The following is a 72089-nucleotide window of genomic DNA, read 5'->3' on the forward strand; positions in this document are numbered from 1 at the left end:
GAACTGTACGCCAGAGCCCTGCTGACGCTGTCGCGGCTCGACCCCTCCGAGATCGGAGGTCCTCCAGCTTGAGGATAAGAACTGGGCCCCAGGTACCATCGTACCGCATTCCTGCCAAAGACTGTCCCGCTACCCCTACCCTTCCAAAGAGACATTGAGACTGTTGGTGGATCCCTCGATCCCTTCGTGTAAATATTGAACTCGTAACCTTTTATTGCTGATAAAGAATTGCTTGTCGTAAAGACAACCTCCTTGAGTCCTGTGTAGTGGTGTTACTGTGCTAGTACGTGATAGGGGAAGGATCTCTCAGGAGACTTCTCGGCAGCACTCGGCTACTTCGTGCAGTGTGAGGGCTCCCCTTGGTGGTCTCGCCGACTCCTCGGGGTCCGCCTTCCAACATTTGGTGGCCAGCGACGGGATCCGAGCCGAACGCAATACGTACCAGCCAGTACCCACTAGCTACCCATCCAAACGAACAGCATCATGAGCAGCCAGGAAAACAACGCGACAATGGAGTTCCAGCCCGAACGGCTGGAGGAATATACGCACAAAGAGTTAAAACAGTTCTGCAAGGACAAAGGCATTGCAACCACCGGCCTAGGTACCAAAGAGGAGATGCAGAAGGCTCTAAGGGCATGGTGGGAGGCCGGGGCAGGCCCCTCCCAGGAAGAAGGTCCCCTGCCCCTGACGGAGACCACATCAACCGCACTGACTCCGGCAACCGGAGGAAGAAAGAGCCTAGAAACCGGCCTCTCCGAAGACGAAATACGAGAGCGGGAGAAGGTCCGGAGCCACGAGCTAGAGCTCGCACGACTGCGGCTGGACGGCGAACTCCAGCTGGCAGAAAAGAAACTGGCCCTAGAGCAGCTACGGCTTCAAGAGGAGATCGAGGAGAAGAGACGACACCGGGAGTTGGAGGAGAAGAAACTGACTCTTGAGCACGAGCGCAGTCTCAAGGAGCTCGAGATCAAGGCCAAGAACGGAGGGACCAACACCCCCAGTACTAGAGACACTCTACCGCCTTCCGAGACCAAGGTACATATCCCGAAAGAGGTCGTCAAGGAGTATTACAAGAATGACGACATCCAACAATGGTTCAAGGCCTACGAGGTGGCCATGACCTCTCATCGGGTGCCCCGAGAAGACTGGGGCGCGGGCCTGTGGGGGCGGTTCCTGAGTGAGGGTCGAGACACGCTGCTCCAGCTGCCGGAGGAGGTGATGACCTCCTATGATCACATGAAGGAGGCCGTGCTCACCCGCTACGGGCTAACCGCGGAAATGTACCGCCAGCGGTTCAGAGACTGCAAGAAAATCCCGGGGACCACATGGGTGGAATATGTGGACTTTTTCAGCCGGGCCCTAGAAGGGTGGATCAAAGGGAGCAAAGAAACCACCTACGGGCAGTTGGTCGACCTCATCGTGTGGGAGCACCTCTCCAACAATTGCTTTGTGGAACTAAGACAGCACCTCCTCGACAGCAAAATGACCGGCCCACGAAGACTCGCCGTCGAGGCCGATCGATGGGTCAACTCCCGGGTCCCCCGGAACTCAATGGGGGAGTACCAGAGGAACCCCACCGGACCCCCCCGCCAGCGCGGTGGAGGGGGAGGGCCGAACAGGAACCGAGACCCTCCCGCCGGGGCACCCAGGAGCCCCCCTCGAGGGCCACCGCAGCAACAACTCTCCCCGAGCCTAGCCCGAAGGGGGGCGCCCCCGGCCAGACCCGGACCACGGCCACCAGTGATCTGCTACGGCTGCCAACAAACCGGACACTATGCCAGCGATCCGGTCTGCCCCCTGAACCGAAGAAACGGGGCCGGCGGGCCCCCGCCCCGACAGCTGGCAGCCGCCGCCCTGGGAGAAGGGGAAGAGGAAGAGGAGACCCTCGACCGAGGAAACACTGAGTGGGAGCCGGCAGCCATGTCTCTGGTCTGCCCGGGTAGCCGAGAAATGGTACCCTGCACCCCCATCCCAAGCAACACCCAGAAGTACCGGCAGCAGGTCACGGTCAATGGACAACGGGCCGAAGCCCTTCGTGACACAGGCGCCAGTATCACCGCTGTCCGCTGCCACCTGGTGACCCCTGAACATATTCTACCGAATGTCCTGTGCCCCGTACGGACGGCCGACAACAGTGAAAGCCTGTGCCAGATGGCCCTGGTCCCCTTCGAGTGGGGAGGGGTGACGGGCCTGCTGAAGGTGACGGTGCGCGACGACGCCCCTGTCGACTGTCTCCTGGGGAACGATTTGGAGAGTTCCCCCTGGGCTCAAGTGGAGCGACGGGAGCACCTCCGCATGTTGGGACTGGCTGACTGGGCCTGCGCCATCACCCGGTCCATGACCGCCCGGGTCCCCCGCTCATCCTCGACCTCCGGGGCCGCCCAAGCCGAGGGGCTCGCACCCTCTCCCACCAGCAGCGAGGAGGAGGCAGACACCGACCCTGGACCCAGCTAATCCTCCCCCGAAGAGATGGCGTGCCCGAGCGCCCTACCAGAACTGACACAATGGCGAGATGAAGGGGGCCCCACCCGAGAGCAGTTCCAGCAAGAACAGCAGTCCTGTCCCTCTCTCGAGGGGGTCCGACAACAGGCAACCGCGCAAGCCAACGGTGACCAGACCGGCACCCACTGGGTCTACTGGGCCGAGGGCCTATTGTACAGTGAACAGAAGGTGGCAGAACTCGGGGCCAGCCGCGTGTTGGTGGTCCCCCTCCGCTTCCGGGAGTTCCTTCTCAACCGGGCCAATGATGTGCCCCTCGCCGGACACTTGGGGCAAGACAAAACGTACAGTCGTCTGGTGACCCACTTCTACTGGCCCCGGATGCGGAGAGACGTGGACAACCACTGCCGGTCCTGCCAGACCTGCCAGGCCAGCGGGAAGACGGGGGGTCGGGTCAAGGCCCCCCTCCAGCCCTTTCCAGCCGTCAGCACCCCGTTCGAACGGGTCGGAATCGACATTGTGGGGCCCCTGGACCCCCAAACCGCCCTGGGCCACCGCTTCATCCTGGTCCTCGTGGACCACGCCACCAGGTACCCGGAGGCGGTCCCGCTAAGAACTATAACGGCCCCTGTGGTAGGCCGGGCCTTGATGGGGATCTTCTCCCGAGTGGGATTCCCCCGCGAAGTGGTGAGCGACCGCGGCACGAACTTTATCTCCAGGTACATGCGGTCCCTGTGGCAGCAGTGCGGGGTCACATACAAGTTCACGACCCCCTATCACCCTCAGGGGAACGGACTGGTTGAGCGGTTCAACCGAACATTAAAAGGGATGATCCAGGGCCTGGAAGAGCCCCTCCGGCGAAGATGGGATGTTCTGCTGCCGTGCCTCCTGTTTGCCTATCGGGAGGTCCCGCAAAAATCCCTGGGGTTCAGCCCGTTCGAGTTATTGTATGGACACCCGGTCCGCGGACCGCTCAGCCTGGTCAAGGAGGGTTGGGAGATGAAGCCCCAAGGCGCCCCTCCTGACGTCTACTGATACCTCCTGACTCTCCGGAATCAGACCCGCAAGTTCCGTGCCATGGCCGAAGCCAACCTCGAGGCCAGCCAGGAGGACATGAAGCGGTGGTACGATCGGAACTCCTCGACCATAGAATTCGAGCCCGGACAGAAAGTATGGGTCATGGCCCCGGTCGAACCCGGCGCCCTCCAGGACAAATGGACCGGGCCCTTCAAGGTAGTGGAGAAGAAAAGTCCCGTCACTTACCTGGTCGACCTGGAGTCCCCCCGGAACCCCCTCCGGGTCTTACATGCGAACAGGCTAAAACCCCACTTTGCCCGGACCGAACTGAGCCTGCTGCTGGCGACCGACGAGGGGGGCGAGGACGACTCCGAACCCCTGCCCGACCTCTTGCAGTCCAACATTCATGACGGATCGATCGAAGGGGTCCAACTCGCCTCTTCCCTGACTCCGGAACAGCACAACGACTGCCAGCGACTGCTGCGGGACTACGCAGCCCTCTTCTCGCTCACCCCGGGGGTGACCCACTGGTGCGTCCACGACGTCGACACCGGGGAGAGCCATCCCGTGCGACACAGAGCCTACCGGGTGCCTGACCGAGTGCGGGCCTGCATCCAGGCAGAAGTAGCGAAGATGCTGGCCCTGGGGGTCATCGAACCTTCCGACAGCCCGTGGGCCAGCCCTGTCGTCCTGGTGCCCAAGGCCGCAGCTCCCGGCCACCCCCCAGAGTTGAGATTCTGCGTGGACTACCGAGCCCTGAATGCAGTAACCAAGACAGACGCACACCCGATACCCCGGGCCGACGAACTCATCGACCGCCTAGGGGCCGCTCGCTACTTGAGCACGCTGGACCTCACCGCCGGGTACTGGCAAATCCAGCTCACCCCCGGCGCCCAAGAAAGATCCGCCTTTTCGACCCCGGATGGGCATTACCACTTTCGGGTAATGCCCTTCGGAATGAAGAACGCCCCGGCCACCTTCCAAAGACTGGTGAACAAGGTTTTGGCCGGGCTTGAGGCCTTCAGCGCGGCCTACCTAGATGACATTGCCGTGTACAGCAACCACTGGGCCGAGCACCTCCTCCACCTGAAAGCCGTCCTGGCCGCCCTCCAGCGGGCCGGGCTCACAATCAAGGCCAGCAAATGTCAAGTCGGCCACGGATCCGTGACCTACCTGGGCCATCAAGTGGGGAGCGGGCAGGTGGCCCCCCTCCAAGCGAAGATAGATGCCATCCAGACCTGGGAACCCCCCACTACCCAGACCGCTGTCCGGGCCTTCCTGGGCCTCACCGGATACTACCGGCGGTTTATCCGGGACTATGGGAGCATTGTTGGCCCCCTCACAGAGTTAACGTCCAAAAAGCAGCCCAAGAAGGTACACTGGACACCCCGCTGCCAAACAGCCTTCGACACCCTAAAGACAGCCATGTGTACTGCTCCGGTGCTGCAAGCCCCGGACTACCAGAAGGAGTTCGTGGTACAGACGGACGCCTCCGAGTATGGGATCGGGGCCGTCCTATCCCAAGCCGACGAAAAGGGGCTCGACCGACCAGTGGCCTTCATCAGCCGACGACTACTGCCCCGAGAGCAACGCTGGAGCACTATTGAGCGTGAGGCCTTCGCTGTGGTGTGGGCCCTCAAGAAGCTCCGGCCCTACCTCTTTGGCACCCACTTCCGGGTCCAGACCGACCACTGGCCCTTGCAGTGGTTAATGCAAATGCGGGGCGAGAACCCCAAGCTGCTGCGGTGGTCCATCTCGCTACAAGGGATGGACTTTGACGTCGAACACCGGCCCGGCAATGACCACGCCAACGCCGACGGCCTGTCCCGCTTCTTCCGCCTTGACGAGGAGAATCCCCAAGGAGATGGGTGACTCTCCATGCCTTCGGCTGGGGGGGACGCCTGTTGGACCCGGCCTCGTGGCGTGGTCCTTAACCCCCTGGATTGTGCCCGTTACCCGCCCCGGCCTTCACGGGCCACCCGTCTGAACTGCACCAAGGCCCTTCACCCGGAGCTGCACGTGGTCGCATACTCCTCGTGGCTCCGCCATCTTGTTGGCATCCACGTCACACCGTGCACCAGCCAGCGCGACCCCGCTCAACCCGGCCTCGACCCCAGCGAAGCCCCGACATCGAGGCACCACGAACTGGCCAGGGGGTGCCGCAGGAACCATTCATCGCCCCCGGCGGAGGACAGTATCGATGGGACCCCCAACTGTCCTCCCCTCTCGAGGTGTGATCGCCCTGCAACTCCCTTGGGCCTGGCGCCTCTCCTGCTGGGCGTCTGGCCACCTCCACCCGGCCACTCCGCCCCCTCGGGCGCATATGTCCGGACATCAAAGGGCTCCAGACCTATATCTGGGGCGACCCCACCACAGATCGGCAGTTGTATCCCGGAGTCGAGAGCCCTGCTGATTGAATCGCGGCTGACCCTACGGAGAAGAACTCTTGTCGGAACCATCACGAGCCCTGCTGACTGCGTCGCGGCTCCCTCTTGTGAACAATCTGAACCACCTGGAACATCGGAGCCCTGCTGACGACGTCGCAGCTCGAGCTGAGCAGAAACCATCTTGAGAGCCCTGCTGATTGAATCGCGGCTCTCCACGAACTGTACGCCAGAGCCCTGCTGACGCCGTCGCGGCTCGACCCCTCCGAGATCGGAGGTCCTCCAGCTTGAGGATAAGAACTGGGCCCCAGGTACCCTCGTACCGCATTCCTGCCAAAGACTGTCCCGCTACCCCTACCCTTCCAAAGAGACATTGAGACTGTTGGTGGATCCCTCGATCCCTTCGTGTAAATATTGAACTCGTAACCTTTTATTGCTGATAAAGAATTGCTTGTCGTAAAGACAACCTCCTTGAGTCCTGTGTAGTGGTGTTACTGTGCTAGTACGTGATAGGGGAAGGATCTCTCAGGAGACTTCTCGGCAGCGCTCGGCTACTTCGTGCAGTGTGAGGGCTCCCCTTGGTGGTCTTGCCGACTCCTCGGGGTCCGCCTTCCAACATACGTGCTATATAAAACTCTGCAAAAAAATTAAAATAAATTGAGATTGCCCATGTTATAGAATAGACAAATGTTGTTCCATTATGTCGATTGCACAGGACGCAATGTTGCCTAGTGAATAAATGTGTGAAGAAAGTGTGGTCATACCATTGTCTCCCACAGCCAGGGCCTTTTCTAAGTTAATCCTATCAATTTCACGTAATCTCTCAGCAGCATCCTGTTGGGAAACTTTCCATAGTTCATTGTAGTTAGCATATAAGAAGTGTTTCTTACGCAGTTTTTTGGGACCTAGCAAGAAATCCCTCAGATCCATGTTGTCAGCTAGAAGGGAAAAGTGTTGTTTCACCTGTTGTAGTGTTGAGGTTTTTAGCCATTCTACCAACTTCCCAACACTATATGAAGTCACTACCCCTGGGTTGTCTGTGTGTACATAGCGTGTGTCGGGCCTATTGATACTTAACCCTCTGGTGGTACCCTTGAATCTTGCTTGACACCTATTTGTGTCGATAGGCCAAACCAACCATCCATTCCAATTGGGATTTGAGGAATTATATGTACCATTCTTTACCATTTCACCCAACATCTCCTCACTTATCACTGTGTCATTTAATATACCTTCAATAGGTATTGGTAAGGGGATGCGTGGAGTTTTTAGGTCTTTTATTTTTGCAAACCCGTAGCAGGTAGTTTTTTGCACAGTTCTGTTCAGTAATATTATCTGTAATGGTATGAGGCAAGCTCCAAATAAAGCCTCAGTTCTCTGAACCTGCCAATCTTTTGTCCACCAGATGGATTTTGAGTCAATCATGTCCCTCCAATAGTCGAAATCTTGTATAGATAGTTGAGAGATCTGAATTGGTGTTTGTCAGTATCATTTTCTTTGCAATTGCATTTGTCTGTACTAATTTATAATAGTATGACATTGGTTCTGATGTATTGAACCCTGAAAAGTATGCAAATTTCTGTGCGAATGTGGCAGAACTACCTTTTGGTGGTGTTGGGCAATGTTCCCACTGATGGTAAGTGTTTAGAATGTGTGGATCAGAAGCTCTGTGCAAAAAGTAATGACCATAATGCTGGTAACAAAACATACGGTCATAGTGAGGTATATCTTCATGCAATTCCCTGTAAGAAAATGCAGCAGATTGTTCTAAATCTGAAATGCATAGTATTTACAGTCTCAATGTCCCAATCATCAGAGAGTGTACTCAGGGTAATGACGTCATTCATTGAAATTTTGAACACGTGTGGAATTTTTAAATGTTCAGTAGGACCAAATATATCATATGAAACTCTAACCCATACTATACCATCCAGTACTAGAATTGCTGAAATGTTCACTAGGGACAAGTCTCTCTGTTCACGGTGTGATGACGTATGTAGTTTCAGGATCAAGTTCACAGGTTGTACTGCAGAGTGTTGTGGGAGGTAAGGTCCATTCAGTAGTAGGAAAAAGACAGTTACAATACCAATCCAAATTAACAAGAACAGGATCTTTAATGCAAACCAAAGAGGCAGCCAAGATGATACTAAGTAAGTCTTTTTCAGCCAGAGATAGAATTGTCAAAGTTGTTCTTTTAAGAGATGGGTGGCGTTTGCTTAGGTTTACTTGGATCTGAAGAAAAGTCATCAAAGTTGATGAAGTAGCCAGACACAGTTCAATCTATCTTTGGGAGCTCAGCAGTGTTTGTAGAACTGACAGGTGCTTCTTGTCAAGGCACGTTGATGTAAAGTTCATTGATGGGCCGAATTGCAATTTGCTTTTCAGTTTGATTTGGATGTTGCTCAATTTCAACAGGTGTAATTCGTACTCCATTATTTGTTACTCTTTCATTTTGCGCATTGTAGTCTTGAAAGTTATTAGTCTTACATCTGAACTTCCTGTATAGTAACGAGAGGAGACCGGCAGCTACTAAGGATTCCACGTGGCCTGTTGCTGAGAATTGGCCACATAGTGTGGTTTGATCTGATTAATGGAGACAAATCTTTTTTCTTTTATGTCGGCAAGAGGCGGAAGAAGTACTGTTCTTGTTCCTTGAACCACCAGGATAAGTACATGTGTTCTGTAGGATGGCCCAAACTCCTTTTTGTCAACGATCTTTTCTCTGACCAAGCCCCCAATCTTCGGGACCCAGACAGGTCTTTCCGGAACAGGTTTCACTTCCCCAGTGGGTTTTACTTGGACGTTGCTTTGTAATGCCTGGAATTCATTGAGTTCCTGTAAAACAGCCAAATGATCATTCAATTCAACTGGTTTTACATCCACTGTGCTGGCACAATCGAGGTCAGATACCCACATTCTTGTCCCAAACAGGATCTCATAGGGAGTACGTCCTCCCAAGGATTTTCTTGGCATATTATTCAGTGCCCTCCGGACCCCATATAGTTGATTGACCCAACTACCACACGCACCTAATACCCTTGCTGTTAAGGATTGCTTTAGATCCGCCACCAAATTTCTCTCTGGATAGTAGGGAGAGGAGTACCGCGAGGCCACGCCTATACTTTCCATGGCGTCCTTGTAAGCCCGAGAGCTAAACGCAGCCACGGTCAGAATGTAACGTGCCAATTGTGTATGTCCCGATAAAGACTCGCAAATCCTTTATAACAGTTTGAGCAACAGCCGAGCACTGAGGCCAAACCCATAGAAATCTAGAGCATGAATCTACTGCCACCAAGATTTACTTGTAAGCCCCGTCTGAATTCAAGGGGCCGCAGTGATCCAAGTAGACACATGCGAGAGGTCTGTCTGAAATGAGTAATAGTGTTTGTGGTGGCCGTGCCACGGGGGAACCTTTCATCTGCTAGCAGATGACGCACTTTAAGACATAAGCCTTAGTTTGTTTATACAAACTTGATCACCAGAATCGCCGCTTCAGTAACGAGACCGTAGCGGTGACTCTTGCGTGTACAGAGCCCAGACCCTCGTGTACAGCTAGTATTAAACCTAATCTGCGATCTCTGTTTGGTATCCCCCACTCCTGGAATTTGAGCATACGGTGTGTTTTCCGCATCTAATTTATCGGAATATTTGAGTGGAAAGCCCTTTGGAATGGCAGAGTCGTTCTTTGAGGCATTGACAGCTATTAGTATTTCTCCGTCTATCCTCGAGCTAGAACAAGTGATTACTGCAACAGTAGCAGTTCACATTGTCACCTTGGCGGCTTCATCAGCCAGTGGATTCCCTTCAACGTGTATGCCAACACGCTGGTGACTCAAGGTGTGAATAACTTGAGCCCGTGGCAGGCATGCTTTCAGCTTTGTCACTTGTTCCCATAACAATTTATGTTTAATTGTGCAAGCCTTGGAATCGCTAAACGCATTCTGGCCCCAGTAATGAAAGTATTCATTGTACGACTACACACAGTAAAACGAATAGTACACTATCAGTGTGGAGAATTCCAGATCCGTATACTGTAGTGCCAATATCACGGCTTTCAGCTCTGCCAACTGCGCTGTATAATCTCCTAGAGATTGTATAGTTGTATTGCTGGGATGGAACTTACCATCCCGCATACGTCCCTTCACTATAGCACATGCAGCGCTATATTGTTGTTTACTTCCTATGGCAGGCTGAGCAAATCCATCAGTGTAAATGATGTATTCATATTTTTCTATAGGCAAGATTTCATTCGGAAGAGGGTATTCTTGTTCGTACTGCAAAAACGCTTGTGTTTTTAATGTAGAACGGTATTTGTAATTTACATCTGTTGCAGTGAGAGAATTAGGCCATTGTATCCATCAAGGATGTAGTGTTTTTGCATTTGGAATGCTTGCCTTAGTAGCCCCTTCTAAAGTTGGTTCCGGGGTTACAATGATAATGCGTTTCCCCTGTGCTAGTGCTCTTTCTTTACCTACAGCAGTCTGTACTATGGTCAATATTTTTTTCTGTGGCCGCAAATCTTATTGCAGCATTTTTGTGTAAATGTCATTTGTATGCAGTTGGAACTGTCTCACCTTCATTGAAAGTGATGTAGGTATATCCTGAGAAACCGGGGATGACCCACATCACCAATTATGTGGTATTCACATGTGTGTAAATGTTTTGATGCTATCATGTCAGCCTGAACTGAACGTAGAGTATCCGTGTGTTGTTGCGGCTACTGATGTGGTGTGAAATCAGGTCTGATTATGTTGTAAAAAGATTTTACTTTTTCTGCATAATCTAAAATGTATGTTCTGCCAAAATTTAGAAATCCTAAAATGGATTGCAAACCCTTTATATTCTTTGGAGGCTGGAGCAGCGCGCACTTTTCTAAAAAGTTGGCTGCCTGGCTGTTGCCTTCACTTAGCAGCTGGTATCCCAAAAATTAAATTTGTAGCCCAAATCGGCAAATCCAACAATTAAGTTGTTCACCTTGCACCAGTGTTCAAGTAATTCATTGTCCGTCAGATAGATACCATCTACATAGGACACTGCCTCCTCATCGCATATTTGTAATATTTCTGACACTCTTGCCGAGAATAGCCCCAGGCTGTTCTTATACCCTTGAGGCAAACTACAAAAAATTTGCTGAGTGCCGAACGCAGAAAATGCTGTCAAATATTTGCTTTCTGGAGCAATATTTTGGCAGAAGAATCCATTCGAGATATCTAATGTTGTTTTGTATTTCCTCCACACAATGTTATTCATTAATGCGGCTCTGTGTGCATTTTGAACTATAAATGTTTGCGTGCATGTGCTTAAATGTCGGTAGTCTAAAACTAGACAATATGAATTGTCAGGTTTCATTACTGGAAACAGAGGATTATTCATCAGGGAGGTTCAAATTTCAATTATACCTTGGTATTCAAGTTGATCTAAGATTTCTTTGACCTGTTTCTTTGCATCATTTTAATTGGGTACTGTCTCTGTGGATTTGGAGTAGATTTTAGTGGGATTTCGAGTTGGTAGACTCCACGTGTCACCCTACATGGTTGCAGTATAATGCCGGGGCTAGTGCTAGCGCCCACTCCTGTGTGTATGAATGTTTTAAAGATGCTGGAATGAGGTTGCAGAAAGCAGTCAAAATTACGCTTTCACCTTTTGGGTACTCCATCACAAATTCAAGCGGCCAATCTCTTTCTGCTAACAGTATGTCATACCCATATGTTAAGTTCTCCCAAAAGAGCCCTTTAACCTTTCTTGAAATGTCCCCCTCTATTTAAAGTGTAATTTCGTACAGTCTATGCGGGACACTAATATGTTCATTCAATACTGCTGTCATCAGAAAATCCTTCCGATTCTGGCGAGCTATTGTTACTTCTGCAGCGCTGTCTAGAATCGTCAGGGCCCATTCCCCATTCAGAAGCTGAGTCCTTAGTAACCTGGGCATGTCTAATTTTTAAGCCAGCTACTTTCTTCTTTTTGAACTGAGGTTTTGTTTTAGGTTGCTCTTCCTGTTTGATAATATAATCTGAAGCGCAATGTGTTTCCCTTTTTGTCTTTGGTCGATCTTCAGTCTTTTGTTCTGATCGCCGGTCCCTCTCTGAGTTTTTTGATGAACCCTGGAAGGAACGAAAGGAACGTTTATCAGTGTCCTGATACCTATCAGGTTTCCTAATGTTATCACGATTCCAAAGGTTGTACCTCTTTTCAGAGGACTCCAGTTGGGGAGACCCACCTCTTGATCATGAATTCTTTTCTGAATTATTATTATTAGAAATTTTGTTTTCCCATTTCTTTTTAGAAGAAGTGGGTGCTTGCTTAGAGTTGTCCTTGTCAGGACTACCCACCATTGGTGGCTTCCCGGCATTGGTTCCCAAATTATCTCTACCTAATGCAGCATAATAGGTTTCTTCAATCATTTTTAGTACTTCTCGATCCCTATTGATGGGGGCTGTTTCACCTTAGGCGGTTATGTATGGCCACTGCTGCTGCCTCCCCCTTTATGTTGCTCAGCATGATTGCAGAGACTTGGGCAAAATTACCCTTCAGTTTCATTCCCAAGTTCGGAGCAGGTCCTGCCTCGTACTCATTCTGTGTCTTTTTCAATACATCAGGAACAACTGCTAAGGAAGGGGTACTGTGTACTCTGATGTAAACGGCAGCAAAGATTGTAACTATCAACAAAGACCTAGGACTTGGAAGGTAGAATCTTTTTTTCTCTTAGCTGTGGATTAAATCCTATTACTTTAGGTATATACTACTCCCCACTTTTTTGGAAAAAGGGGTAGTCATCCACTACGCTGGCCACCTTCAATTGTAAAATAGGATTTTTACCTGTGGCAATCCCCCAGACAAACCTCAAGGTGCATGAATACATATAAACTACACCAAGTGTTATTTCAAATACAAATAGTAAAAGAAATAAGAAAAAAGAAAAAATGTGAGAAAAACAAGATGGCACCTCACGTGCGCAACACCAATTGAGCCTGCTTATTGGTACTCATCAGCTCTGCCCACTTTTATCATCATTGGTTACCATCATGTTTCAAAGAAAAATTCGAAGAGTGTCCAAAAAAATATATTTGTGAAGGTACGTGGTGAGAGAATCACATACCAAAACGACTGAATAGTGAAGATAAAAGGTTGAGAAGGATACACCCTCAATAGGTTCAAGCTTTATTACTCCTTTGGTGTGCACCCAAATCAACAATTAAAAAGGTTGCTTAATGTGCATACCATAGTGCCAACATGTTTCATCGCCCTATCTTATTATGGCGATTTCGTCAGGGCTGCTCCAGTCGCTTGGCACAGACACAGTACACTGCTAGAGTTTTCTCTCTTGGGGACTGCCAAAGGTAAAAGGGAAATAAAAACACACACAACTTTCAACTCATTCCACTGCCCCTGTTACATACACAGATCTCTGATTTTCATTTGAATATATCTGTTACCCTTAGTGAGCCATGGCCTCGCGTACCAGCTCGCATCAATAGGTCCTGCACGGGCTCCTCAAGTGAGTCCTCGCAGTGATTCCACACTCAGCTGTAATGCGGATCTACAATGTACATATTTTTGATATATTCAAATCCCAATCTTGTATAGAATGTAGGAAACACCTACACACTCATGTGTTCAATGTGGAAGCCAATATAACCCTTTATTTGCTGGTTCTTTTTAAGGCGACCCAACTGCCTGTTTGTCCCTGATACAGTGTCGTTCTGGAGACAACATCCATGTTCTATATTTAGACTCACTAAATAACCTCCAAATCCTCGCGAAATTTTCAAAACTAATGGGGCGCTACACTCCGCTCCTACCCTGAAAGTCTCGGGGGGATTCGTCAAGCGGGGGCTGAGAAAAAAGGGGGGTCCCAAAACGCGTTTTTCCCATGCATTTTTCCATAGGACCTTTAGACACAGCTACAGCCCGAACGGCTGAACAGAGTTACTTGAAATTTGGCAGAGAGGTAGTCTACAGGTCAAGGAAGTGCCTTTTGTAGGTCCGGTGTAAATCTGTTCAGTAGTTCCTGAGAAAATAGCATTTAAATCAATATATATATCTGTGGCAGCTTACGGTGCGCTTACCGTGCGCTTACGGTATGCGGAACATTTAATAGTTTACCTTTCACAACGAAGCGCATAATATGTCCTCCGTGTGCGGACGGTGCGCGAAGCGCATCGTGCGTACATGGCCCATCCAGCGTAAAATGGGCACGCGGTGCGCGTAGCGCACCGCGTGCCCACCGTGCGTGCACGGCACTAACTGCGTAAAGTGGGCGCGCGGTGCGCAAAGCGCACCGCGTGCTCACTGTGCGCGCACGGTGCGCGCACGGAACAAACTGCGTTAAGTGGGCGCGCACGCCACGAACGGCGTAAAGTAACTTAGCATTTAAAAAAACGTACAAATTCACTGAAAAAACCATAGGTTTCACACACGTTATAGTTAGGAATTAGCATTTAAAAAACCTTGCAAATTCACTGAAAAAACCATAGGTTTCACACATGTTATAGTTAGCTGGACATTTTACTCATAAAAAACCAATGAAATTCCCCCGTTATAGTTAGTGCAGGCAACTATAACTCACGCGACCGCAATCCTCTGCTGATGACATATGTGTCTTTATGAAAAAAAAATATTTGTAATATGTATAGCTAAAATTTAATGGAAGAAGACATGGGCAAATAAGTGTCTAAATACAGTATTAGCATCAGCAGAGGATTGCGGTCGCGTGAGTTATAGTTGCCTGCACTAACTATAACGGGGGAATTTCATTGGTTTTTTATGAGTAAAATGTCCAGCTAACTATAACATGTGTGAAACCTATGGTTTTTTCAGTGAATTTGCAAGGTTTTTTAAATGCTAATTCCTAACTATAACGTGTGTGAAACCTATGGTTTTTTCAGTGAATATATATATATATATATATATATATATATATATATATATATATATATATCAAAAGAGCAGCTCCATTTTACCGGGGGCCCCCGGTCCTGCAGGGCGAGCTCTGGAGCCAGGAATGGAGATCCTGGTCAACGGTACTCCCACCACACACGAAAAGAGCTCAACACCGACTGAGTGACAGGCTTGACTTTTATTCGTCTTTCAAAGCGGAGGTAAGAACACCCATAAATCCTTACGCTTTTCAGCCGTTATGCCTTGGTCACGAATCGATGAGAGGCGTCTGACTCACCTCAAGACGAGCCCCGATCCGCTAGGAGGTGGCATTCCTTTGGTCAGACTTTTGGTGAAGCGAGGAGCTTATTGTGGAATGCCCTCCGGCTGTTTTCTATGAACAGGAACGAAGATTTGAATGGAAAGGGCCACTCTGTGAGGCCCGCCTCAAAACTTGGGAATGAACATAAGCAGCCAGGATCAGCATCCGTGCCAGAGGTAACGAACTTCTTAAGACGAACAACAGCTATTTTTAAACTCAGTGGTAGCGGGACTTGACCTTGAAACACTGTGACTGAGTAATGGAACTATTCCTTTGAAGCAAGCATTGCACTCAGTCGACGGTGTAACATCGTGCAGTCTTGCCAACATCGACATGGAGAACCAGTGAAACCTGTGGGCAGTTACAATGTATCCTGGGACTAGAAGTCCTTTATTTTTGAACAAACTGCAATGAACAAACTGCAACGAAAATAACGAGAATTAAATACCACTTGGGGGTTAATTGAAAACCTAAGATTAAGTATTTGTACTTTTTTCGCTGCTCTTGTAAATATGGTGACATTTAAAAACGAATGCTATTTGGAAAAAGAACTGCCCCTTTAAGAACTGGAAAGATGGACTGTTGTCCTTTCTCTATGTTTTATAAGTCACGGTTTATTTAAAATCTAACGAACCCGCTGAGACCATGGCTATCGGCATATGATTAAGAGTGGTGAACTCGAAACGCGTCATGCCTGTTGTTTCTTCTGATTAAAAAACCTGAACTTGCACTACTGGAGTGGCTCGTGTCGCGCTTTTTGCAGAAGCGCGCCTGCTTTGAATCGATGAGAGGCGTCTGACTCACCTCAAGACGAGCCCCGATCCGCTAGGAGGTGGCATTCCTTTGGTCAGACTTTTGGTGAAGCGAGGAGCTTATTGTGGAATGCCCTCCGGCTGTTTTCTATGAACAGGAACGAAGATTTGAATGGAAAGGGCCACTCTGTGAGGCCCGCCTCAAAACTTGGGAATGAACATAAGCAGCCAGGATCAGCATCCGTGCCAGAGGTAACGAACTTCTTAAGACGAACAACAGCTATTTTTAAACTCAGTGGTAGCGGGACTTGACCTTGAAACACTGTGACTGAGTAATGGAACTATTCCTTTGAAGCAAGCATTGCACTCAGTCGACGGTGTAACATCGTGCAGTCTTGCCAACATCGACATGGAGAACCAGTGAAACCTGTGGGCAGTTACAATGTATCCTGGGACTAGAAGTCCTTTATTTTTGAACAAACTGCAATGAACAAACTGCAACGAAAATAACGAGAATTAAATACCACTTGGGGGTTAATTGAAAACCTAAGATTAAGTATTTGTACTTTTTTCGCTGCTCTTGTAAATATGGTGACATTTAAAAACGAATGCTATTTGGAAAAAGAACTGCCCCTTTAAGAACTGGAAAGATGGACTGTTGTCCTTTCTCTATGTTTTATAAGTCACGGTTTATTTAAAATCTAACGAACCCGCTGAGACCATGGCTATCGGCATATGATTAAGAGTGGTGAACTCGAAACGCGTCATGCCTGTTGTTTCTTCTGATTAAAAAACCTGAACTTGCACTACTGGAGTGGCTCGTGTCGCGCTTTTTGCAGAAGCGCGCCTGCTTTGAATCGATGAGAGGCGTCTGACTCACCTCAAGACGAGCCCCGATCCGCTAGGAGGTGGCATTCCTTTGGTCAGACTTTTGGTGAAGCGAGGAGCTTATTGTGGAATGCCCTCCGGCTGTTTTCTATGAACAGGAACGAAGATTTGAATGGAAAGGGCCACTCTGTGAGGCCCGCCTCAAAACTTGGGAATGAACATAAGCAGCCAGGATCAGCATCCGTGCCAGAGGTAACGAACTTCTTAAGACGAACAACAGCTATTTTTAAACTCAGTGGTAGCGAGACTTGACCTTGAAACACTGTGACTGAGTAATGGAACTATTCCTTTGAAGCAAGCATTGCACTCAGTCGACGGTGTAACATCGTGCAGTCTTGCCAACATCGACATGGAGAACCAGTGAAACCTGTGGGCAGTTACAATGTATCCTGGGACTAGAAGTCCTTTATTTTTGAACAAACTGCAATGAACAAACTGCAACGAAAATAACGAGAATTAAATACCACTTGGGGGTTAATTGAAAACCTAAGATTAAGTATTTGTACTTTTTTCGCTGCTCTTGTAAATATGGTGACATTTAAAAACGAATGCTATTTGGAAAAAGAACTGCCCCTTTAAGAACTGGAAAGATGGACTGTTGTCCTTTCTCTATGTTTTATAAGTCACGGTTTATTTAAAATCTAACGAACCCGCTGAGACCATGGCTATCGGCATATGATTAAGAGTGGTGAACTCGAAACGCGTCATGCCTGTTGTTTCTTCTGATTAAAAAACCTGAACTTGCACTACTGGAGTGGCTCGTGTCGCGCTTTTTGCAGAAGCGCGCCTGCTTTGAATCGATGAGAGGCGTCTGACTCACCTCAAGACGAGCCCCGATCCGCTAGGAGGTGGCATTCCTTTGGTCAGACTTTTGGTGAAGCGAGGAGCTTATTGTGGAATGCCCTCCGGCTGTTTTCTATGAACAGGAACGAAGATTTGAATGGAAAGGGCCACTCTGTGAGGCCCGCCTCAAAACTTGGGAATGAACATAAGCAGCCAGGATCAGCATCCGTGCCAGAGGTAACGAACTTCTTAAGACGAACAACAGCTATTTTTAAACTCAATGGTAGCAGGACTTGACCTTGAAACACTGTGACTGAGTAATGGAACTATTCCTTTGAAGCAAGCATTGCACTCAGTCGACGGTGTAACATCGTGCAGTCTTGCCAACATCGACATGGAGAACCAGTGAAACCTGTGGGCAGTTACAATGTATCCTGGGACTAGAAGTCCTTTATTTTTGAACAAACTGCAATGAACAAACTGCAACGAAAATAACGAGAATTAAATACCACTTGGGGGTTAATTGAAAACCTAAGATTAAGTATTTGTACTTTTTTCGCTGCTCTTGTAAATATGGTGACATTTAAAAACGAATGCTATTTGGAAAAAGAACTGCCCCTTTAAGAACTGGAAAGATGGACTGTTGTCCTTTCTCTATGTTTTATAAGTCACGGTTTATTTAAAATCTAACGAACCCGCTGAGACCATGGCTATCGGCATATGATTAAGAGTGGTGAACTCGAAACGCGTCATGCCTGTTGTTTCTTCTGATTAAAAAACCTGAACTTGCACTACTGGAGTGGCTCGTGTCGCGCTTTTTGCAGAAGCGCGCCTGCTTTGAATATATATATATATATATATATATATATATCAAAAGAGCACCTCCATTTTACCGGGGGCCCCCGGTCCTGCAGGGCGAGCTCTGGAGCCAGGAATGGAGATCCTGGTCAACGGTACTCCCACCACACACGAAAAGAGCTCAACACCGACTGAGTGACAGGCTTGACTTTTATTCGTCTTTCAAAGCGGAGGTAAGAACACCCATAAATCCTTACGCGTTTCAGCCGTTAGGCCTTGGTCACAGGTGAGTGTCATTAAGATTGTAATCCCAGTGGTCACTTGACTTGTATTCCAACTGCAAACCCCAGAATGCAATGTTCTTTTCTTTCGCATCAAGACATGGCATATTTACAATTTTGCGATGTTCGTGTTTATTTACAATGTCCCAATGAATTGCTTTTCAATTTTTATCTGCATGGTGCGGGTTCTCAATTTGTCTCTGCATAGTGCGGGTTCCTCCGCTTCCTTGGAATTGCTGCTTGTCATGCGGTGCCGTCCGAGAAGGAATTAACCTTCTCTTCTCCCTTTCTCGAACGAAATGCTGCCAAATAGCAACGGAAATCCTTTATTGCTGGCGCTTCCACGAGCGGACCATGCCCCCTCATTTAACATCAAAAGAGCACCTCCATTTTACCGGGGGCCCCCGGTCCTGCAGGGCGAGCTCTGGAGCCAGGAATGGAGATCCTGGTCAACGGTACTCCCACCACACACGAAAAGAGCTCAACACCGACTGAGTGACAGGCTTGACTTTTATTCGTCTTTCAAAGCGGAGGTAAGAACACCCATAAATCCTTACGCGTTTCAGCCGTTAGGCCTTGGTCACAGGTGAGTGTCATTAAGATTGTAATCCCAGTGGTCACTTGGCTTGTATTCCAACTGCAAACCCCAGAATGCAATGTTCTTTTCTTTCGCATCAAGACATGGCATATTTACAATTTTGCGATGTTCGCGTTTATTTACAATGTCCCAATGAATTGCTTTTCAATTTTTATCTGCATGGTGCGGGTTCTCAATTTGTCTCTGCATAGTGCGGGTTCCTCCACTTTCTTGGAATTGCTGCTTGTCATGCGGTGCCGTCCGAGAAGGAATTAACCTTCTCTTCTCCCTTTCTCGAACGGAATGCTGCCAAATAGCAACGGAAATCCTTTATTGCTGGCGCTTCCACGAGCGGACCATGCCCCCTCATTTAACATCAAAAGAGCACCTCCATTTTACCGGGGGCCCCCGGTCCTGCAGGGCGAGCTCTGGAGCCAGGAATGGAGATCCTGGTCAACGGTACTCCCACCACACACGAAAAGAGCTCAACACCGACTGAGTGACAGGCTTGACTTTTATTCGTCTTTCAAAGCGGAGGTAAGAACACCCATAAATCCTTACGCGTTTCAGCCGTTAGGCCTTGGTCACAGGTGAGTGTCATTAAGATTGTAATCCCAGTGGTCACTTGGCTTGTATTCCAACTGCAAACCCCAGAATGCAATGTTCTTTTCTTTCGCATCAAGACATGGCATATTTACAATTTTGCGATGTTCGCGTTTATTTACAATGTCCCAATGAATTGCTTTTCAATTTTTATCTGCATGGTGCGGGTTCTCAATTTGTCTCTGCATAGTGCGGGTTCCTCCGCTTTCTTGGAATTGCTGCTTGTCATGCGGTGCCGTCCGAGAAGGAATTAACCTTCTCTTCTCCCTTTCTCGAACGGAATGCTGCCAAATAGCAACGGAAATCCTTTATTGCTGGCGCTTCCTCGAGCGGACCATGCCCCCTCATTTAACATCAAAAGAGCACCTCCATTTTACCGGGGGCCCCCGGTCCTGCAGGGCGAGCTCTGGAGCCAGGAATGGAGATCCTGGTCAATGGTACTCCCACCACACACGAAAAGAGCTCAACACCGACTGAGTGACAGGCTTGACTTTTATTCGTCTTTCAAAGCGGAGGTAAGAACACCCATAAATCCTTACGCGTTTCAGCCGTTAGGCCTTGGTCACAGGTGGGTGTCATTAAGATTGTAATCCCAGTGGTCACTTGGCTTGTATTCCAACTGCAAACCCCAGAATGCAATGTTCTTTTCTTTCGCATCAAGACATGGCATATTTACAATTTTGCGATGTTCGCGTTTATTTACAATGTCCCAATGAATTGCTTTTCAATTTTTATCTGCATGGTGCGGGTTCTCAATTTGTCTCAGCATAGTGCGGGTTCCTCCGCTTTCTTGGAATTGCTGCTTGTCATGCGGTGCCGTCCGAGAAGGAATTAACCTTCTCTTCTCCCTTTCTCGAACGGAATGCTGCCAAATAGCAACGGAAATCCTTTATTGCTGGCGCTTCCACGAGCGGACCATGCCCCCTCATTTAACATCAAAAGAGCACCTCCATTTTACCGGGGGCCCCCGGTCCTGCAGGGCGAGCTCTGGAGCCAGGAATGGAGATCCTGGTCAACGGTACTCCCACCACACACGAAAAGAGCTCAACACCGACTGAGTGACAGGCTTGACTTTTATTCGTCTTTCAAAGCGGAGGTAAGAACACCCATAAATCCTTACGCGTTTCAGCCGTTAGGCCTTGGTCACAGGTGAGTGTCATTAAGATTGTAATCCCAGTGGTCACTTGACTTGTATTCCAACTGCAAACCCCAGAATGCAATGTTCTTTTCTTTCGCATCAAGACATGGCATATTTACAATTTTGCGATGTTCGTGTTTATTTACAATGTCCCAATGAATTGCTTTTCAATTTTTATCTGCATGGTGCGGGTTCTCAATTTGTCTCTGCATAGTGCGGGTTCCTCCGCTTCCTTGGAATTGCTGCTTGTCATGCGGTGCCGTCCGAGAAGGAATTAACCTTCTCTTCTCCCTTTCTCGAACGAAATGCTGCCAAATAGCAACGGAAATCCTTTATTGCTGGCGCTTCCACGAGCGGACCATGCCCCCTCATTTAACATCAAAAGAGCACCTCCATTTTACCGGGGGCCCCCGGTCCTGCAGGGCGAGCTCTGGAGCCAGGAATGGAGATCCTGGTCAACGGTACTCCCACCACACACGAAAAGAGCTCAACACCGACTGAGTGACAGGCTTGACTTTTATTCGTCTTTCAAAGCGGAGGTAAGAACACCCATAAATCCTTACGCGTTTCAGCCGTTAGGCCTTGGTCACAGGTGAGTGTCATTAAGATTGTAATCCCAGTGGTCACTTGGCTTGTATTCCAACTGCAAACCCCAGAATGCAATGTTCTTTTCTTTCGCATCAAGACATGGCATATTTACAATTTTGCGATGTTCGCGTTTATTTACAATGTCCCAATGAATTGCTTTTCAATTTTTATCTGCATGGTGCGGGTTCTCAATTTGTCTCTGCATAGTGCGGGTTCCTCCACTTTCTTGGAATTGCTGCTTGTCATGCGGTGCCGTCCGAGAAGGAATTAACCTTCTCTTCTCCCTTTCTCGAACGGAATGCTGCCAAATAGCAACGGAAATCCTTTATTGCTGGCGCTTCCACGAGCGGACCATGCCCCCTCATTTAACATCAAAAGAGCACCTCCATTTTACCGGGGGCCCCCGGTCCTGCAGGGCGAGCTCTGGAGCCAGGAATGGAGATCCTGGTCAACGGTACTCCCACCACACACGAAAAGAGCTCAACACCGACTGAGTGACAGGCTTGACTTTTATTCGTCTTTCAAAGCGGAGGTAAGAACACCCATAAATCCTTACGCGTTTCAGCCGTTAGGCCTTGGTCACAGGTGAGTGTCATTAAGATTGTAATCCCAGTGGTCACTTGGCTTGTATTCCAACTGCAAACCCCAGAATGCAATGTTCTTTTCTTTCGCATCAAGACATGGCATATTTACAATTTTGCGATGTTCGCGTTTATTTACAATGTCCCAATGAATTGCTTTTCAATTTTTATCTGCATGGTGCGGGTTCTCAATTTGTCTCTGCATAGTGCGGGTTCCTCCGCTTTCTTGGAATTGCTGCTTGTCATGCGGTGCCGTCCGAGAAGGAATTAACCTTCTCTTCTCCCTTTCTCGAACGGAATGCTGCCAAATAGCAATGGAAATCCTTTATTGCTGGCGCTTCCTCGAGCGGACCATGCCCCCTCATTTAACATCAAAAGAGCACCTCCATTTTACCGGGGGCCCCCGGTCCTGCAGGGCGAGCTCTGGAGCCAGGAATGGAGATCCTGGTCAACGGTACTCCCACCACACACGAAAAGAGCTCAACACCGACTGAGTGACAGGCTTGACTTTTATTCGTCTTTCAAAGCGGAGGTAAGAACACCCATAAATCCTTACGCGTTTCAGCCGTTAGGCCTTGGTCACAGGTGAGTGTCATTAAGATTGTAATCCCAGTGGTCACTTGACTTGTATTCCAACTGCAAACCCCAGAATGCAATGTTCTTTTCTTTCGCATCAAGACATGGCATATTTACAATTTTGCGATGTTCGCGTTTATTTACAATGTCCCAATGAATTGCTTTTCAATTTTTATCTGCATGGTGCGGGTTCTCAATTTGTCTCTGCATAGTGCGGGTTCCTCCGCTTTCTTGGAATTGCTGCTTGTCATGCGGTGCCGTCCGAGAAGGAATTAACCTTCTCTTCTCCCTTTCTCGAACGGAATGCTGCCAAATAGCAACGGAAATCCTTTATTGCTGGCGCTTCCTCGAGCGGACCATGCCCCCTCATTTAACATCAAAAGAGCACCTCCATTTTACCGGGGGCCCCCGGTCCTGCAGGGCGAGCTCTGGAGCCAGGAATGGAGATCCTGGTCAATGGTACTCCCACCACACACGAAAAGAGCTCAACACCGACTGAGTGACAGGCTTGACTTTTATTCGTCTTTCAAAGCGGAGGTAAGAACACCCATAAATCCTTACGCGTTTCAGCCGTTAGGCCTTGGTCACAGGTGGGTGTCATTAAGATTGTAATCCCAGTGGTCACTTGGCTTGTATTCCAACTGCAAACCCCAGAATGCAATGTTCTTTTCTTTCGCATCAAGACATGGCATATTTACAATTTTGCGATGTTCGCGTTTATTTACAATGTCCCAATGAATTGCTTTTCAATTTTTATCTGCATGGTGCGGGTTCTCAATTTGTCTCAGCATAGTGCGGGTTCCTCCGCTTTCTTGGAATTGCTGCTTGTCATGCGGTGCCGTCCGAGAAGGAATTAACCTTCTCTTCTCCCTTTCTCGAACGGAATGCTGCCAAATAGCAACGGAAATCCTTTATTGCTGGCGCTTCCACGAGCGGACCATGCCCCCTCATTTAACATCAAAAGAGCACCTCCATTTTACCGGGGGCCCCCGGTCCTGCAGGGCGAGCTCTGGAGCCAGGAATGGAGATCCTGGTCAACGGTACTCCCACCACACACGAAAAGAGCTCAACACCGACTGAGTGACAGGCTTGACTTTTATTCGTCTTTCAAAGCGGAGGTAAGAACACCCATAAATCCTTACGCGTTTCAGCCGTTAGGCCTTGGTCACAGGTGAGTGTCATTAAGATTGTAATCCCAGTGGTCACTTGACTTGTATTCCAACTGCAAACCCCAGAATGCAATGTTCTTTTCTTTCGCATCAAGACATGGCATATTTACAATTTTGCGATGTTCGCGTTTATTTACAATGTCCCAATGAATTGCTTTTCAATTTTTATCTGCATGGTGCGGGTTCTCAATTTGTCTCTGCATAGTGCGGGTTCCTCCGCTTTCTTGGAATTGCTGCTTGTCATGCGGTGCCGTCCGAGAAGGAATTAACCTTCTCTTCTCCCTTTCTCGAACGGAATGCTGCCAAATAGCAACGGAAATCCTTTATTGCTGGCGCTTCCACGAGCGGACCATGCCCCCTCATTTAACATCAAAAGAGCACCTCCATTTTACCGGGGGCCCCCGGTCCTGCAGGGCGAGCTCTGGAGCCAGGAATGGAGATCCTGGTCACCGGTACTCCCACCACACACGAAAAGAGCTCAACACCGACTGAGTGACAGGCTTGACTTTTATTCGTCTTTCAAAGCGGAGGTAAGAACACCCATAAATCCTTACGCGTTTCAGCCGTTAGGCCTTGGTCACAGGTGAGTGTCATTAAGATTGTAATCCCAGTGGTCACTTGGCTTGTATTCCAACTGCAAACCCCAGAATGCAATGTTCTTTTCTTTCGCATCAAGACATGGCATATTTACAATTTTGCGATGTACGCGTTTATTTACAATGTCCCAATGAATTGCTTTTCAATTTTTATCTGCATGGTGCGGGTTCTCAATTTGTCTCTGCATAGTGCGGGTTCCTCCGCTTTCTTGGAATTGCTGCTTGTCATGCGGTGCCGTCCGAGAAGGAATTAACCTTCTCTTCTCCCTTTCTCGAACGGAATGCTGCCAAATAGCAACGGAAATCCTTTATTGCTGGCGCTTCCACGAGCGGACCATGCCCCCTCATTTAACATCAAAAGAGCACCTCCATTTTACCGGGGGCCCCCGGTCCTGCAGGGCGAGCTCTGGAGCCAGGAATGGAGATCCTGGTCAACGGTACTCCCACCACACACGAAAAGAGCTCAACACCGACTGAGTGACAGGCTTGACTTTTATTCGTCTTTCAAAGCGGAGGTAAGAACACCCATAAATCCTTACGCGTTTCAGCCGTTAGGCCTTGGTCACAGGTGAGTGTCATTAAGATTGTAATCCCAGTGGTCACTTGGCTTGTATTCCAACTGCAAACCCCAGAATGCAATGTTCTTTTCTTTCGCATCAAGACATGGCATATTTACAATTTTGCGATGTTCGTGTTTATTTACAATGTCCCAATGAATTGCTTTTCAATTTTTATCTGCATGGTGCGGGTTCTCAATTTGTCTCAGCATAGTGCGGGTTCCTCCGCTTTCTTGGAATTGCTGCTTGTCATGCGGTGCCGTCCGAGAAGGAATTAACCTTCTCTTCTCCCTTTCTCGAACGGAATGCTGCCAAATAGCAACGGAAATCCTTTATTGCTGGCGCTTCCACGAGCGGACCATGCCCCCTCATTTAACATCAAAAGAGCACCTCCATTTTACCGGGGGCCCCCGGTCCTGCAGGGCGAGCTCTGGAGCCAGGAATGGAGATCCTGGTCAACGGTACTCCCACCACACACGAAAAGAGCTCAACACCGACTGAGTGACAGGCTTGACTTTTATTCGTCTTTCAAAGCGGAGGTAAGAACACCCATAAATCCTTACGCGTTTCAGCCGTTAGGCCTTGGTCACAGGTGAGTGTCATTAAGATTGTAATCCCAGTGGTCACTTGGCTTGTATTCCAACTGCAAACCCCAGAATGCAATGTTCTTTTCTTTCGCATCAAGACATGGCATATTTACAATTTTGCGATGTTCGCGTTTATTTACAATGTCCCAATGAATTGCTTTTCAATTTTTATCTGCATGGTGCGGGTTCTCAATTTGTCTCAGCATAGTGCGGGTTCCTCTGCTTTCTTGGAATTGCTGCTTGTCATGCGGTGCCGTCCGAGAAGGAATTAACCTTCTCTTCTCCCTTTCTCGAACGGAATGCTGCCAAATAGCAACGGAAATCCTTTATTGCTGGCGCTTCCACGAGCGGACCATGCCCCCTCATTTAACATCAAAAGAGCACCTCCATTTTACCGGGGGCCCCCGGTCCTGCAGGGCGAGCTCTGGAGCCAGGAATGGAGATCCTGGTCAACGGTACTCCCACCACACACGAAAAGAGCTCAACACCGACTGAGTGACAGGCTTGACTTTTATTCGTCTTTCAAAGCGGAGGTAAGAACACCCATAAATCCTTACGCGTTTCAGCCGTTAGGCCTTGGTCACAGGTGAGTGTCATTAAGATTGTAATCCCAGTGGTCACTTGGCTTGTATTCCAACTGCAAACCCCAGAATGCAATGTTCTTTTCTTTCGCATCAAGACATGGCATATTTACAATTTTGCGATGTTCGCGTTTATTTACAATGTCCCAATGAATTGCTTTTCAATTTTTATCTGCATGGTGCGGGTTCTCAATTTGTCTCTGCATAGTGCGGGTTCCTCCGCTTTCTTGGAATTGCTGCTTGTCATGCGGTGCCGTCCGAGAAGGAATTAACCTTCTCTTCTCCCTTTCTCGAACGGAATGCTGCCAAATAGCAACGGAAATCCTTTATTGCTGGCGCTTCCTCGAGCGGACCATGCCCCCTCATTTAACATCAAAAGAGCACCTCCATTTTACCGGGGGCCCCCGGTCCTGCAGGGCGAGCTCTGGAGCCAGGAATGGAGATCCTGGTCAACGGTACTCCCACCACACACGAAAAGAGCTCAACACCGACTGAGTGACAGGCTTGACTTTTATTCGTCTTTCAAAGCGGAGGTAAGAACACCCATAAATCCTTACGCGTTTCAGCCGTTAGGCCTTGGTCACAGGTGAGTGTCATTAAGATTGTAATCCCAGTGGTCACTTGGCTTGTATTCCAACTGCAAACCCCAGAATGCAATGTTCTTTTCTTTCGCATCAAGACATGGCATATTTACAATTTTGCGATGTTCGCGTTTATTTACAATGTCCCAATGAATTGCTTTTCAATTTTTATCTGCATGGTGCGGGTTCTCAATTTGTCTCTGCATAGTGCGGGTTCCTCCGCTTTCTTGGAATTGCTGCTTGTCATGCGGTGCCGTCCGAGAAGGAATTAACCTTCTCTTCTCCCTTTCTCGAACGGAATGCTGCCAAATAGCAACGGAAATCCTTTATTGCTGGCGCTTCCACGAGCGGACCATGCCCCCTCATTTAACATCAAAAGAGCACCTCCATTTTACCGGGGGCTCCCGGTCCTGCAGGGCGAGCTCTGGAGCCAGGAATGGAGATCCTGGTCAACGGTACTCCCACCACACACGAAAAGAGCTCAACACCGACTGAGTGACAGGCTTGACTTTTATTCGTCTTTCAAAGCGGAGGTAAGAACACCCATAAATCCTTACGCGTTTCAGCCATTAGGCCTTGGTCACAGGTGAGTGTCATTAAGATTGTAATCCCAGTGGTCACTTGGCTTGTATTCCAACTGCAAACCCCAGAATGCAATGTTCTTTTCTTTCGCATCAAGACATGGCATATTTACAATTTTGCGATGTTCGCGTTTATTTACAATGTCCCAATGAATTGCTTTTCAATTTTTATCTGCATGGTGCGGGTTCTCAATTTGTCTCTGCATAGTGCGGGTTCCTCCGCTTTCTTGGAATTGCTGCTTGTCATGCGGTGCCGTCCGAGAAGGAATTAACCTTCTCTTCTCCCTTTCTCGAACGGAATGCTGCCAAATAGCAACGGAAATCCTTTATTGCTGGCGCTTCCTCGAGCGGACCATGCCCCCTCATTTAACATCAAAAGAGCACCTCCATTTTACCGGGGGCCCCCGGTCCTGCAGGGCGAGCTCTGGAGCCAGGAATGGAGATCCTGGTCAACGGTACTCCCACCACACACGAAAAGAGCTCAACACCGACTGAGTGACAGGCTTGACTTTTATTCGTCTTTCAAAGCGGAGGTAAGAACACCCATAAATCCTTACGCGTTTCAGCCGTTAGGCCTTGGTCACAGGTGAGTGTCATTAAGATTGTAATCCCAGTGGTCACTTGGCTTGTATTCCAACTGCAAACCCCAGAATGCAATGTTCTTTTCTTTCGCATCAAGACATGGCATATTTACAATTTTGCGATGTTCGCGTTTATTTACAATGTCCCAATGAATTGCTTTTCAATTTTTATCTGCATGGTGCGGGTTCTCAATTTGTCTCTGCATAGTGCGGGTTCCTCCGCTTTCTTGGAATTGCTGCTTGTCATGCGGTGCCGTCCGAGAAGGAATTAACCTTCTCTTCTCCCTTTCTCGAACGGAATGCTGCCAAATAGCAACGGAAATCCTTTATTGCTGGCGCTTCCACGAGCGGACCATGCCCCCTCATTTAACATCAAAAGAGCACCTCCATTTTACCGGGGGCCCCCGGTCCTGCAGGGCGAGCTCTGGAGCCAGGAATGGAGATCCTGGTCAACGGTACTCCCACCACACACGAAAAGAGCTCAACACCGACTGAGTGACAGGCTTGACTTTTATTCGTCTTTCAAAGCGGAGGTAAGAACACCCATAAATCCTTACGCGTTTCAGCCATTAGGCCTTGGTCACAGGTGAGTGTCATTAAGATTGTAATCCCAGTGGTCACTTGGCTTGTATTCCAACTGCAAACCCGAGAATGCAATGTTCTTTTCTTTCGCATCAAGACATGGCATATTTACAATTTTGCGATGTTCGCGTTTATTTACAATGTCCCAATGAATTGCTTTTCAATTTTTATCTGCATGGTGCGGGTTCTCAATTTGTCTCTGCATAGTGCGGGTTCCTCCGCTTTCTTGGAATTGCTGCTTGTCATGCGGTGCCGTCCGAGAAGGAATTAACCTTCTCTTCTCCCTTTCTCGAACGGAATGCTGCCAAATAGCAACGGAAATCCTTTATTGCTGGCGCTTCCACGAGCGGACCATGCCCCCTCATTTAACATCAAAAGAGCACCTCCATTTTACCGGGGGCCCCCGGTCCTGCAGGGCGAGCTCTGGAGCCAGGAATGGAGATCCTGGTCAACGGTACTCCCACCACACACGAAAAGAGCTCAACACCGACTGAGTGACAGGCTTGACTTTTATTCGTCTTTCAAAGCGGAGGTAAGAACACCCATAAATCCTTACGCGTTTCAGCCGTTAGGCCTTGGTCACAGGTGAGTGTCATTAAGATTGTAATCCCAGTGGTCACTTGGCTTGTATTCCAACTGCAAACCCCAGAATGCAATGTTCTTTTCTTTCGCATCAAGACATGGCATATTTACAATTTTGCGATGTTCGCGTTTATTTACAATGTCCCAATGAATTGCTTTTCAATTTTTATCTGCATGGTGCGGGTTCTCAATTTGTCTCTGCATAGTGCGGGTTCCTCCGCTTTCTTGGAATTGCTGCTTGTCATGCGGTGCCGTCCGAGAAGGAATTAACCTTCTCTTCTCCCTTTCTCGAACGGAATGCTGCCAAATAGCAACGGAAATCCTTTATTGCTGGCGCTTCCTCGAGCGGACCATGCCCCCTCATTTAACATCAAAAGAGCACCTCCATTTTACCGGGGGCCCCCGGTCCTGCAGGGCGAGCTCTGGAGCCAGGAATGGAGATCCTGGTCAACGGTACTCCCACCACACACGAAAAGAGCTCAACACCGACTGAGTGACAGGCTTGACTTTTATTCGTCTTTCAAAGCGGAGGTAAGAACACCCATAAATCCTTACGCGTTTCAGCCGTTAGGCCTTGGTCACAGGTGAGTGTCATTAAGATTGTAATCCCAGTGGTCACTTGGCTTGTATTCCAACTGCAAACCCCAGAATGCAATGTTCTTTTCTTTCGCATCAAGACATGGCATATTTACAATTTTGCGATGTTCGCGTTTATTTACAATGTCCCAATGAATTGCTTTTCAATTTTTATCTGCATGGTGCGGGTTCTCAATTTGTCTCTGCATAGTGCGGGTTCCTCCGCTTTCTTGGAATTGCTGCTTGTCATGCGGTGCCGTCCGAGAAGGAATTAACCTTCTCTTCTCCCTTTCTCGAACGGAATGCTGCCAAATAGCAACGGAAATCCTTTATTGCTGGCGCTTCCACGAGCGGACCATGCCCCCTCATTTAACATCAAAAGAGCACCTCCATTTTACCGGGGGCCCCCGGTCCTGCAGGGCGAGCTCTGGAGCCAGGAATGGAGATCCTGGTCAACGGTACTCCCACCACACACGAAAAGAGCTCAACACCGACTGAGTGACAGGCTTGACTTTTATTCGTCTTTCAAAGCGGAGGTAAGAACACCCATAAATCCTTACGCGTTTCAGCCATTAGGCCTTGGTCACAGGTGAGTGTCATTAAGATTGTAATCCCAGTGGTCACTTGGCTTGTATTCCAACTGCAAACCCCAGAATGCAATGTTCTTTTCTTTCGCATCAAGACATGGCATATTTACAATTTTGCGATGTTCGCGTTTATTTACAATGTCCCAATGAATTGCTTTTCAATTTTTATCTGCATGGTGCGGGTTCTCAATTTGTCTCTGCATAGTGCGGGTTCCTCCACTTTCTTGGAATTGCTGCTTGTCATGCGGTGCCGTCCGAGAAGGAATTAACCTTCTCTTCTCCCTTTCTCGAACGGAATGCTGCCAAATAGCAACGGAAATCCTTTATTGCTGGCGCTTCCTCGAGCGGACCATGCCCCCTCATTTAACATCAAAAGAGCACCTCCATTTTACCGGGGGCCCCCGGTCCTGCAGGGCGAGCTCTGGAGCCAGGAATGGAGATCCTGGTCAACGGTACTCCCACCACACACGAAAAGAGCTCAACACCGACTGAGTGACAGGCTTGACTTTTATTCGTCTTTCAAAGCGGAGGTAAGAACACCCATAAATCCTTACGCGTTTCAGCCGTTAGGCCTTGGTCACAGGTGAGTGTCATTAAGATTGTAATCCCAGTGGTCACTTGGCTTGTATTCCAACTGCAAACCCCAGAATGCAATGTTCTTTTCTTTCGCATCAAGACATGGCATATTTACAATTTTGCGATGTTCGCGTTTATTTACAATGTCCCAATGAATTGCTTTTCAATTTTTATCTGCATGGTGCGGGTTCTCAATTTGTCTCTGCATAGTGCGGGTTCCTCCGCTTTCTTGGAATTGCTGCTTGTCATGCGGTGCCGTCCGAGAAGGAATTAACCTTCTCTTCTCCCTTTCTCGAACGGAATGCTGCCAAATAGCAACGGAAATCCTTTATTGCTGGCGCTTCCACGAGCGGACCATGCCCCCTCATTTAACATCAAAAGAGCACCTCCATTTTACCGGGGGCCCCCGGTCCTGCAGGGCGAGCTCTGGAGCCAGGAATGGAGATCCTGGTCAATGGTACTCCCACCACACACGAAAAGAGCTCAACACCGACTGAGTGACAGGCTTGACTTTTATTCGTCTTTCAAAGCGGAGGTAAGAACACCCATAAATCCTTACGCGTTTCAGCCGTTAGGCCTTGGTCACAGGTGAGTGTCATTAAGATTGTAATCCCAGTGGTCACTTGGCTTGTATTCCAACTGCAAACCCCAGAATGCAATGTTCTTTTCTTTCGCATCAAGACATGGCATATTTACAATTTTGCGATGTTCGCGTTTATTTACAATGTCCCAATGAATTGCTTTTCAATTTTTATCTGCATGGTGCGGGTTCTCAATTTGTCTCAGCATAGTGCGGGTTCCTCCGCTTTCTTGGAATTGCTGCTTGTCATGCGGTGCCGACCGAGAAGGAATTAACCTTCTCTTCTCCCTTTCTCGAACGGAATGCTGCCAAATAGCAACGGAAATCCTTTATTGCTGGCGCTTCCACGAGCGGACCATGCCCCCTCATTTAACATCAAAAGAGCACCTCCATTTTACCGGGGGCTCCCGGTCCTGCAGGGCGAGCTCTGGAGCCAGGAATGGAGATCCTGGTCAACGGTACTCCCACCACACACGAAAAGAGCTCAACACCGACTGAGTGACAGGCTTGACTTTTATTCGTCTTTCAAAGCGGAGGTAAGAACACCCATAAATCCTTACGCGTTTCAGCCGTTAGGCCTTGGTCACAGGTGAGTGTCATTAAGATTGTAATCCCAGTTGTCACTTGGCTTGTATTCCAACTGCAAACCCCAGAATGCAATGTTCTTTTCTTTCGCATCAAGACATGGCATATTTACAATTTTGCGATGTTCGCGTTTATTTACAATGTCCCAATGAATTGCTTTTCAATTTTTATCTGCATGGTGCGGGTTCTCAATTTGTCTCTGCATAGTGCGGGTTCCTCCGCTTTCTTGGAATTGCTGCTTGTCATGCGGTGCCGTCCGAAAAGGAATTAACCTTCTCTTCTCCCTTTCTCGAACGGAATGCTGCCAAATAGCAACGGAAATCCTTTATTGCTGGCGCTTCCTCGAGCGGACCATGCCCCCTCATTTAACATCAAAAGAGCACCTCCATTTTACCGGGGGCCCCCGGTCCTGCAGGGCGAGCTCTGGAGCCAGGAATGGAGATCCTGGTCAACGGTACTCCCACCACACACGAAAAGAGCTCAACACCGACTGAGTGACAGGCTTGACTTTTATTCGTCTTTCAAAGCGGAGGTAAGAACACCCATAAATCCTTACGCGTTTCAGCCGTTAGGCCTTGGTCACAGGTGAGTGTCATTAAGATTGTAATCCCAGTGGTCACTTGGCTTGTATTCCAACTGCAAACCCCAGAATGCAATGTTCTTTTCTTTCGCATCAAGACATGGCATATTTACAATTTTGCGATGTTCGCGTTTATTTACAATGTCCCAATGAATTGCTTTTCAATTTTTATCTGCATGGTGCGGGTTCTCAATTTGTCTCTGCATAGTGCGGGTTCCTCCGCTTTCTTGGAATTGCTGCTTGTCATGCGGTGCCGTCCGAGAAGGAATTAACCTTCTCTTCTCCCTTTCTCGAACGGAATGCTGCCAAATAGCAACGGAAATCCTTTATTGCTGGCGCTTCCACGAGCGGACCATGCCCCCTCATTTAACATCAAAAGAGCACCTCCATTTTACCGGGGGCCCCCGGTCCTGCAGGGCGAGCTCTGGAGCCAGGAATGGAGATCCTGGTCAACGGTACTCCCACCACACACGAAAAGAGCTCAACACCGACTGAGTGACAGGCTTGACTTTTATTCGTCTTTCAAAGCGGAGGTAAGAACACCCATAAATCCTTACGCGTTTCAGCCGTTAGGCCTTGGTCACAGGTGAGTGTCATTAAGATTGTAATCCCAGTGGTCACTTGGCTTGTATTCCAACTGCAAACCCCAGAATGCAATGTTCTTTTCTTTCGCATCAAGACATGGCATATTTACAATTTTGCGATGTTCGCGTTTATTTACAATGTCCCAATGAATTGCTTTTCAATTTTTATCTGCATGGTGCGGGTTCTCAGTTTGTCTCTGCATAGTGCGGGTTCCTCCGCTTTCTTGGAATTGCTGCTTGTCATGCGGTGCCGTCCGAGAAGGAATTAACCTTCTCTTCTCCCTTTCTCGAACGGAATGCTGCCAAATAGCAACGGAAATCCTTTATTGCTGGCGCTTCCACGAGCGGACCATGCCCCCTCATTTAACATCAAAAGAGCACCTCCATTTTACCGGGGGCCCCCGGTCCTGCAGGGCGAGCTCTGGAGCCAGGAATGGAGATCCTGGTCAACGGTACTCCCACCACACACGAAAAGAGCTCAACACCGACTGAGTGACAGGCTTGACTTTTATTCGTCTTTCAAAGCGGAGGTAAGAACACCCATAAATCCTTACGCGTTTCAGCCGTTAGGCCTTGGTCACAGGTGAGTGTCATTAAGATTGTAATCCCAGTGGTTACTTGGCTTGTATTCCAACTGCAAACCCCAGAATGCAATGTTCTTTTCTTTCGCATCAAGACATGGCATATTTACAATTTTGCGATGTTCGCGATTATTTACAATGTCCCAATGAATTGCTTTTCAATTTTTATCTGCATGGTGCGGGTTCTCAATTTGTCTCTGCAGAGTGCGGGTTCCTCCGCTTTCTTGGAATTGCTGCTTGTCATGCGGTGCCGTTCGAGAAGGAATTAACCTTCTCTTCTCCCTTTCTCGAACGGAATGCTGCCAAATAGCAACGGAAATCCTTTATTGCTGGCGCTTCCACGAGCGGACCATGCCCCCTCATTTAACATCAAAAGAGCACCTCCATTTTACCGGGGGCCCCCGGTCCTGCAGGGCGAGCTCTGGAGCCAGGAATGGAGATCCTGGTCAACGGTACTCCCACCACACACGAAAAGAGCTCAACACCGACTGAGTGACAGGCTTGACTTTTATTCGACTTTCAAAGCGGAGGTAAGAACACCCATAAATCCTTACGCGTTTCAGCCGTTAGGCCTTGGTCACAGGTGAGTGTCATTAAGATTGTAATCCCAGTGGTCACTTGGCTTGTATTCCAACTGCAAACCCCAGAATGCAATGTTCTTTTCTTTCGCATCAAGACATGGCATATTTACAATTTTGCGATGTTCGCGTTTATTTACAATGTCCCAATGAATTGCTTTTCAATTTTTATCTGCATGGTGCGGGTTCTCAATTTGTCTCTGCATAGTGCGGGTTCCTCCGCTTTCTTGGAATTGCTGCTTGTCATGCGGTGCCATCCGAAAAGGAATTAACCTTCTCTTCTCCCTTTCTCGAACGGAATGCTGCCAAATAGCAACGGAAATCCTTTATTGCTGGCGCTTCCACGAGCGGACCATGCCCCCTCATTTAACATCAAAAGAGCACCTCCATTTTACCGGGGGCCCCCGGTCCTGCAGGGCGAGCTCTGGAGCCAGGAATGGAGATCCTGGTCAACGGTACTCCCACCACACACGAAAAGAGCTCAACACCGACTGAGTGACAGGCTTGACTTTTATTCGTCTTTCAAAGCGGAGGTGAGAACACCCATAAATCCTTACGCGTTTCAGCTGTTAGGCCTTGGTCACAGGTGAGTGTCATTAAGATTGTAATCCCAGTGGTCACTTGGCTTGTATTCCAACTGCAAACCCCAGAATGCAATGTTCTTTTCTTTCGCATCAAGACATGGCATATTTACAATTTTGCGATGTTCGCGTTTATTTACAATGTCCCAATGAATTGCTTTTCAATTTTTATCTGCATGGTGCGGGTTCTCAATTTGTCTCTGCATAGTGCGGGTTCCTCCGCTTTCTTGGAATTGCTGCTTGTCATGCGGTGCCGTCCGAGAAGGAATTAACCTTCTCTTCTCCCTTTCTCGAACGGAATGCTGCCAAATAGCAACGGAAATCCTTTATTGCTGGCGCTTCCACGAGCGGACCATGCCCCCTCATTTAACATCAAAAGAGCACCTCCATTTTACCGGGGGCCCCCGGTCCTGCAGGGCGAGCTCTGGAGCCAGGAATGGAGATCCTGGTCAACGGTACTCCCACCACACACGAAAAGAGCTCAACACCGACTGAGTGACAGGCTTGACTTTTATTCGTCTTTCAAAGCGGAGGTAAGAACACCCATAAATCCTTACGCGTTTCAGCCGGTTCAGCCGGTTCGAATTTACTGTGAACAAGGCATTTGTAATGCCGAAACGCGTAGGAATACTTGTCGTCTGGCAATAAGCATTTATTACAATGAAAGAATAAATTAAGATCCACGTATATAACCTGTGAGTAGTGTGGCCCGTTTTTTCCTGGGACACTGGGAGATGTGCATAATTGATAGCGGTATTGGTTTCTACCGCAGGAGCAATGCACCGCAGTTGAGAGCCACGAAACTGATATCGGGAAACCGTTGTTGGGGAATATATATATATATGTATATATATATATATATACACATATATAAATTTATGCATATGGATGGTTTCAGAGCAGTTGAATATTTTTTGAGCAGAAGATCGATGGAACATACAGAACATACACAAATGTTTTTAAATATGTTATCTTTCTGTTTAGAAAATAATTACTTCCTTTTTAATGGCCAATTTTATCAACAGGTGCAAGGTGTGGCTATGGGGGCCAGCTTCTCCCCCAGCTATGCTTGTTTGTTTATGGGTTGGTTGGAGGAGCTGGTCCTAAAGCGAGAATTTGAACAAACCTGTAAATGCAATATAGTCTCCTGGATGCGCTTTATTGATGATTTATTTATTGTTTGGCGAGGCACTGAGGAGAGTGTTTTACAATTTGTAGAGTGTATTAATCATAATGATCTTAATCTTAATTTTACTTCCAACATCAGTAAATGCTCAGTGACATTTTTAAACGTACAGGTTTTAGTATATAACAATATGCTGGTAACTACCCTTTTTAGAAAACCTACCGCGGGCAATACACTACTACATGCCACGAGTGCACACCCCAAACACTTGATAAACAGCATACACGATGGGGAGATGCTTCGTATAAGACGCATATGTAGTGATCCATTGGATATGAAAGTAAAACAAATTGAAAGCCAGGCAAGGTTTTTAGATAGAGGATATAACCCCAGAGCAGCCATGACCAAGTCACAGCTCAAGCCAAGGGAAGAACTCCTCCAATATAAAACAGAGACAGGAAATGGAAAGTTGGAGCCAGTTCGTCTAATTTTAACTTACTCAAAACAGGAAAAGGAGTTGAGAAACATTGTTAGACCTAACTAGCATTTTGTTCGAGATGACCCGGTGATAGGTGACTTAATGCCCGCCAACCCTGCCATAGCATTTCGTAAATCTACAAGCATGGGTAATGTTTTGGCTAAAATAAGTCAGGAGAATTTTAAAAAGGAGAGCTGGCTACCGACTAGAAAGGGATTTTATAAATGCTCAAGCTGTAAGGCATGCCAATTTGGAATCAATACCAAAACCTACAGGACATTTTTCTCTGATAATAACGGAGAAATCAAACAACATTTGACATGCAAAACTGAATACTGTGTGTATGTCCTTGAGTGTGACTGTCACCTAAAATATGTAGGCAGTACCAAATTGGCAGTACATAAGCGCATCTTACAGCATCTAAGAGCAACAACGAATAAAGATCAGAACTATCCCGTTGCAAGACACTTTGAAATTACACACAATAGTGACCCCCGATTTCTCCACTATTTTGCTATTGAATCAATCCCTATAACAAAGAGAGGAGGGGATAGGGAAGCTTCTCTACGACGGCTAGAGACTAACTACATATTGGAGTTCAACTGCAAGTGGCCGGGTGGTTTGAACACAACGGAGGACTTACATACCCTTTTATGAGCAAAATTGTGAATAAATTGTGCTGTATTTTTAGACAATAGTGTATAAATGGCACTTGAGTGTAAAATATCAGACCCCCTACAATATGGCTATACCATATACCACACAAGCAAATATAGAATATCCTGTCCCTGAAAACCTGTAAAAACTTGTTGAGACTAATAAATTAAGAAGAGTGAGAAAAATGGGTATGTGGGAATGATTATCTATCACAGGGGCTATAATCCCATGACATTGTTTTTTACGATTAGTTTTAAGAATTTCATGGGTAGTTTTTATCTATGTGTCTTTTTATTGATTGTTTTAGACATGTCGCTGGGCTGTTGCCAATGTTTTAGCATTATTTATTCTCATTAACCTCATACACTCTCTTTTTATAATTTTGTCATATATAGAATGAACAGTATCTCTTACTATTGAATTTGGAGTTTCTTTTAAAACATGTGTTCAATGGATTTATGCCGCGTTTTTTAATGCACTAGCCACTTTTGGATTGTAGCGTTTAGGTCTTTGTTACTTTAAACGCATGGTATTATAGCACTATAGCACTTTTTGAAAAAGGAAAAAATCTTTCAGATTTTTATCGTTTTGGTGAGCACTTAATATTATGTGATGCATATTGTGCAACAAATTGATTCATGAGAAAGGTTGGATAAAATGTAATATATATTGTTCCACCATAAGACTGATCAATATACTTAAGAATACATGTATGAGGAGAATAAGGCATTTATGCTTTTATTATATCTTTTAGATTTCCAATATATATGGGAAAATGCATTCTTATAAAATGTATAAACAATGTTGAAATGTATTTATACAAACATTAGTATGTCTTTCATGTCTATCAATGAATATGCTGCACTTGCACTTTAAAAATGGGTAATCTTGTGACGTATGATCAGGTGATCAAGGCCGCTTGGACGGCCGAAACGTGTCCTGACACAGAGAAAATAAAATAATGCTGAACACAGTTGGTCTACGCTGGTGATTTCCGCGCGCAAGCGGGTGAAAATCGCGAGTTGCTGACATATATATGTATATATATATATATATTACCTACTGGCGGTCGCCAGTAGGTAGTTATAGTTAGGACCACGTTTCCATAGGAAAACCTCAACATTCTATTTTGAATAACTTTGGCGCCGGTCGACGAATCCTCGCGAATTTCTCAAAATAGGTGGGGCGCTACGCTCCGCTCCTACCCTCAAAGTCTCGGGGGGATCCGTCAAGCGGGGGCTGAGATAAAAGGGGGGTCCCAAAACGCGTTTTTCCCATGCATTTTTCCATAGGACCTTTAGAACGAGCTACAGCCCGAACGGCTGAACAGAATTACTCAAAATTTGGCAGAGAGGTAGTCCCTAGGTCAAGGAAGTGCCTTTTGTAGGTTTGGTGTAAATCTGTTCAGTAGATTCTGAGAAAATAGCCTTTAAATCAATATATATATCTGAGCCCGCTTACGGTACGCTTACCGTACGCTTACGGTAAGCGGACGGTGGCGTGCGCGAGCGCGATTCTGATTGGCTCTTAGATCTTAGTAAACATTCGAATCGGCCGAAACCAGGAAGCGGCGGCCGCCATTTTGTGTATTTCACTCTGAAAAAAAAGAGTGAAAACAAGGAAAGGGGGCAATGAGGAGAGTTACAGACCCCCTAACATTTGTAAGGGGGTCAAAGAAGGACAGAAAAGTACAAAGAAAACATTTATTGATTTTAAAAAAAATCACGGGGTACGCGTACGGTAAGCTTACGGTAAGCGTACGGTAGGAAAAAAAAAAAAAAAATGAAAATCAGATTTAAGTGTTTAGATATTAGGGGGCTCTAAAAAGAGCCGTTGTGTTTATGAAATGATTTTTTAGTGGTACCTACAAGTAAGTACCGATGCAGAGTCTAAGGTTCAAGAGGAAGACTCTGTTCCCTTCATCATTGAAGTGCACACCATCTCCTCTATAAATGTCTTGCATGTCATAACGCAAGTTGTTGTGGTAAATGGCACCCATACCATAGTCACGGAGGAAAGCAGAAACAGATTTGTTGACGTGCTTTCTTGCTTTGTCATCGCACTGCGTGCCCACCGTGCGTGCACGGCACTAACTGCGTAAAGTGGGCGCGCGGTGCGCGAAGCGCACCGCGTGCTCACTGTGCGCGCACGGTGCGCGAAGCGCACCGTGCGCGCACGGAACGAACTGCGTTAAGTGGGCGCGCACGCCACGAATGGCGTAAAGTAACTTAGCATTTAAAAAACCGTACAAATTCACTGAAAAAACCATAGGTTTCACACACGTTATAGTTAGGAATTAGCATTTAAAAAACCTTGCAAATTCACTGAAAAAACCATAGGTTTCACACATGTTATAGTTAGCGGAAATTTTACTGATAAAAAAACCAATGAAATTCCCCCGTTATAGTTAGTGCAGGCAACTATAACTCACGCGACCGCAATCTTCTGCTGATGACATATGTGTCTTTATGAAAAAAAAATATTTGTAATATATGTATAGCTAAAAATGTATGGAAGAAGACATGGGCAAATAAGTGTCTAAATACAGTATTAGCATCAGCAGAGGATTGCGGTCGCGTGAGTTATAGTTGCCTGCACTAACTATAACGGGGGAATTTCATTGGTTTTTTATCAGTAAAATTTCCGCTAACTATAACATGTGTGAAACCTATGGTTTTTTCAGTGAATATATATATATATATATATATATACACATATATAAATCTATGTTTCATCTACACAAACAGTATATATACATATAGAAGATGGGCAGATATTCTTTTTAGGTAATGCTTTTAGGTATGTACGAAGTTCTTTTGGAATTTTCTTAGAGTCTCCATAAAGTAGTAGTAGAGGTGTTAAAGTGATTACATTGAATGTTGTTTCATCCTAGCATGGGCGCTGGAGACGCCTTCCACAGGCGTCATGGCTAGCGTGTTTCCCCCGGTCATGACCCGCCCCTGGAAGTGAAGCCGGAAATGAAGACGGCGGACGGAGGATAGTGAATGTCGGAGCTGTGGAATTTGCGGCGCTCCAAACCGGCCCGTGGAGGGGGGGAAATCCGCCTGAGATGGTTATGACACTCTGAGCCTAAAATGAGGAACCTTGAAGCTGCACTTGAGGCTGAGGCGCCTGCTTCCAAGGAGCAGCCGTCTTTACAACATAGATGCCCTGAAAAGGACAACGCAGTGGTGTGCGTGGATCAGCAATGACTCGTCAGTGGAGGTAAGGACGGACAGCCACGGGGAGCGAATTCCTTGTTTCCTCCACTCAGAGAGCCTGGTAGACTGCCTGCTCTCACGCAGAGTCAATTTTGTTACTACTTGGCACGGAGTGGCGGCGGCAAGGAAGAAAGCCTAACCAGTGTAGTTCATTACTTGAATAAGTAGGTGCACAGGAGGTGACGAGGAGAAGAGGAGGCAAAGTAGAGGGGAACAATGAGCAATGCCATATTGGAAGTGAAATTTAATAGAGGGCAACACTCGCTTTGCTGCGCTCTGTGGAAAGGAGGGAGAGGGTAAAGGTGGAAAATTTAAAGAGGAGGGCGGACGAGAGAATGGACGAGAAAAGTGAGTAAAAAGGGGGAGCCTAGCAGTATGTGCATGATCAAGCACAAGAATTTTAATACAAGCCCTTTGCCTGGCAGTCAGACTGGTAATCAGCCGGTTTGCGCTCAAAAGCACCGTAACAAATCAGGTGCGGAGAAAACAATGGGTAGTTCACGTGTGTTGCGGAACGCACAACAAAGAATGGACTTGAAAGTACAGCATTTGCTAGCTGCAGAAAGAGCACAGCCCTTGGAGGCACAGGTTGCTCTGCCCGTGAATAGGCTTACTGGTAATCAACAGACGATGTTAGAACCTACTCAAACACAAGGGGGGTCCCTCTGAGACAAGAACTGAAGATGTAAATATCAATATGGAAATGGCGGCCCCCTCAGAAATCCTCTATGGTGGAATCCTTCTCTACCCCTACTTGATGCAAGCAGTTCCCGCTGTTCTCCAAATTTCATTTTGTAACAAGAGCCAAAGCTACAGCTACCACTAATGAGCCCTCAGTTTCATCGTTATTGCAGGCTATTCCACCTCCTGCACCTGTCCCTTTAATCCCCCTCACGCTGCAATTAGGCGAGATGGAAGAGCCAGTAGCTCACTCTTTATCGGTAAGCGCAGCCTCAAACAGTAACGGGGCAGCTCTTCAAGGTTCGGAGAATGGGAAAGAACCCGACCCAACAGTCCAAAGTATGCTTGAATTAATTCTCTCAGAAATTAAAGAGCTTCTGGTTTCACAAGCACAGGAAATTGCCTCATTGCACGCTAGGCTTTCCCAAATTGAAGACTCTATGGGTAAAATTTCAGACGGGCTAATTGAAGTCCAGAAACGCATATCTAGTCTTGAAGACAAAGCAATGACTTTTGATCATGAAATTTCCCAAATTAAGCAAAATACAGATGCTCTTGAATCCAAACTGCAGGACATGGAAAACTACAACAGAAGATCTAATCTACGGTTGGTAGGCATTCCTGAGGCAATTGAAGGGACTCAGGTGCGAGAATGGGTCGGGTCATTAATGAAGAAAGCAATTCCCGAACTAGAAGGTGATCTAACCATCACTTGAGCCCATAGAGTCACTTTTCAGTGCCCAACAAATGCAAAATTCCCTCGCACCATCTTGTTAAACTTTTCCGACTTTCGAATAAAGGAGAAGATTCTCTATAAGGCCATTGAGAAAAGAACATAGTCAACACAAGAAGTTCCACATTTTAAAATCTTCTCAGATATGTCGGCTGTGGCGGCAAAGATGCGCCGAGAATTTGTAAGAATGATTGACTTGTTTAAATCAAAGGGAGCACAGGTAACTATTGTTCACCAATCGAAACTAAAAGTCTTGGCAAAGGGGAAATGTTATTTGCTGGACAATGTGGTAAAACCACAAGAACTACTACAGCAGATCTCAAGTCTAGCCTCGTGCTATCAGAATGCAATGTAATGTAGTCAACTAATGTTAGGCTTGAAGTATAAAGAGTCATTAGGCCTTTGATATCAATGATCTTATGTAAGAGCACTTAAGTGAATCGGGGGGGCTGGGGGCCCGGAGGTATTTCGAACCTCCGGTAGTTGAAACGCACAAGGGGGGGTGCAGATACATGGCACCCAGAGTTCTGTATGGGGGTTGGGAGGAGATGTGGGCTATTCTTCCACACACACGGGGCGGAGGACTCTTCAAGGGCGGGGGGATCACGGGTTGAGCAGGAAAAGCATGGGGGAAGAAATGGGGATAGTTCTTCTAAATTTCAAGGCATCCACATGACACTGGGGAAAAACATATTACAAACAGGCTAGGGCTTCAGGTATTACTGCAAATTTATCATGCACTTTATATGCTATTTGCACCCCACGGTCACTTTATTTGGTCTATATGCACAGACACCTTAATCTAGTTAGACTAGCTAAATATTCTGTTACCGCAATGTATCTCAGTCGTCTCTTAACTGACTCTAGAGGTAAAGACACTTTTTCTAAGGCCTCTTATGCTCCCGACAAAGTTTTTTAGGACAAATGGACTGCATTTCTTTGGAAATTTATAATATTGTTCAACTTAGATAAGCACTTTATATATCTCTTTTTTATAGACTTTGTTTTTAGCCAAGCTTTATATTATTAGGTGAAAGTTGCCTAAAGAGAATAAGTGGCAAGGTTATTTTACTTTTTTTAAGCATCTCTAGCGACTGTTACTATAGTTCTATACGTGATTTCCTATTTATCTTTATTGGGTTAAAATATGCAGATACAAGCTAGGCTGAATATTTTTTCTTACCATTGATGACGTCTTACCATAAGGCAGCTAAAGAATCTGTTAGCATTATCTCCTTTAATACTAAAGGTTTGAATAACAAAATTAAAAATCAGGCTGTGGAAAAATGGTTGAAAGGCAACTCCCCAGATATTATATTGATACGGGAAGCCCATTATGTTGCTAAGAGGAAACTCCCATTCAATATTTACCAGCAGTGGGCAGGCAGTAGCCATCTTTCATCAGCAGGTGTGGCTCAAAGAGGGGTAGCAATCTTTTTTCACAAATTGTTTCCCTTCCAGACTATATATTCCCAGATAGATAAAGATAGACAAAGAGGGCAGATGGGGATTAGTGAATGGTCCAAATGATAATACCAGGCTGAGTATAGCCACGATATGTCCACCAATAGAGGATAACCCTGCACCCCTTCTGGATTTGTATGATGGATTGCTGCTACTTCCCAGAATGATCATTGTAGGTGGGGATTTTAATTATTTCCAGAATCCTGCTTTAGATTCATTTTCAGGGCTCCAAAAACAAAATAAACCACGGTTAGGTACAGCACTAAATGAATGTATGGAAAATCTAATCCTAATGGATAGCTGGCGGACAAGATATCCCAAAAAAAAGAGTTTTTGTGTTTTTCAGCGAAATATAACTCGGCCGCCAGACTTAAATATTTTTGAATCTCCAGGGGATTAAATCTGGTTAATTGTACCTCTACACAAAATAGCTTTTCAGACCATGCTTTAGTAAAACTCGAACTATCTGGAATCGGGGGGGTGGAGGGGGGCAAAAATGCCCCAAAATTACCATTTAACAGAATTCTGCTAGAAGATGAAGATTGGTGCAAGGAAATCCAAAGGAAGATTGAGAGTTTTTTTTCAAATAAATAGGGCTATGTCCTCGGTAGAGAATGTCTGGGAGGCCTTTAAAGCCACCATTCATGGCATCATATCATCTAAGCAGATCTCAATTAGACGTGCTCAAACCTTAGAGAGAAACCACCTTGAACTGAAAGTTAAGCATACTAATGAACAATATTTAAGGGATAAAAACAGTAAGAATAAATCTGCTTTTGAGTCAGCCCGCCTGGAGATGCAAGATTACTATTATACTAAAGTATGTACAGCTAACTCCGCCTACCTTCAGAGAGTTTATGAAGAGAGTGAGTTTACTAGTACATTTTTAGCTTGGCCAATGAAAGACAAACAGGCCCAGAATAGAGTCCGCGCGCTGGCCAATAACTTTACTAGAATCCGCATTACACAAACAAAAAGGCAATTCAAAGTGCATTTTTAAAACACTATGGGGACTATTAGCATGGCGGTCGGAAAATCACTCTGACCGCCATGGTAGCGGGAAAATACCGCCTGCCAGGACCGCGGGAAAACCGCTGGTCCGATTATTATGCTCCGCAATGGAAATCCGACCGCGGCCGTCAGATCGCAGCGGTTAACATTATGGCGGGCGGTTTTGCAAGCAGCACCGCCGCAATGTCCAAACAAGCATGTCCTGCATGTCCCTGCACTGTGTGGCAGGCACTGCACAGTGCCTGCCACCTGGTACACGGACATGTAGGGGGGTACCCCCCAGTGCACCCACACACACCCCCAGCACATTGGGGGTCCACAATGGACCCCGGAAACATTCTCCGCATGCCTTTCCATGGCGGTTCATAATCGTACCGGCGGTGCTTGGCCCTGATCCTCCACAATTTTAGTGGTCCAGCTCCGCATGCCAGGCAAGCGGGCCTTCTGCAACCGGCGGAAAAGTGGTGGCCGGAAAATCACACCGCTGCATTCACAACCGCAAGGCGTTGTTCAGGGCTTCGATAGTGGGCGGATGTCCGCCGCCGGTCCTGCGGTTGCAACCACCCACCCGGCGGAGGGAATCCGCCCTCCATCCTAATGGACCCCTATGTATCTATCTATTCTGTCAGGCAAGAGGTGGACAGTATGAAATTAGATTCCTTTTTTAATGGATTGCAAATTCCAAAATAACTCCCAAATCAATGTATAAAAATTACGGCTAATGTTTCAATACAAGAAATCAAAGAAGTGGTTCAATCTATGGCTAATGTTAAAGCATGCGGGGAAGATGGCATTACAATAGAATTTTTAAAAGAAATTTGTGTGAACCTAAAAACAAACTCGTTTTGCTAGCTAATCATATTACCACTCTCCTTTCGAACAGCTGTGGTAGTCAATCAATCAATCAAGTAATACTTTATTTCGCATTTAGAAGCAAATGCATAAAAAGTTCAGATAAAAATATAGAAAAGTGACAATAATTTATCATAAAAAGCCTATGTCAAAAAAGTTTTTCATAAAAACCCTTAAAACAGCATATATATCACCTCACTAATTCATCTGTATCTTGATGTATTTGAATTTGTTCATAGTGTGCTGATTATGCAAGGTTTAACATTTGATCACATGTTTGCTAATCTATGAGTTTTTAGTGCTGCACACAAAAACGAGGCCACCGCCAAGCAAACATATGGAGTATCTAATTGTAACATGACATACAGTGCAGTAATGTAATTACACAAACAAAATTTCTTTAAGACTGGAATAATAAATCTTTTTCTCTCTGTTTCGTATAAATGGCAAAAATACCGTGTGTGTAAAATTGATTGTTTTGATCGGGAGTCACACGGACATCGTCCCAGTTAATTCTCAGAAAACACATTCGATGGATAACCCAACATTAAAGTTACAAAACCCAACCGAAACCTTATTAAAATTAAACAATGGCGATTATTGGTCACACAAGCAAGGTATGAAGATGGGCCGTGCACCAGTGGGGATCTCTTATTATATGCAATTACCATGGCTTCATCTTTATTTCTATGCTTTCCTTCTTGTGCATATTTCTCTAAGAAAGATGTTATTAATTTCGCCTTTGAAAAGGTTTCGCACTGCACGGGATCATCACAAAGGACCCCCAACCCTAGAGATTCCAGAGTGCACCTTATATAATTTAGCCACGTAATTTTAGACCCATAAGCCAAATTTATGACGTCTTTTATAATACATTGATTTATCTGTACTACCTCCCGTTTCCAAATTGACAGCCAAATTAACAGAGGGGCCAGTTTGAATATATCAGAAATGTAGTCTAAACCTAGTTCTTTGTGTGTAATTACACTAGTACACACCTTAGGGGTAGACAGTAACCTCTTGGTAAACCCATCCTCTACATTTTGGAGGGTGCCCACATTGGTCATACCCCAAATTGCTGCCCCATAAGTAGCCACAGATACAGTGAAGGTTGGCAGAGGCTTTTGAGCAGGTATTATCAAACCAGCGATTTTGTGGCTGGTTACCTGCACCAGATGGGTGAGTTAGTTGTTGTTAATGCCCGCTAAGATCTACATAAATTCTGTAACACTTTGTGATTTGTTAGATGGTTTAAACAAAAACTGACCTCATTATAATTTGACTGTATCAATCGGGGGAAGAAGAGCCTTTCATCGATTTTACTCCATTTTAAGGAGTAACCATTACGTTTGGCTAGGACAGGTTTAGGGATTATGGTGCTCTTTTTAGTTATACCTTGTGCTTTCCAAGGCAGAATTAGGGAGATATTAGCATGGTCACTAAATTCTGTCAGCCTTGTGTTTACCTCCGCTTGATTATTCTTACTGTTAGTAGATGATATTATATAATCTATCACCGAGGTGATCACCCCCCTGTAAAAAGTTGGGATTATTTGACCACTGTTGTGGGTTCCCTCTGTCCTAATCTCCAACCGCCATAGCATTAAAAGGTTATTCAGAGCATTTCCATAGGGGGTGTCAGTGAAATGATCATTTAGGCCCTCATTTTGCGAGATTTGTTGGCAAATACGATAATCTCCATTCATGCATTTTGTTATATTGAAGTCTCCCGTCCATATACAGTAAAGTGGTTTTGCTTGTGTAAGTATTATGTCATCTAATGTTTCTTCGAGGTCCTTTACCACCTCTTGTGGGGTCAGATAATTGTTGCTATGATAATTTATTATCAGACAATTTAAGCTATAGTTGCTATATAGTATAATAATGTGAAAAAATGGCGATTCATTAACAAAGCATGCCACTTTGAATGAGATGGTGTTAGATATGCATGTCAACAATCTCCCCCGATGGGATGGCCGGTGTGCTAAAACATCGATTACCATTAACAAAAATGGGGTCCACTTCCCACGTCTCTTGAAGGCATAGGATTTGATGGGATGCAACTACGTTATACCACTTCTTATTGTCTTTTTTGTTTTTGTACCCAGCTATATTCCAAGAAAGAAAGGTGCAATAAATGTTAATTTTGGGGATAACTCTTGCCAACTCTTTACTGGATGTCAAATCCTGGGGGCTAGAGTGTATTGCTATCGGGGGGAGAATTATCTGCAGTGGCTGGTTGGACGATCACATTAGCCCTTTCCCTAACTGCAATTGGGTTTACCATTACCGGAGTTTGTAAAAGGGCTTCAGGCCTTTTGCTTTCTTCCTTATGATAGCCAGTTTTGGGTGTAACAATTAAAAGTAGTCAATCGCAACTATTCAGGGTTTTAAAGCTACATATCTATTTGGCGGTAAATAAAGAGCGATTATCCCCCCTTAGCGGTAAAGCCTTTCATTGCTCCCTTGTGATGACGCTCTAAACATGAGGGCTCTATGTGAGAGCAGTGGCTTATAAATGAAGCCCAGTGGGACGGCATCGATCTGTGACCTTGATGTTCCTTCTGTGGAGAGTAGAGCTAATATTTCCCCTACTACGTATGTTTTATTAAAATTCAGTACTACGCATTCTCTTTCAATTACTTTTTTAGAATTGCCTACCCAAGAAATTCTTCTTGCCATAATTCAATGATCATAAACAAAAGGTGGAAGTCTTGAAGTCTTTGTTAGCCAGTGTCTTGATTTGTCCATCAATTGGGTAGTTATTTCTGGTTGTTCTGATGTAAGGGTCGGTACATTTACGAATATTATCACATATGGGCAAGCAGCAGGTGGTAAACTTAGAACTCCTCGACTAACATGCCCTCCCTTATTGAAAGTCCTTGTTTAATGTCTTTCGTGGGAGCTATTAAGGTCAACTGGGGACTATATCCTCTCCCTCAATGGGCCCCTTAAACAGCTCTTATCCATCGCCAAGTAATCAAATTCCCTGTTCTCTATCCCCTCTTCTTTCCCATCTGTGGGAGTCGTGCACTATCTTTGATTTCGGCCTGTTGGTTTCCTGATTTCCATGATAGATTTAGTTAGACCTATATTATATTCTCCTATAGGGTACACAGCATCAAGATGCGGATTCCTCAATTACTGCACAGGGCTTTTGTCTCTGTTTATAAGCGTCCCACCACTCGCTGTTTTTTCACTCAGAGTTTTTAACATTCCTTCTATTGTAGTTAGGCGTGATAGTATGGGCTGTAGCAAGGCTATTTGTTTCTCCCCCATAGTCTCCTCAAGAGATCGCTGCGTCATTACAGCTGGCACATTTGGCTGGGGTATATGCTCTGTGACAATTCGGCTTGGAGTTGACTTCCTTGGTTTTTTCGATTATTTAGGTGAGCTAAGTTTTTGAGGCTCTCTTTTCCTTTTTGATAGTATTTTACCCTTTGCTGTGGCTGTAGCTGGGGGTACAGGACTAAGGCATGGTGATGACAAAGATGTTACTAGTAGTTCCAAATGGTCTGGCCCTGTTTTCAAGTACCTCATTCTGACCAACCATCTGGCACATGCATCAACGTAGGCTTTTGCGATTCCTTAATTGCGATTATTAAGGAATCGCAATTAAGGAATTGCAAAAGCCTATGGATGTAGGAATCGCTATAAAAATAGCGATTCCTACACATTCCTTAATTGCGACTCGCAAATTGCGAATCGCAATTAAGGAATGCCGTCCCATTCATTCCTATGGGCCTCCAGGCCCATAGGAATGAATTGGAGATTGCATGAGCAATTTGCGAGTACCAGTAGGTACTCGCAAATTGCTCATGCAATTTCAAGGGTGCAAGGGTGTCAAAATGACACCCTTTTGCACCCCTGAAATTGATCTGTGCACATATGTTGCACACACACATGCCCTAAGGGCATGTGTGTTCGCAGCATGAAACTTTGAAAAATGCACAAAAGTGCATTTTTCAACGTTTTTGCAAATTACCATGAAGTTCAACTTTATGGTAATTTGCTCCCCCTATTAGCGAAATCGCTAATTTTTTTACTTTAATGCATTGCATTTAAACAATCTCAATTTGAGATTCCTTAAATGCAATCGCAATTTAAGTAATCGCAATTTAGAGATTCCTTAAATTGCGATTTTTGCATTTGGGATGATGCATCCCAAGTGCAAAAATACCGGTCGCAAAAGGGCAGATTCTGAGAATCTGCCCGTTTGCGACCGTTTTTTCCGTTGATGCATGTGCCTGCATATGCTTTAATGGGTTACCCCCTCTCCCAGCGACAGTCTCTTCTCAGACAGTGCTATTTGATTAGCAATAGCTGTAGTAGCTTTCAACAAAAAGGAATCCAATGTAGAGATATGCCACCCTCATTTATTGTTGTATTTACCTTTTTCTTCCCCATGCTGTCTTCCGAAGGTTCTTATCTCAGAAGTTAGAGGGGGACCAGCCTAGCCTCCACCGTGCTCTGACGGACGTGGACGGTCCCCCCCTTGGCCCGGGTGCGTCCCCGTGCGTGTCCCACGCTGCAGGCCGGCGTCGATGTTTTATACGCCCTCTCGGCACAAGGGAGATTGGGGATTGTAGTCCCCCAGCGGCGTGTTTCGTGGCTTCTCCCAGCAACGGCGAAATTAAACTGCCCAGCCTAGAGGCAAGGTGATATTCGGCTTTCAATTAGGAGTAATTGCCCCTGCAGGAAAGAGGCATGGTGAAGTGCGGCTACACTCGCCGCCGGCAGACGTCGGTGTTTTATACTCCCCCCAGGCACAAGGGAGGTTGGGGATTGTAGTCCCCCAGCGGCGTGTTTCGCAGCTTCTCCTAGCAACAGTGAAATTAAACTGGCAAGCGTCCAGATCAGCCAAGAGGCAAGGTGAGATTCGGCTTCCAATTAGGAGTAATTGCCCCTGCAGGAAAGAGAGGCAAGGTGAATTGCAGCTGTGGTAGTCAGTTTTTTTAAAAGAATAAAAATAAGGAGGACATCAATTCTTATAGACCCATCAGCTGCTTGAATACAGACTACAAAATCATAGCTAAATTACTAGCAAATAGAATGAGTAACTGCACAGGGTCAATCATCCATAAAGATCAATGCGGATTTGTTGCAGGATGACAACTATCTTTTAATACTACTTTTTTAGTTGAGATCCTGGATTAGTTTACTCAAAATAAAATCCCAACTCAATTTATGCTTTTAGACGCCGAAAAGGCTTTTGACCATGTGTGCTGGGAAAGCCTGTACTATACACTTGCTAAATTTGTTTTCCCCCCTGAGTTGATTGCAGTAATTTCAAAATTTTATGAGGGAGCTACGGCTCAAATAATTGTAAATGCCAATAAGGTGGGCATTTGGAGAATAGTTAGAGGGACAAGACAGGGTTGTCCCCTGTCTCCTCTGCTTTTTGTGTGCTTTATAAAGCCCCTTGCCATGGCCATTCACTCTATTAGTAGTTTAACATCTCCAATGCCCGTTATGAATAACATCAAACTTTATGGCGATGATATTGCTCTTTTTCTTAAACCTAATATTGAAGTGCAATTTCACATTTTTAATGTGTTTCAGGAATTTCAATCCATTGGGGGATATAAAATCCATACATCCGAAACCGAGATTCTGCTTTGTAATCGTACGTCTGATTCATTATTGGCAGAACTGACTCCATTGGTTAATACTCGGCTTAAGAGATACTTATGCGTGTATGTCACAGAAAACGTCATTGATCTTTAAGCCTTAAATGATATTCCTCTTTATAATAAAATAAAAGATAAATTGATAAAATGGAAAGATCTCCCAATAACAATAATAGGCAGAGTAGCCATAATTTGCACGATGAGTTTACCATTTTGTAACTTTCTTTTCTTAGCTATTCCAAATGCGGTTCAAATTAAAAATTTTCAGGAAGTTCAAGGTCTGTTTTCCACATTTATATGGGCAAATAAGGTTTCTAGAGTCTCAATAGATGCACTTTTTAGACCGGTGACAGAAGGGGGGACTAGCTCTCCCCGACCTGAAAGATACTACTATGCTAACTTTGCACATCCCATATACAGAACAATGAAGGTTTTAAGAATTAATATATAGGATAATTTTTTTCTAGATCTAATTTATAAAGAATGTCTAATCCAAGTCTTCAAGTCTTCATGAATTTTATAAAAACACCCAATAAAGTCAGATACAAAACCCTACAATGGAGTATTAAGCAAAAAAACCAGCTTTCTGGGCATTATATGATTCCCAATATAAATGGAGAAATTCTCCTCTCCTCTCTGACATACACATTGGTCAAGATCCATTATTAGATCCAATGATTATAGCTAACTGGAGAAGTCAGGGCTTTTGTAAAATAGGAGACTTTCTATTGGGGGACTGGAAAACCTGGTTCGAAATAGAACCATTTATTAAACATAGTAAAATAATTTAACAATGATCTTTCGCTAAGGTTAGAGGCTTTTTGTTGCAGCTTAACCTTACACTTATTACCGACGCCAGTGAGCTAGCAGGGCACTATTAGATCCTAATCACCGAATTTCGATAAGTGGTTGCGCCTCCCTTTTCTGAGCTTGAAGGGCAGGTAAATTATATCAGAAAGCACAGAAAAAGTGGGAAACCCAGGAAGGGCTGCAAAACTCTACCACAGCTTGGAGCCAGATAAATAAGTTCAATAGCTCCTTGTTGAAAGCAGCCAACTTTAAACGAATGCAATATTATTCTAAATGGCTGCTGTATCGAACACCAAATTTTATGCATAAAATATCCCCCCAAATCTCGGCAAAATGCTTGTGCTGAAATATGGCGGGAGGAGGGAACTGGACTTGCATAATCTGCAGGTGCTTGAAGTTAAATAGATTTTGGGAAATGATTAACTGATACTGCCTCGATATACCAAAAGTACCACAGATGCTAGATATCCAGAAAATGGTTCTAGGGTACTCTCCTGGTCTAATAGCAACCTCCCTGCAAAAAAGCAGATATATATATCGTTCCTGGTAGCTCGGTCGCTGATCCCTCAAAGGTGGAGGTCGAAGGATATGCCAACTTTCTCACAGGTACTCAGTAAACTAGATAGGATTAAGGAGTGTGAAAGAAAATATGCTCTAAGATCAGGCTCCTATAGGAAGTTTAAGACTTTATGGGAGAATTAGAGCTAAAATATAGTAAGAGGCTGCTATGTTGCTGGATTATATATATTTATTTATATAATATTGATGATTGTATATGGTTTTAATATTTGCTCCAATCATGTGGATAAGTAGGATGTTGTATTAATGTATTAATTTATTATTATATTGTTAAGCATTGATGAACTATCTCTAAATAAAAATATTTGCCACAAAAAAAAAAGAACGTCATTTCATCCCTTTGTGCATTAGGTATTCTCCATCTTCAAGCCAGGCACCACAAGAATACTAAATAGAAACATTAAAAGTAGTCTGGAGATAGCCAGTTATGAGAGTATACCTGCAGCCCAGCAGTTATCTCTTCTCTTTCCCAATCCCTTTCCCCATTGTTGGTGAAATCTGGCCGGACACTTAGGCAGATGTTGCCGATAGGAGGGCAATTGGAGTTTGTGTCTCTTCTGTCCCTGTAGAGAAACCAGGTACCTGACATATCCACAAAGATTTGGAATAGTGGGCCCAGTCTTTACCAAAATACAACCTATGTTTACACAATATTTGTAGGTAGGAAAGCCCCCTCTGATTTCCCATAGGAAATGTACTCTGCCTGTGTATAAGATTGGTCTAAGAGTTCTTGATCTTAGATCGTATTATTGGGCTGCCCAGCTCATTACTACAGTGGATTGGTTGTTCTGAGCACTTCATGACTCAGCGGTCAGATTGGAAACGAAGTAGCTGTTGAGTCATGGGGTACTGGCCCTTTTGTATTCTCCCGGACACTCCCTCAGGTCATTAGGACCTCCCTATCATGTTGGTGAGAGGCTTTGAAGAATATCAACTTGCTGCATAAACTTGTCTGACTCCGCTGTGGGCGGGCACCTGGTTGACACATGTCTCACATCTAGCAGGATTTAGCGCCTGAGATCTCATAGGTATCTCCTATGTTGGGGATGTCCAGTCTCGGACCACATGAAATCCTACCAGCAAACTTAGCCATTGATTCCAGCTACAAAGTCCCAATTTTATATATACCTGCAACCCCGCCACGCCCTAGCATTGCCGGTGCTCTGAAGAAAATCCCAGAGGTTAGCCCTCTTGCGGCAAAATTGGTGGTAGAGCCCCTCGGGCTTCAATAAAAATAATTATAAAACAAAATGCATAACAAATCATTAATTGGAAATTAGCACCATGAGCAACATCTTGAAGGAGTCTAAGTCCAGAATATGTAGCAAATCATTAAGTAATCGGGTAGCATCGCTGGAGGCTCAAAAAAAGGACACCAGAGAGCCCAAAATCATGGCTTTTTAAAGAAGATTCATAGTGAAGATTCATAGTGAAAATCAATGGATCACATGTATCACATGATGATGAATCAAAATACAGAATTATTGTGTCATATAATGCCACCATTTTAGCACTATCCCCCTAAATGAATATTAATAAATTCCACTCTGATCTAATGTCATCAGCTAAGATAATAAGTTATCAATGAAAGACAAGGTAACGTCCACGTGTGGCACGTGTTTACGGACCATGTGCCTTCTCAGAAGGACTTTTCAGTGGGTTCATCTGAGCTCTCGAAAAACCCTTATCCAAGCATCAATACTCAGCCACCTTGATAATGGAAATGCTCTTGTTATAGCGTACAACGAGTCCCTTCTATCCAAAAAGCAGGTGGTCCAAAACACTGAAGCTCACCTGGTTAATAAACTGCCACCAGAACACCTTCAATCCCATTGCTCAGAGCCCTTCACTGGCTCCTCATAAGAAAAAGAGCCGCAACCCTAGGGTGAGCTACCTGGTCTGCACAGCTGGGGAAGGTTTCTGCCATTTTTGAAAGGTGTCAGAATAAAGGGTTCTGGGTAAAGAAGTTGGCACACACACCCAGATGTGGTCACCTCAGAGGTGGATTAGCTGCAGGGGCTAGTTGCCCATTGGCTGCTTGCACCCACACCCCTAAATCTCGGATTTAATGGGCATCCCTGGCACCAGAACCTGATTTGACTTGCAACAAAGGACAAAGAAGATACCAGAGTCTGCGACTTCAGGACCTGCACAAAGCAGGTATAATAGCCTGCACCTGTGGCAACAACCCTGCAACTGAACGACTGCAACTCGTCCTCGACCGAAGACTGATTCCCCCAGACAGAGGGGAGACCTTTGAGAGCCAAAGACAGCTTAAGACTCCCTATGACTAGTGGCACTAGTCCATTGCCATCCACAGGTAAAAACTGCCTGAAGCAAAAGAATCACTGGCCATAGGACCTGCCCAAAGGATAATGGCCTAGTGCATTGTGGGAAATGTAGTCTTGACCTCTAGGCAGTTTCAGGTGGCTACCCTTTTTCCCTGAGCTTCTGGACGTCAACATATCTTCACGCTGACCATACCATTGCCAAGGCTGGTTGGTGGCCACTCTGGCTATCAGTACCTTTACCCAACACTGTAACTCGAGGGAACTCCACAGCACTTTCAATCGACCACTTCAGTTGCCCCATTGTCGACTTTTTGCATCGGTTTCCTCACTACCACCGACTAAATGGTAAAAACAACCACCGCCGTGGCTCTCGCTTTAGCACCAGGGACAGCCAGGACAACTCTGCAACCGGGTCCTATGAGCCACGTATAATTTAACTGACTGTCGTGGACTGGTCCTGGGACCCACATCACCTTACCCACCAGTGGGTTTCACGCAACTCAACCTACAAGTGACCAATTGTCACTAGTGTGTTCTTCCATCGACCACAACGTTAAAGTTTTGCTGCAGTGAATTGAATCAATTTATTTTTCCTTCTAAAACCCATACCTCCGATTGTGTTTAGATTTATATAAAAATCAGTTTTCTTGGTATAAATTGGTGTCAGATTTCAAACAAGTTGTGCCAATTACTCATTGTCCATGTTGGTACTCTGAATTACTCTAATAAAGCCTGGCTTCTGTATGCCACACTACCAGGACTGAGCTAGGGATTTATTAGTGTGAATCCAAAGGATCTATTTTGGGGTACTGTGAGAGTATTACATAGTGCAGCCTAACCAGCCACACTACATAATACTCCGCTTTCCTAGACCCCCACCCCCATTGTTCAGCTTGACAGCAGCACAAATGGTCAGTAAATGAAAAGGTTTATCTTTTTAGGATTTGCCTGCAGATCGCTTGTGATCTATTATTAATATGAATCTTAAAAGGGGCTTACACCCCGTCCTTGCTTTTCATTGGTCGGTGTGCTTACCACTTACTTTTCCTTCCTTTCTATTGGTTGTGGCATGCCATTTTCTGTTGGCATTTGTGTATTCTTCTTATCCGTATCCCATTGGCCCAAGTACTCCTTTTCATCTGCATGGAACTTCTTTCTGAGCATGAACTGCTTCCGCCTCTGCCAAGCACTGCCTGCCAACAGACTGCACTGTGTATTTTCCTTACACTGCCTTACAGCAAAGCCAGTCTAAAAGTATCATAGCAAAGACATGATGTATTGGCTTGGGCCAGTTTGTTTTGACAGTGCTTAACATTTTCTACAACCACATTACAGGAGAGCTACATTAACAGAACTACTTGCCCGCAACTTACGTGGACCATCTGGGCATTCAGTCCACTGCCCATCGTCTGTTGTTGATCTTCAAACCAATGTCATTTGCCTGTAACTGTAGCACGTCCGAGTCATCTAGGAGTGGGCAGTAATACCACAGTATAAGATTACCTTGGCTTGGAGCACTAGAAGGACTTTAGCCAAACCTAAAACTCAGCACAAAATTCCAAAGTGCCATTTGGCTATGGAATCCAAACCTGCTTCCATCTGAGCCTCCCTACATTAATGGGAGGGTGCTGCGCACCTGGCTGGAGTTGGCTGAGCATGGTTTCAGGGCAGGCAGACATTTGATGGATGCACATGCACTTTAAATTGTTGAACTTAGCAACTCCATTCAGGAATTTGACATTGAAGAACCGGTCATAGCATTACACGATCACCAATCTGCAGACAGTGCACAACAGTTTTAAAAAGCAGGCATTATTATAAGTACTAAAAAAGGTACTTTTTCTGATTTTGTCTCAATCAGCTTTTTCACTTGAAAAATAAGCACAATTATGTCTTGCTCGCTGAGGTTTACAAAAATGTTTCCGTTCATCATGCTGAGCTCTATATCAAAGGAATAATAATGAGTTCATTTAAATATGCCCTTCCTCCACAAAGTCAGACAAACAAAAAATACCCGCTTCCCCATACTGTGTCCATGGCTGTATGGGGCAGACTGCAACCAGCTGTACCAGGAGAGCACCCACTGTGCCCTTTGTGGTTCGAGCAGGTAACATTCACAGGGTCTGCAATCTCGACCACGCCCTTGTGTGTGTGGAGACTTTTTCACTAATTACTTCCTCCTGAGGAAGATTCATTCCCACAGACTGCCTGAGGGTGAGACATTGGACCTCTGCCATTGGCCTCTTCGCCTCTGTGTATTATTGGCAGGAGAACCGCTCTTTACAAATAGACTCTTTCTGCAGCTCCTTCTGACCTAGATAGAACATGTTAATAGTTACAGTCTTTTTTGCCAGGTATTATTTTAGTTCTCCATTTTTCTGAGATAATAATGCATCAGGGGCTTACTAAAGGTCACACATTGTCAGCATTGTACAGCTGACAGTAAGCTTTGAATTGGGCTTTTAAAAATATCAACTACCATAGAGTCTGATTAACTATCTTGGTGTGGAGGAGCAGTTGGATTGACATGCATAAAACATAGTAGGTTGAAAAAAAAAGTCAGCTAATTTGCAGAAAATGTACTGCAGGTGGAAAGGGTAATTTGAGTCCGTTTTTTCTGTCCACGAACAGTTTGCAATTACACAGGCTGTTGCACAACCCCTTCTGTAATAACCACTTAAACAATATGCACACAACCCTATGAATCTTTCCATCACTGCTCTTGATTGTAGCTCGAAATTCTTTTAAAGAAAACAGTGGGAAGATGTTGTAATTGAAAGTCCATTAGCCGAGGTGTATAATATAAGGTTGGTTTATTCAAGCTTAGTTACAGGGTAGGTTTCAGGCAAGTAAGTAGAAGATGGTAAATAGAAGATAGCCCCACCAGGAGCAGCCTCGCTGCTCAGCCTGCATGCTCCAACTGACACTCAGCACATGACCAGGCGCCCATGCATTCTGTGACATCACCAAACATTCAGCATTCCAATCATCACCAAGCACTCCAGCACTCATCCTGGCTGAACAGTAGGGAAGATGTAGCTAAGGAAAAGGAATTTTAACGCTTAAGTTATAACACATCCCCCTTCCTTAAGGAAACTACAAGCAGAAATAATGCATTTAAACGGAAACATCATTAAATACATCAAATCACAAAAGATAAAAGGAACATTCCTAATGTATACATGCATTAAAATCATGGAAACAAATTGACAGAATATACATGAAGCAAACGATAACTCCTAAAGTAATCAACACTTCATGAATCAATTAAATACATTGGAGTTAACCCCATCCTCCTCCCTTAGGGAAAATAAATATACAAGCATTCCGTGGACATGGCGTAAAACACAACAAAGCCTATGCCTCTGAGCGAATAAAACTCTCAGGCAAACAAACTTCACAACTCTGTAGTGAGGTACTAACCACCCGAGAACTCTGTGGCAGGGTACTAACCACCCTACGACTCTGTATTAGGGTACACACCACCCTAAAGACTGTACTGAGGCACTAACCACCCCACAACTCTGTAATAGGGTAAACACTAACCTACAAGACTGTATTGGGGCACTCACCACCCCACAACTCTGTAATAGGGTACACACGAACCTACAAGACTGTACTGGGGCACTTACCACCCCACGACACGGTAATAGATCACCCACCACCCTACAAGACTGTACTGGGGCACTCACCACTCCACAACTCTGTACTAAGGCAAAAGACATTACATCCCAAAACAAAATACATGACCGTACCACAAGCATGCAAAAATTAAGCACATGACTCTTACAACCGTTCGGAAACATCCTCGTCCTCGTCGACAAAAATGTTGTGATTGAAAGTCCATTAGCCGAGGTGTATAATATAAGGTTGGTTTATTCAAGCTTAGATATAGGGTATGTTTCAGATAAGTAAGTAGAAGATGGTAAATAGAAGATAGCCCCACCAGGAGCAGCCTCCCTGCTGCTCAGCCTGCATGCTTCAACTGACACTCAGCACATCACTAGGCACCCATGCATTCTGTGACATCACCAAACATTCAGCATTCCAATCACTCCAGCACTCATCCTGGCTGAGCAGTAGGGCAGACATAGCTAAGGAAAAGGAATGGTAACACTTAAGTTATAACACAAGACTATAAAATGGTGTGTGAATATATACTTGAGTATACATATAAGTTGTTACACACCCGAGGTGCTAGTGACACTTTATTTAAAAGAACGCTACAATACTATTATTAGGAAATTCCACTAACATTCTTCATGCATAATCTGCTCATTCACAAATACATAACTATTGCATTATTCATCATAATTCTTGCACGTCACACCGCATACCTTCTGGCATTCAGGTACCTTCGTTCAACTTTTAGTTTATCATATCAGTTTTACACCTGCTAACCAAGCTAAAGCTTATAACATTTGTTTTTTAATAATCACATTGGCGAAATCTATTGCATTTACCAAGGCTTCTTTAGATGATGTGGACACTTGTTCAAATTGCAGGCTTTTGGAAAAAGTCTGGATTTTGCAAAAAATAATTGGGGTGCAAATTGCAAAGTCCTGCAGGGTTTGAGAAGTTGCACCACATCTTTGATCAATCCACTTTTAATAGGTGCCTTATACCATGGCTTCCGGTGAGCTTTACCACTACTGTTACCATTTTTTTGCTACCATTTTTTTTACAGAGTTTATTTTAATCCTTAAACGTAATATAAGGCCTGTGCAATTAGTGAACTCTCGTTAGTTGAACACTTACATGAACCAAATAATTCCAGCAAGACAAATATTCATATTTTTCATGGCCAGATATTTGTGTGTAAAAGATGTGAATCTGCTTACTTTTTCCACACCTATATTAGATTCTGTAGTGAAGTATGATCAGGATTCATGAAGTTTCAAGTGTATATTTATTTCAAGTAGATGGTACAAGGTGGTAAGTCCATAGGTAGTAATTAAAGATAATAAGTAAGAACAAAAACCCCACCAGGAGCAGGCTCCTTTCAGCTCTGCCCCAAGCTCCCAACTGAACTCCTCAGAGCCAGGGAAACCAACATTCTACTACATCATCATGAATGCAAACATTCCACAAGGTGACAACAGTGGATGAGCAGGGAAGAAGAGAGACAGACACTACACATCTCCCTCTTTTATATATAGAAACAATATGTACGATGTCACAAAGTATTAGCAAAAGAACCAAAGAGAATAATAAGGAACACCATGAAAAGAAAAGAAAAAAAAATAGTAATGAAAGATAATATAAAAAATAGAAAGTGAAGAACGGAATGAAAGAACAATATAAGGATGAGAGAAGAAATTTCATAAGAGAAACAATGTAAGGATGAAAGAAAGAATACAAAAGAAAGAATTTCAAAGAAAAAAAAAGGAAAAATAAGATAAAGGAGATAGACCATCTTCTCCCTGAACATTAATGAAAGAGAAGAAATAACAATACAGAAATAAGAGATAGAAAAGAGGACAAAGTACAAATAAAAGGCAAAACGTTGATGGTTACATCAAAACACAACTGTTGGCCAGACAGGTATGGAGATGAACACCACAAACGTCAGTGAAATAAGAAGAAAACAACCAAAATATATAAGAAAAGTATTCCTGAAAGAAGAAGCCAGAAGGAAAATTCTAGCTAAATAGCAGAAAGAAAGGTGATAACAAGACACCTCAAAGGAATACAAACATAAATGAAATTTGAGGAAAAACCTTAATTGCCAGGAAAATGAATGAATAAAATATTTGCGCCAAGGAGAAAACTGGCATAACAATTGTTGAAGAATCACAGAGCTCATGAAAGAAGTAAAATGAAGAAAAATAATGAAGAAGAATAATGAAGGTTCCGTGCTCAAAACCATCAAAGTTGAAAACTGACGTCAGCAATTAAAATATGAAGCAAAAATGTACATTCAATCAGAAGAAAAGGAAATAAATTGAAAATTACATTAAATAGCTTGGAAAGAAAAACTGTGAAATGCATCATAAAAATGAAATTAGAACCAAGCACTAAACATGTATGAATAGGGTACATGGCACCTTGAGCACTAAAACTAGTATAAATAGTGTCAAAAGCACATCAATATATATAGGGTATATCAAGTGTAAAGGGTGTACCCAACCCACACTGAACTAAAATAAGTGTAAAAAGAACAGAATAAATACCCTAAAGAGAAAAAGAATCAGGACCCGAAAAGTATATAGAGCAGGTAAAAATAATAATGAATTATGTCAAAGAGGAAATATGATATATGAAATGCTCAATAGAATAACAAAGGATCAAGATGTGCATCATCATGAAGAAAGACAGAACAATTTCAAGAACGGTGTTCCCAAAACATGGAAGAATAGTAAAACATGAGATACACACATTATAAATAGAGAAAAAAAAATCACAACCACACAGCCAAAATGATGAATAAGTGGGTACTAGATATGGCAAGAGCATGAGATGTGTCCGTGATCACATTTACTGTGAAAGAAAAAGAAACAAAAGATCAAATCAGAAAGAACATATAAGAAAAATGAGAACAGACAATAATGGATTTAAGTAATGCAGGTAAACACAGCAATGAACAGGAGCAAATGTTTCACTCGGACGCTTTTCTCACTTGACTGTACAGCGTCCAAAAAGTGAAATTGATGTTTCCTGCAGATTGTAGCTTCATTTCGAAAACTGCGCTGTAGAGTATGCGCTGCTCTTCCAAGTGTCTTGTTTCATGAACAGGAGCTGAAGAGAACGATGTCAAAGTCAGAATGCACAGTCCATTCAAAACACTGATAATAAACTTGTTCCGAAAGGCTCCAGGACTTGGCAGGGAAGTGACTAGAAAATGAATTGCCCTTTTAAGTTCAATGGGAGCACCGATGAATTTAGCTTTATAAAGCAGGGATCACCTTGGAAATTAACTTTATCACGCAATAAGAACAACCACACCAAATATTTGCACTTAGCATAAAAGGTCACTTTATTAGGCCAGGCAACATAAATTAGAATCTTACTACAATAAACATTCTTGGAACAAAAACCCCATTGTCATTACTCTTGAAACTTTTTGCTATCCAACCAAATATTCCCCACAAGACTTCTCATCAAAAATACCCCATGAAATGCACAATCCCAATCAACCTTTCCAATGCCCCTCCCCCACCCCAGAGGCCCGCTCCCTCCCCCACCCCAGAGGCCCTCTCCTGACCATCCAACCACCAAGAAAAAACACCACCCAGGAAAACCAGAGAGTTTTCCTGGTCTCCCCCCCCTTTAAACAAAAATTATGTTTGCTGCCACGACCTTAGTGGATATTAAAGGAACACCAAAGATTCTCCCACCAAAAATCCCCCAATAGATCTCTCAACTCCATTAAATAGTATGCCTGGCCCATTTGTGACAAGTGCACCCCGTCTACCCTGAAAAGATGATATTCCACGCCCGTGATATCATCATGAGCTAAATACTTTATCCCCATTGCAGCACAAAAAATTTTCATTTCACGATTGAGTTTCCTGCGAGCCCTTTCCATCGCCGTGTGGTTGCGAGCTCCCCTCCAATGGTGCCTGTAAATAAATTCAGTCCAAGCCAGAGTTGTACCTACCCAGTTATTTTTGAGCACCGCCAAGTCCACTTTCATTTTCTTCAAAAGGGATAAACCGGACACTGCCACAAGATCATTTTCCCCCAAATGGATTATTAATAAATCAGGGAAACCTGTAGCAGAAGACAGCTCAGAGAGCATAGGAAATAAATCATCCCACTTCATCCCCCCTTTTCCCTGCCATACAACTTCATGTCCCTTACTAGGCAAACCAAGAGCTCGGCCATAAATCTGATGTTGGGCGAAGCTGGCTGACCACTTTACAAACAAATGGCCCACTATGCCTGTCCGCCTCTTTGATGATAATGAACTTTTAACACGACCTAGTGGGAAAAAAACAAAATTAGTCCACACAGTAAATAACATCTCATTTCCTTACATAACGTGTGCAGCAATCAGATTTCCATCTCCCAATCTTTTTAATATCATCCAAACCCCAACCCAATCTGTAGGCTTCAGTCGCTGCCCCTATCCGAAAAGAGTGAGTCCCAAAAAGTGCGGGGGTTTTCCCAACAATGACGTAAAACTGCCAATAGTTGTCCACTAGTAATATTACTCCCATTCTTGTGAATGAATTTGTCCCCACGTTGTAGGCCTGAGGAAACAAAAAATGACTCCCATTCCTTAACTGGACAACAATCCTGCACTCCGCTACCCTTTAAAAAGATACAATTGCCTCTACCCAGCTGATCAGTTTTTGACTTCCTCAAAAGAATCCTAACCTTCCCACCTTGCACTTGAATATCCTCTACCTGCATGCCCTTCTGATCCCGCAGACCTAACAACTCGGAAACCCTAAAAGCGCCAAAAAACTGCCAAATCATACGAAGTCTAAAACGTGAAACCTCCCACAAATCATAACAGCACACTGTTAACTGCTTTAAAATTTGTTGCAAAATGTGAAAAGTGATTGGCTCACGTAACTCCAAAGAAAAGGAACATTCCCTCCCCAGACCCTTCAACATACGCCTTAATAAAACATCCCCCGTAAACTCCTGTTCCCACCACTACTGACTATAAAACGAAATGCCGGCCAATTTTCCTGAGATTGTTGTATGAGATAACCCCAAATTGACCAAATGCAAAACAAACCGTAAGATAACCTCTCTGATACCCTCTGTAGAATGAACCATTTTGTGAAACTTAACATAACTTAAAAACACACAACAGTTGTAATACACGCACATCTTTTGCCTTTTGCTTGTTAATTAGCTCCACAACAGCCATATTGTCAGTATGAAAAAGAACATTCCTGTCCTTAAACTCCTCCCCCCAAACTAAAACAGCCACTATGAGAGGGAACAATTCAAGAAAGGCTATGCGTCGGCCCTGTTGTAGCCAATGTGGAGGCCATTTTTCCGCACACCAACGACCCTCCCAAAAAATGCCGAAGCCATGCGCTCCAGAAGCGTCTGCAAAAATCAGAAAATGCCAGATGGTATCATCCTCCACAAAATATAGAGAGACTCCATTAAAATCCTTAAAAAATTGCAGCCAAATTAGTAAATCCTCCATAATCTGCTTGGTGAGCCTAATCCTGTGATGAGGAAGAAATGCCCCAGACATCGCCATCCCTAAGTGTCTACAGAAGGTCCTGCCAGCACGCACCACGCGGCAAGCGAAATTCAAATAGCACAAAAGACGCTGAACCTGCCTGAGCTGAACTTTTTCCTTGTCAATGATCTCCAATAAAAATGACCTAATCTCAGTCACTTTAGACGCTGGCAACCTAGCCATCATAAATTCCGTGTCAATTTCAATACCTAAAAACGTAAGTTTGGTACCTGGACCCTCAGTTTTTTCCTGAGCCAAAGGAACGCCGAACTCCTCAGCCAATTGTTGGAAAATGTTCAGGCATCTGTGGCACTTATGTGACTAAACTTTGCCAATAAACAAGAAATCATCTAAATAGTGACATACCGGTTTGTGACCACTTTTTTCCGAAAAACACCACTGAAGAAAAGTACTGAACATTTCGAAGAGTGCACATGACACCGAACAACCCATTGGGAGGACTCTGTCTATGTAAAAAGAATCATTGAAAAACATGCCCAACAGCTCAAAATCTGATGGGGTGAATGGGCAGTAAACGAAACACTGACTGGATATCACATTTAGCCACTTGCGCACCACTCCCAGCTGTGCGTACCATCCACAGGGCATCATCAACAGATGTATAAGACACATTGGAGTCTGACGGGGAAATGAAGTCATTAATAGACTGACCCTCCGGCCACGATAAGTGATGAATTAGTCTAAATTCACCTGCCAATTTTTGGGGAACCAAACCCAACGGAGATATCATCAAATTCTTCAAAGGACAGTGCTTAAATGGGCCTGCTATCCGCGCATCGCAGGAGAAGCAGGCGGGGACTACAGCAAACTTCACCGGAGGGCAGCGGACTTCAAGACCCAGGAGGTAGAGGGGCAGTGTCGTGAACTGTGGCCCCTCCCTCTCGCACCGGACCTTGAAAGGAGCTCGCGCCTCCCGCTTCGCGGGACGCGCATCGCAGGAGAAGCAGGCGGGGACTACAGCAAACTTCACCGGAGGGCAGCGGACTTCAAGACCCAGGAGGTAGAGGGGAAGTGTCGTGACCTGTGGCCCCTCCCTCTCGCACCGGACCTTGAAAGGAGCTCGCGCCTCCCACTTCGCGGGACGCGCATCGCAGGAGAAGCAGGCGGGGACTACAGCAAACTTCACCGGAGGGCAGCGGACTTCAAGACCCAGGAGGTAGAGGGGCAGTGTCGTGACCTGTGGACCCTCCCTCTCGCACCGTACCTTGAAAGGAGCTGGCGTCTCCCGCTTCGCGGGACGCGCATCGCAGGAGAAGCAGGCGGGGACTACAGCAAACTTCACCGGAGGGCAGCGGACTTCAAGACCCAGGAGGTAGAGGGGCAGTGTTGTGACCTGTGGCCCCTCCCTCTCGCACCGGACCTTGAAAGGAGCTTGCGCCTCCCGCTTCGCGGGACGCGCATCGCAGGAGAAGCAGGCGGGGACTACAGCAAACTTCACCGGAGGGCAGCGGACTTCAAGACCCAGGAGGTAGAGGGGCAGTGTCGTGACCTGTGGACCCTCCCTCTCGCACCGTACCTTGAAAGGAGCTGGCGTCTCCCGCTTCGCGGGACGCGCATCGCAGGAGAAGCAGGCGGGGACTACAGCAAACTTCACCGGAGGGCAGCGGACTTCAAGACCCAGGAGGTAGAGGGGCAGTGTTGTGACCTGTGGCCCCTCCCTCTCGCACCGGACCTTGAAAGGAGCTCGCGCCTCCCGCTTCGCGGGACGCGCATCGCAGGAGAAGCAGGCGGGGACTACAGCAAACTTCACCGGAGGGCAGCGGACTTCAAGACCCAGGAGGTAGAGGGGCAGTGTCGTGACCTGTGGCCCCTCCCTCTCGCACCGGACCTTGAAAGGAGCTCGCGCCTCCCGCTTCGCGGGACGCGCATCGCAGGAGAAGCAGGCGGGGACTACAGCAAACTTCACCGGAGGGCAGCGGACTTCAAGACCCAGGAGGTAGAGGGGCAGTGTCGTGACCTGTGGCCCCTCCCTCTCGCACCGGACCTTGAAAGGAGCTCGCGCCTCCCGCTTCGCGGGACGCGCATCACAGGAGAAGCAGGCGGGGACTACAGCAAACTTCACCGGAGGGCAGCGGACTTCAAGACCCAGGAGGTAGAGGGGCAGTGTCGTGACCTGTGGCCCCTCCCTCTCGCACCGGACCTTGAAAGGAGCTCGCGCCTCCCGCTTCGCGGGACGCGCATCGCAGGAGAAGCAGGCGGGGACTACAGCAAACTTCACCGGAGGGCAGCGGACTTCAAGACCCAGGAGGTAGAGGGGAAGTGTCGTGACCTGTGGCCCCTCCCTCTCGCACCGGACCTTGAAAGGAGCTTGCGCCTCCCGCTTTGCGGGACGCGCATCGCAGGAGAAGCAGGCGGGGACTACAGCAAACTTCACCGGAGGGCAGCGGACTTCAAGACCCAGGAGGTAGAGGGGCAGTGTCGTGACCTGTGGCCCCTCCCTCTCGCACCGTACCTTGAAAGGAGCTGGCGCCTCCCGCTTCGCGGGACGCGCATCGCAGGAGAAGCAGGCGGGGACTACAGCAAACTTCACCGGAGGGCAGCGGACTTCAAGACCCAGGAGGTAGAGGGGCAGTGTTGTGACCTGTGGCCCCTCCCTCTCGCACCGGACCTTGAAAGGAGCTCGCGCCTCCCGCTTCGCGGGACGCGCATCGCAGGAGAAGCAGGCGGGGACTACAGCAAACTTCACCGGAGGGCAGCGGACTTCAAGACCCAGGAGGTAGAGGGGCAGTGTCGTGACCTGTGGCCCCTCCCTCTCGCACCAGACCTTGAAAGGAGCTCGCGCCTCCCGCTTCGCGGGACGCGCATCGCAGGAGAAGCAGGCGGGGACTACAGCAAACTTCACCGGAGGGCAGCGGACTTCAAGACCCAGGAGGTAGAGGGGCAGTGTCGTGACCTGTGGCCCCTCCCTCTCGCACCGGACCTTGAAAGGAGCTCGCTCCTCCCGCTTCGCGGGACGCGCATCGCAGGAGAAGCAGGCGGGGACTACAGCAAACTTCACCGGAGGGCAGCGGACTTCAAGACCCAGGAGGTAGAGGGGCAGTGTCGTGACCTGTGGCCCCTCCCTCTCGCACCGGACCTTGAAAGGAGCTCGCGCCTCCCGCTTCGTGGGACGCGCATCGCAGGAGAAGCAGGCGGGGACTACAGCAAACTTCACCGGAGGGCAGCGGACTTCAAGACCCAGGAGGTAGAGGGGCAGTGTCGTGACCTGTGGCCCCTCCCTCTCGCACCGGACCTTGAAAGGAGCTCGCGCCTCCCGCTTCGCGGGACGCGCATCGCAGGAGAAGCAGGCGGGGACTACAGCAAACTTCACCGGAGGGCAGCGGACTTCAAGACCCAGGAGGTAGAGGGGCAGTGTCGTGACCTGTGGCCCCTCCCTCTCGCACCGGACCTTGAAAGGAGCTCGGGCCTCCCGCTTCGTGGGACGCGCATCGCAGGAGAAGCAGGCGGGGACTACAGCAAACTTCACCGGAGGGCAGCGGACTTCAAGACCTAGGAGGTAGAGGGGCAGTGTCGTGACCTGTGGCCCCTCCCTCTCGCACCGGACCTTGAAAGGAGCTCGCGCCTCCCGCTTCGCGGGACGCGCATCGCAGGAGAAGCAGGCGGGAACTACAGCAAACTTCCCCGGAGGGCAGCGGACTTCAAGACCCAGGAGGTAAAGGGGCAGTCTCGTGACCTGTGGACCCTCCCTCTCGCACCGGACCTTGAAAGGAGCTCGCGCCTCCCGCTTCGCGGGACGCGCATCGCAGGAGAAGCAGGCGGGGACTACAGCAAACTTCACCGGAGGGCAGCGGACTTCAAGACCCAGGAGGTAGAGGGGCAGTGTCGTGACCTGTGGCCCCTCCCTCTCGCACCGGACCTTGAAAGGAGCTCGCGCCTCCCGCTTCGCGGGACGCGCATCGCAGGAGAAGCAGGCGGGGACTACAGCAAACTTCACCGGAGGGCAGCGGACTTCAAGACCCAGGAGGTAGAGGGGAAGTGTCGTGACCTGTGGCCCCTCCCTCTCGCACCGGACCTTGAAAGGAGCTCGCGCCTCCCACTTCGCGGGACGCGCATCGCAGGAGAAGCAGGCGGGGACTACAGCAAACTTCACCGGAGGGCAGCGGACTTCAAGACCCAGGAGGTAGAGGGGCAGTGTCGTGACCTGTGGACCCTCCCTCTCGCACCGTACCTTGAAAGGAGCTGGCGCCTCCCGCTTCGCGGGACGCGCATCGCAGGAGAAGCAGGCGGGGACTACAGCAAACTTCACCGGAGGGCAGTGGACTTCAAGACCCAGGAGGTAGAGGGGCAGTGTTGTGACCTGTGGCCCCTCCCTCTCGCACCGGACCTTGAAAGGAGCTCGCGCCTCCCGCTTCGCGGGACGCGCATCGCAGGAGAAGCAGGCGGGGACTACAGCAAACTTCACCGGAGGGCAGCGGACTTCAAGACCCAGGAGGTAGAGGGGCAGTGTCGTGACCTGTGGCCCCTCCCTCTCGCACCGGACCTTGAAAGGAGCTCGCGCCTCCCGCTTCGCGGGACGCGCATTGCAGGAGAAGCAGGCGGGGACTACAGCAAACTTCACCGGAGGGCAGCGGACTTCAAGACCCAGGAGGTAGAGGGGCAGTGTCGTGACCTGTGGCCCCTCCCTCTCGCACCGGACCTTGAAAGGAGCTCGCGCCTCCCGCTTCGCGGGACGCGCATCGCAGGAGAAGCAGGCGGGGACTACAGCAAACTTCAAGGGAGGGCAGCGGACTTCAAGACCCAGGAGGTAGAGGGGAAGTGTCGTGACCTGTGGCCCCTCCCTCTCGCACCGGACCTTGAAAGGAGCTTGCGCCTCCCGCTTCGCGGGACGCGCATCGCAGGAGAAGCAGGCGGGGACTACAGCAAACTGCACCGGAGGGCAGCGGACTTCAAGACCCAGGAGGTAGAGGGGCAGTGTCGTGACCTGTGGCCCCTCCCTCTCGCACCGTACCTTGAAAGGAGCTGGCGCCTCCCGCTTCGCGGGACGCGCATCGCAGGAGAAGCAGGCGGGGACTACAGCAAACTTCACCGGAGGGCAGCGGACTTCAAGACCCAGGAGGTAGAGGGGCAGTGTTGTGACCTGTGGCCCCTCCCTCTCGCACCGGACCTTGAAAGGAGCTCGCGCCTCCCGCTTCGCGGGACGCGCATCGCAGGAGAAGCAGGCGGGGACTACAGCAAACTTCACCGGAGGGCAGCGGACTTCAAGACCCAGGAGGTAGAGGGGCAGTGTCGTGACCTGTGGCCCCTCCCTCTCGCACCTGACCTTGAAAGGAGCTCGCGCCTCCCGCTTCGCGGGACGCGCATCGCAGGAGAAGCAGGCGGGGACTACAGCAAACTTCACCGGAGGGCAGCGGACTTCAAGACCCAGGAGGTAGAGGGGCAGTGTCGTGACCTGTGGCCCCTCCCTCTCGCACCGGACCTTGAAAGGAGCTCGCTCCTCCCGCTTCGCGGGACGCGCATCGCAGGAGAAGCAGGCGGGGACAACAGCAAACTTCACCGGAGGGCAGCAGACTTCAAGACCCAGGAGGTAGAGGGGCAGTGTCGTGACCTGTGGCCCCTCCCTCTCGCACCGGACCTTGAAAGGAGCTCGCGCCTCCCGCTTCGCGGGACGCGCATCGCAGGAGAAGCAGGCGGGGACTACAGCAAACTTCACCGGAGGGCAGCGGACTTCAAGACCCAGGAGGTAGAGGGGCAGTGTCGTGACCTGTGGCCCCTCCCTCTCGCACCGGACCTTGAAAGGAGCTCGCGCCTCCCGCTTCGCAGGACGCGCATCGCAGGAGAAGCAGGCGGGGACTACAGCAAACTTCACCGGAGGGCAGCGGACTTCAAGACCCAGGAGGTAGAGGGGCAGTGTCGTGACCTGTGGCCCCTCCCTCTCGCACCGGACCTTGAAAGGAGCTCGGGCCTCCCGCTTCGTGGGACGCGCATCGCAGGAGAAGCAGGCGGGGACTACAGCAAACTTCACCGGAGGGCAGCGGACTTCAAGACCTAGGAGGTAGAGGGGCAGTGTCGTGACCTGTGGCCCCTCCCTCTCGCACCGGACCTTGAAAGGAGCTCGCGCCTCCCGCTTCGCGGTACGCGCATCGCAGGAGAAGCAGGCGGGAACTACAGCAAACTTCACCGGAGGGCAGCGGACTTCAAGACCCAGGAGGTAAAGGGGCAGTCTCGTGACCTGTGGCCCCTCCCTCTCGCACCGGACCTTGAAAGGAGCTCGCGCCTTCCGCTTCGCGGGACGCGCATCGCAGGAGAAGCAGGCGGGGACTACAGCAAACTTCACCGGAGGGCAGCGGACTTCAAGACCCAGGAGGTAGAGGGGCAGTGTCGTGACCTGTGGCCCCTCCCTCTCGCACCGGACCTTGAAAGGAGCTCGCGCCTCCCGCTTCGCGGGACGCGCATCGCAGGAGGAGCAGGCGGGGACTACAGCAAACTTCACCGGAGGGCAGCGGACTTCAAGACCCAGGAGGTAGAGGGGCAGTGTCGTGACCTGTGGCCCCTCCCTCTCGCACCGGACCTTGAAAGGAGCTCGCGCCTCCCGCTTCGCGGGACGCGCATTGCAGGAGAAGCAGGCGGGGACTACAGCAAACTTCACCGGAGGGCAGCAGACTTCAAGACCCAGGAGGTAGAGGGGCAGTGTCGTGACCTGTGGCCCCTCCCTCTCGCACCGGACCTTGAAAGGAGCTCGCTCCTCCCGCTTCGCAGGACGCGCATCGTAGGAGAAGCAGGCGGGGACTACAGCAAACTTCACCGGAGGGCAGCGGACTTCAAGACCCAGGAGGTAGAGGGGCAGTGTCGTGACCTGTGGCCCCTCCCTCTCGCACCGGACCTTGAAAGGAGCTTGCGCCTCCCGCTTCGCGGGACGCGCATCACAGGAGAAGCAGGCGGGGACTACAGCAAACTTCACCGGAGGGCAGCGGACTTCAAGACCCAGGAGGTAGAGGGGCAGTGTCGTGACCTGTGGCCCCTCCCTCTCGCACCGGACCTTGAAAGGAGCTCGCACCTCCCGCTTCGCGGGACGCGCATCGCAGGAGAAGCAGGCGGGAACTACAGCAAACTTCACCGGAGGGCAGCGGTCTTCAAGACCCAGGAGGTAGAGGGGCAGTGTCGTGACCTGTGGCCCCTCCCTCTCGCACCGGACCTTGAAAGGAGCTCGCGCCTCCCGCTTCGCGGGACGCGCATCGCAAGAGAAGCAGGCGGAGACTACAGCAAACTTCACCGGAGGGCAGCGGATTTCAAGACCCAGGAGGTAGAGGGGCAGTGTCGTGACCTGTGGCCCCTCCCTCTCGCACCGGACCTTGAAAGGAGCTCACGCCTCCCGCTTCGCGGGACGCGCATCGCAGGAGAAGCAGGCGGGGACTACAGCAAACTTCACCGGAGGGCAGCGGACTTCAAGACCCAGGAGGTAGAGGGGCAGTGTCGTGACCTGTGGCCCCTCCCTCTCGCACCGGACCTTGAAAGGAGCTCGGGCCTCCCGCTTCGTGGGACGCGCATCGCAGGAGAAGGAGGCGGGGACTACAGCAAACTTCACCGGAGGGCAGCGGACTTCAAGACCCAGGAGGTAGAGGGGCAGTGTCGTGACCTGTGGCCCCTCCCTCTCGCACCGGACCTTGAAAGGAGCTCGCGCCTCCCGCTTCGCGGGACGCGCATCGCAGGAGAAGCAGGCGGGGACTACAGCAAACTTCACCGGAGGGCAGCGGACTTCAAGACCCAGGAGGTAAAGGGGCAGTGTCGTGACCTGTGGCCCCTCCCTCTCCCACCGGACCTTGAAAGGAGCTCGCGCCTCCCGCTTCGCGGGACGCGCATCGCAGGAGAAGCAGGCGGGGACTACAGCAAACTTCACCGGAGGGCAGCGGACTTCAAGACCCAGGAGGTAGAGGGGCAGTGTCATGACCTGTGGCCCCTCCCTCTCGCACCGGACCTTGAAAGGAGCTCGCGCCTCCCGCTTCGCGGGACGCGCATCGCAGGAGAAGCAGGCGGGGACTACAGCAAACTTCACCGGAGGGCAGCGGACTTCAAGACCCAGGAGGTAGAGGGGCAGTGTCGTGACCTGTGGCCCCTCCCTCTCGCACCGGACCTTGAAAGGAGCTCGCACCTCCCGCTTCGCGGGAAGCGCATCGCAGGAGAAGCAGGCGGGGACTACAGCAAACTTCACCGCAGGGCAGCGGACTTCAAGACCCAGGAGGTAGAGGGGCAGTGTCGTGACCTGTGGCCCCTCCCTCTCGCACCGGACCTTGAAAGGAGCTCGCGCCTCCCGCTTCGCGGGACGCGCATCACAGGAGAAGCAGGCGGGGACTACAGCAAACTTCACCGGAGGGCAGCGGACTTCAAGACCCAGGAGGTAGAGGGGCAGTGTCGTGACCTGTGGCCCCTCCCTCTCGCACCGGACCTTGAAAGGAGCTCGCGCCTCCCGCTTCGCGGGACGCGCATCACAGGAGAAGCAGGCGGGGACTACAGCAAACTTCACCGGAGGGCAGCGGACTTCAAGACCCAGGAGGTAGAGGGGCAGTGTCGTGACCTGTGGCCCCTCCCTCTCGCACCAGACCTTGAAAGGAGCTCGCGCCTCCCGCTTCGCGGGA

Source organism: Triturus cristatus, chromosome 7, assembly GCF_964204655.1.
Source record: "Triturus cristatus chromosome 7, aTriCri1.1, whole genome shotgun sequence".
Taxonomy (NCBI): Eukaryota; Metazoa; Chordata; class Amphibia; order Caudata; family Salamandridae; genus Triturus; species Triturus cristatus.